Source organism: Bubalus kerabau, chromosome 11 (genome assembly GCF_029407905.1).
Source record: "Bubalus kerabau isolate K-KA32 ecotype Philippines breed swamp buffalo chromosome 11, PCC_UOA_SB_1v2, whole genome shotgun sequence".
Taxonomy (NCBI): Eukaryota; Metazoa; Chordata; class Mammalia; order Artiodactyla; family Bovidae; genus Bubalus; species Bubalus kerabau.
Window position 1 is genome coordinate 89,520,217 of NC_073634.1, and position 69,513 is coordinate 89,589,729.

General features: G+C 48.3%; 2 protein-coding genes across 2 annotated transcripts; one reads left to right on the top strand and one right to left on the bottom strand.

The window, feature by feature from the left end:
* Positions 1 to 22,266: 22,266 nt before the first annotated feature.
* Positions 22,267 to 24,034, bottom strand: KCNF1 (potassium voltage-gated channel modifier subfamily F member 1). The gene has a single exon (XM_055539169.1). It carries the CDS (start codon positions 24,032 to 24,034, stop codon positions 22,547 to 22,549), a length of 1,488 nt encoding a protein of 495 aa, XP_055395144.1. The 3' UTR covers positions 22,267 to 22,546.
* A 36,833-nt stretch (positions 24,035 to 60,867) lies between these two features.
* Positions 60,868 to 61,688, top strand: LOC129622545 (translationally-controlled tumor protein). The gene has a single exon (XM_055539170.1). It carries the CDS (start codon positions 60,937 to 60,939, stop codon positions 61,453 to 61,455), a length of 519 nt encoding a protein of 172 aa, XP_055395145.1. The 5' UTR covers positions 60,868 to 60,936; the 3' UTR covers positions 61,456 to 61,688.
* Positions 61,689 to 69,513: the final 7,825 nt, after the last annotated feature.

Consider the following 69,513-nt stretch of genomic DNA (forward strand, 5'->3'; position numbering starts at 1 on the left):
TGCTACTGGGTCCCCTCTTCTAGTAAGACTAAGGCTATGAATATAACAATCATCAGTGCATACTAGCGTATGAGGTAGGTATGAAAATTGCCCTATTTTCACAGTCGAGGACACTCAGGCACAAGAGGGTGAGTGGCCAGCCCAAAGTCATACAGGGTGTCCAGCTGCGGATCCTCAACTCTTGGAGGCTCATCTCTGAGAGTCATGGCACCGGGTCTGGAAATTTCACTTTCATCTGGGCTCCCCCTCAAGGCCTCAGAGGAAGCAGGGGCTGAGCTTGACGGGGATCCAGGACCAAATAGTCCTGCAGCTCATTCCTACCATTTCAGGACTCTGGGGCTTAGTGCTGATTTGAATTGCAATGGAAGCTTCTAGATTTAATTTCTGCTTTTCCAAAATCTGCCACAGGCAGAAAACATTATCACTGTTGGGCTCACTCAGAAAGGGACTTACTTCTCAGTGTCTAGTGCCCTGTTTCCTTCTGCGACTTTGCCTAAACAGCAAGTGCCCATCAACAGCCCCTCACTGATGAGGTTTCTAATGAATCCATGGCTGAGTGAGGCAAGTGGCTTTCTCTCCCTCTAAACGGGGAGGAAGTCTCCAAAGTATGCTAATTGCCTAAGGTTTAATGGGTACATTTAAAAATAGTCCCAAATAACAAATGAGCCAGGAAGGTGCTACCCAGAGGGAAGTATTTGGATGGGGATGATGCTTCTCAAAGTAAAAACCCAAAGCAGAAACTAGCACCATTGGAGAGGGTTAGAAAAAAGGAGAGGGAAATGGTAAAAGAGCTTAGTGTCTGTGTTCTGTAGGGGATAAAAGGCAAGAAGACCTGCTCATGCCAGCTGAGGGGCAGACTGTGAGGAGGTTCTGCATAGGAGAAAAGGGAGATGAAACCTCACACAGATCAAAGTCAGGACTACAACTCAACAACAAAAAGACAGTCAACTAACAAGTGGGCAAACGATCTGATAGACGCTTCTCCAAAGAAGATCTGCAAGTGGCCAATAAGCCCATGAAAAGATGTTCAACATCATTAGTCATCGAGAAAATGTAAATCAATGCCACGTGAGATATCACTTTACACCCACCAGGATGTATGCTATGATCAAAACAACGGAAAAGAAGTGCTGATGAAGATGTGGAGAAATAGGAATCCTCGTGCGTTGCTGGTGCAAAAAACAGCATGGGGGTTCCAGAAAAAGTTAAGCATAGAGTCTCCATGTGACTTAGCAATATCCACTTTTGAGGATAAGCCTAAGAGAAATGAAAGCACATGTCCAAACAAAAACGTACTGTGTGCGAAGGTTTGTAGCAGTGCTCTTCTTAATAGCCAAAAAGTAGAAATAATCAAAACATACATCAGCAGATGCATGAACTAACAAAATGTGATGGATTGACACCCTGGAATATTATTCAGCTCTAAAATGGAATGAAGCCCTGATGTAAGCTACAACCAGGATGAACCTTGAAAACAAATGCCATAAAAAGAAAATAAATGAACACTAAATAGAAAAAAAAAATTAATTATTGAGTACAAAAAAAAAAGAAAGAAAACAAAAGTGAAAAAAGTCACACACAAAAGACCATGTATTGTAATGATACCATCTATATGAAATGCTCAGAACTAGCAAACCCAGAAAATAGATGAGGGCCTGGGGGAAGGGAGGAATATGGAGCAAATACTTAACGGAGCAGGGTTTCTTTTGGGGGTGAAGATGTTCTGAAACTGCAGTGATGATGGTGGCATAACATGGTGATTGTTCTAAAAGCCACCGACTTGTATACTTGAAAATGGTTGAAATGGTGAATTAAAAACAAGAGGCTGCCTTCATAATTCATAGTTTGCAAGGCCTAGTGCAAAATGAAAAACCAAAGACCCTAGTTCAAAACGTATTATGGATTTCAAGAAGGCAGGAGCAGGGCAGTGAGTCAAACATGGGGCCCCATGTGACTGCACAGGTCATACCTGCAGAGGCAGGAGCGAGCACCCACCCCAGGGCCTCTGCACACGAGCCAGGATGCCAGCTCCTCAGGCCCAGGCTGTGTTCTGCCCTTCCAGGAGCCCCCCTGCTGCTGTTCCGGCCCCAGCTCTGCCCCATGGCTTGTCTCTCCTTGGGTTCTTCCACCATCCCTTCCCACCACTAACACTGTGAGTGTGTTCGTCGCTAGGTCATGTCCGGCTCTTTGTGACCCCATGGATTGGGGCCTGCCAGGCTCCTCTGTCCATGGGATTTTCCAGGCAAGAATACTGCAGTGGGTTGCCATTTCCTTCTCCAGGGGATCTTCCAGACCCAGGGATTAAACCTAGGTTCCCTGCACTGCAGGCAGACTCTTTACCATCTGAGCCACCAGGGAAGACTAACAGTGGATTATCTTTTATGTATGCACATGCATGTTCCTAAGATCAGGGTCTGATGGGCTAGCTCACTTGTGTGGGACAACTTTCCCAGGGACTGTGTTGTAACATCACTGGTACCTTCCTCCTGTGACTGACATGGGGACCATATGGTCCAAAGCCTGAGGCTCCTGCAGCAGAGGTGGGGGGCTGGGGGGAACCATATCCCGTGGATGAGACAGGGGTGCCATTTGAAATGTCTGCTATTCCCAAAGCATCACCCTCATGTTGAGCTTTATCTTCCTTAGAAAAGGTGTCCTTTCTCTTAGATTGTAGGCAGCTGGGCGCTATGGTTCATTTGGAAATCCAATCCTATCCCAGGTGGATGGCAGGAGAAGAATCACCATTGGAGCTACCTTCCCAGACCTGGGGCCCAGTGACCTCAAGCCATTTTTCAACTCCAGATGCAAAGCATCTCCTCATACGTCCAGCTCTCTCAGTGCTGCTGTGGGGCCGAGGCTCTCGTGTTTCTGAGGGGCTCCAGCAGGACTAAATGAGTTCTGGGGGCAGTAGGGAGGAAGGCAAGCCACCCCACTTCCCTGGAGAGGCTGCAGGACGTGGTGAACAGAGCCCAAGCCCTCACTAGGACTCCTCACTTCCCTCCCAGGCCGACAGCTCTTCCTGGGCTGGCTTCCCAGGATGCGTTATCCTTTTCCCACCATTGCTGTCCCCTGCTAGCTCCCATCTGCCTCACCAAGCCTGAACCATGGCCACCAGACACTTTTACTCCAATGTGCCCATCAGGATATTGACCACCATCAACAAAGCAATCGCTGGGGAGAAGGCAGAGAACCTGAGATTTTATATTCCAGTGGGACTCTACTGTAAAATACAGCCCCCTGTTTCACTACAGAAACAGTGGAGATTTTGTTACTGATGCTTTGCTTTAATATCTTCTGTAGGAGATACTCCCATCCATAAACTGGCATCCCTGGCATCTATTACTTTTATGAACCAACATTTCAGAGATAGACTTAAGGCAGTAGAATCTGCAGTAGTCAAAGTGGAGGATTCTTTTCTTAAATAAGTTTTCTTAAAAGTAGACATTTTCTATTGTTGCAAAGTAATAAATATTCATTTCAGAGAAAAATAGAAAATGCTGAGAACCAAACAGCAGAAAATAAAATGATCCCCTTGGGATTACTGCTCTTGACATACATACGGTGTTTCTTTCTATGCATATATTTACTAAAAAATGAATCAAGACTTATAATGAATATATTACTAATTTGTAGCCTGCTTTTTTTAGCTAACAATATGCAATAACTTCTATCTATGTCACTGAATATTCACCTATTACTTATATATTATGAATAATATAGATACATTCCCCTATATATATCTTGCTAACATATTATTTTAATAATCATATAATATGGAGATAGTTTTAAATTGATCCTCTATTTTGTCTACCTTTTTGCTTTTGTGAACAATGCTACTATGAGTATTCTTGTAGCTAAGTCTCTGTATTTACTGATGATTATTTCCTTGTAATAACTTTCTGAAGATAAAATTACAAAGAATATGCAAAAATTACAAAGAGTATGCAAAAATTAAAATTTTTCAACTGTATCATCAAAATGCATCCGTAGAAGTTATACCCATTTACAGACTTGAGAGTAGAGTCTGAAATTGCCAATTTACGTCTGTCTTTGCTCACCAATTATTGGCAACAGAAGAATAAGGCAAAATGATACTTCATTTTGCATATATTTGATTAATATACAGTTGAACATTTATTCCCATATTGATCAGTTACATTTCTTTTTTTTGATATCTTTCCATGTTCTTTTACCATTTTTACTGAAATATTTTTCTCTTTTCAATTGATTTTTAATGGCTACTTATACATTATGGTTGTTGAAATTCTTACCAGCCACATACATGATAAATATATCTTCCAAGGCTGTCGATTGCCTTTGGTTTTATTTATGACTAGTTTGGGAAGTATAGCTGTTCTCTTTTTATGAGCAAATCTATCCATTTTATTTTTTAAATTTATGATCAAATATGCCAATTTTATCTATCAATTATTTATTTTTGGTAGTTTCTACCTTTGGTAGGTTTCAGTCTTGTTCACTGAGGGTTGTTCTGCAGATAGTTTTGATTCTGGTGTACTCGTGGGAGGAGGTCAGCTAAGGGTCTTTTTACTCTGCTATCTTCACTAGTCTCTTTTTATTTGTGATAGTTTCTAGCTTTGTCATCATGCTGTTTTTTTTTTTTTTCTTTTCCCCTACTGGAATGGGTTGCCATTTCCTTCTCCAGGGGATCTTCCTGACCCAGGGATCGAAACAGCATCTCCTGTATTGCAGGCGGATTCTTTACCACTGAGCCACAGGGGAAATGCCTGTCTTCATATTTTAAAGATCTTCTTTTACCTTCACTATATACAGTAATGAATGATGTTTTCTCCCAGTACGTTAATACATTTAATCCAACTTGAATTTATTCAGTTCTATGGTATGAGTTTATTGTTCTACCACTCATCTGAAATGAAAATAACATATTTGAGGCTATATGTCTTTCCCCATTCCCCCCGGCTGTTAGGTATCTTCTGCTCTGACTGCGTATCCAGTTTTCTGTTATTTGAAAATCAGCTTTGGTTTCTGCAGCTGAATCCTCCTCCTCAATAATCCCCAGCCCCGCTGTGAGCCACATCAGCAGCTACACCCAGAGAGGCATAAGAAAGGAGAAGCTTCAAAGTTCGTCACATACTCTCTATGGGTTAGTCCGGTGCTTTAGGTCATTTGCGGGATTCAATCCTCAAACAACAAAAAAGTGTTATTATTCCATTTTATGAAGACGTCACACGAGCCTCAGCATTATCCCATAACTCACCATACTTCACTTTACGTAAATGGCAGAACTGAAGTTCAAATCCAGTCCTCCTCACTCTGAGACCCTCAAAACCCAAGACTTCACAGCTCACCCAGCACCCTTGTGAGACAGGGAGCAGGCAAACTCTCCACCTGGCAGGGAGATCTCGGGAAGGCTCCCTTCTGCCAGGAGGGAGAGAGGGGTCCATCTGGCTCCAGGAAGGAGGGGCCATCTGACACGACCTGCTCTTTACTCAGAGACATATCCTTCGGAAGAGGGAAATGTCATAGGAAGGATGCGGTCTGCTCCTTAAGACCTGATTTTCTTCTGCAGGAAAGGAAGATGTCTATAAATCCTGTATCGTTAACACGGTGACAGAGAGAAATGGCATTCCAGCGGGGAAGTGAGAAAGGATCGGGGAGGCCATCTGTTTGGTGATTCTTATTCTATTTCATTCTGCTAGAGTTGGAAAGGTTTTACATTCACTTTGCAATCTTCTTGACAAATCCAACCAAGGACACATTCCTAATGTGAAATGTCCTCGTGTCCCCGTGGACCCGGCAACGAGCTGCTTCGACCATCTCTGATTTCACAGGGGTCCTCGCCGGTCCCTGACAGGCTTCACAGCACCTCCCAGCATGTGGGATCCTAGTTCTCCAACCAGGGATCAAACCCATGTCTCGTGCAGTGGAAAAGTGGAGTCTAACCACTGGAGAGCCAGGCAAGTCCCACCATCATCCTCTCTTGGAAGTTCTTCTTCTAACTAATAATCTGACCTTGTGTCCCAGCGTTAGACGCCCCAGTCACTCCTGTGTCCTCTGGGATGGAGTTCAACCTGGCGGGAGACCCTGGGTCCTTCATGACATGGTCCCAGCTGCTGCAGCCCCCTCTCAGGCCCCTTTGCACACACGCTCCACGTGCCTGGGCGTCTTCTGCTTGCAGTGCCCTCGCTGTTCATCTCAACCATCCCCTGCTTGCTGAAGTGCCCCTATATGCCCTACCCACCCCCAACAATTGGCAAGCGTGCAGCCAGACACAGCTGGATATGAAGTGGGTGACCAAGGCAAACCTGGGATTGCCACTTGATGGATGAGGAAAGTGAGTCTCAACGAGATTGACGTGCTTGGTGGGGAGCCAAACCCTGGGTGGTCGGCTCTGGGATTTAAAACAGTCCAGAGAAACCCCAGGGGGTTGGTACTTATTTTTGCAGAAAAGAGCTGGAAGGGCTGGCTCCAGTAATTATCACTTCTTTCTGCACTCTGAGGGCCTGCTATCTTTGGCAAACTAATTACTAATAAGGTTTGCTCAACAGCCAGTGGAATCGCTAGAGAAACTGTCTTTAAGGACTTATTCTACACAATTTGAGGCTTGATGTCACAAGCTCGTGTTCTGAGAAACCTGTCTTGGGATGTTGGGGGGCGGGGAGGGTCCAAGTGGGGTGCTTCTTGGGCTGGGAAGCCTCTTTGAACCTGTGAAGCGGCCTCCTGCTGTCTCTGAGTGATTGGACTCTGTACTTTTAATTTGTACTTTTATGAATTATCTTAAATTTTTATAATAAATATATATCATATTTATAATAAGAGAAAACACAGAAAGTTCTTTCTGAGTGCTACCTAGAGCCCTCTCCCAGGACCCCTGTTTCTTCGTGCCAAGGGGCCTGTCACAGTCTTCCCTGGGCTGGGCAGAGTCAGCAGGGTAGGCTGGCACTCCACCCGACAGCCTGAGAGATGGAGAAAAAATACACGCATGCAGGTGTCTAGGGAGGGGTGGGTCCCAACTGCCTGCAGGCAACCAGCTCCTACCATGCTTGTGTTAGTCGCTCAGTTGTGTCTGACTCTTTGTGACCCCATGGACTGTAGCCTGCCAGGCTCTTCTGCCCATGGAATTCTCCAGACAAGAACACTGGAGTGGGTTGCCATTTCCTTCTCCAGGGGATCTTCCCGACCCAGGGATCGAACCTGGTCTCCTGCATTGTACATAGACGCTTTACCATCTGAGCCACCAGGGACGTCCTCTATCATGCTTATTAAAGCATATTCTCCTCTTCTTGGCCCATTAGAGTGTCCAGGGCTAAATGCAGGGCTGCTGGCCCGTGCCTCTGCATCATTGATCATAGGCACTCGGTTCAGCCATCACATTTTTCCTTGTCAAACACTCAGAATCAAATGGAGATGCCTTACTTTTTCTAACAGGTTCATTATTTCCTCCCCCAAAGCAGTTCCATTGATCTGTTCCTAAGAGTTGGTGTAAATATTCTTTTTTAGTCACTACTGCAAATCATAAATATGTATTTAAGTTTTTTAAAAAGACTTGGAAATGTTTCTATGTCCCCAGAGCGCCCCTGATGGAAGAAAGGTCAATGGCCTTCTGGTCTGGCTTTATCTCCAGTGGGGCTCAGAGAAGGGAAATGCAGATGAACCAGACTCTGGGGCCATGCACCCTTGGCTCTGATGGCTGTCCAACCTGAGAGGTGGACCCCTTGCCCTCTGGACCTCAGTATCCCCCACAAACGCAAGAAAAGCAGTGAGAAAAATGAGCTCTCTGCCCACCCACTGTCTGGAGCCCGAGCGTCTATGGCCGTGGGGAAAGTTCCTGGCCAGCCGCTCAGCCTAGAGACCTGCTGGGGACACACTCAAGGACCCTAACCTGGAGGGTTGGGGCATAAGGCCTCCTGTGTGGCTCCCAGGTCAGACCTGTGAAAGTCTCGTCTGACTCTGTGACCCCATGCACTATATAGTCTATAGAATTCTCCAGGCCAGAATACTGGAGTGGGTAGCCTTCCCTTCTCCAGCGGATCTTCCCGACCCAGGAATGGAACCAGGGTCTCCTGCATGGCAGGTGGATTCTTTACCAGCTATGGTAAAGCTACCAGGGAAGCCCAACTGCTCACCTCTTGTAGGACAACACTCTGCACCCAAGTTCCCATTTGCAAAACAAGGAGTTGTCAAAATAATACTGCCTTGGGAGGTGTTGTCAGAATAGGAGTGGTGAGGGCAGGAGAGGGAGGTAAAGGGGGTGGGGTTGATGCAGGTAACTTACAACGCCCTGTGTGGAGCTCACTGATGTTAGCTGTTAGCGCCTGGGGAAGGGGCCTAGGGCAGGGCAGGACTGCAGGAGGCCCACCTCAGCCTGTCCTGTCATGTTCACTGTCATTTCCCCTAACATCTTTGCAGCAGAGCCTTAAGATCCACATCAGTACTCCACCGTTTGAGACGCTGGAGGGACTTTCCTGGTGGTCCAGTGACTAAGACTCCACATACCCAGTGTATCCAGTGCACCCAGGGCAGAGGGCCCAGGTTCGATCCCTTTCAGGGAAGTAGGTTCAATACACCGCAACTAAGAGTTTACATGCCTCAACTAATGATTCTGCTTGCTGCAACAAAGATCAAAGATTCCATGTGCCTTTACCAAGACCCGGCTCAGCTAAATAAATAAATAAATATTAAAAAAAAAAAAGATGCTGGAAAGATAGCATCTCCGGAGGATGTGCTGGAGGGAGGAGCTCTCCCTGGCTGTGTCCCCTCAGCCACACCCGGGACCTGAGTGACCTCAACTCCTGGTTCCCTCCCAGCCCAGTCAGGACTGGAGCCTCCAGCCCTATCTCACTGCCTGTCCAGCCTGGAACCCCGCTCCAGTCACCACTGGGCTCCGGTCTTCGGCTCAAAGTAGCACCCTTAGCTTGCTTCCTGAGGCTGGGTGCTGGCAGCCCGAGAAACAGAAGAGGTGCCTGGGCCCTTCACTCAGAGAGGGCCCCTTGCTCCATCTGTGACTCACTAGCTGAGGGTGTGCAAAGTCCACAGACATCTCTATTGGGCCTTCAGTGTCCAGGAGGGAAAAGGGCAGGCAAGGGGCCAGAAAGCAGGAACAAAATGACCATCGATGGAGTGGCCACCTCCCCTGCCTCAAACACAAGGCCTGGTTATCTCTGATTCACACCAACCCTGGAAGGAAGTGTTATTTCTCAGCTCCAGAGATTAAGCGACCCCTCCAGCCTAACAGAATCAGTAACAGTGAGAATCAAGGTTGGTTGACTGATGGCTTTGTGCTTTCCACCGCTGTGTTTCTCCCAATAACCCATAGGCAGCTAGTTCAAGGGACCAGGTACTCAGTCCCTCACCACAGCTTTGTTTAGTAGCAGGAAGATTTGTGTGTACACAGACAGCTGTCAACTTCTAGGACAGTCGTTATTTCAAATGATCTGTCTCATTGTCCTCATAATCCTTGAGGATGTCTTGGAAACCCCAGTCCTTGTGCACTCAGACGGCTTCCAGGTCCCTCCTGTACCTATAAGTCTCAGAAGTTCATCACCAGCCCAGGGCCTCACACTCTGGCTTAGAGCTCTGAGCATCTTGAGAGTCAGGGGACTTTTTTTCATCTTGGCCGTCTCCCTTGGGATGGAGCAGCACCCCACACATGCGATGTTTCTCTGCTGCCTTCCTAAGGACAGGGCTCTGGCCTCATTCATCTCAAAATCCCTGGACTAGGGCAGGGCTAACCCAAGGTGAGCCTCATTAGAATAAAAGATGCCCTCTTCACTCTGGAAATTACAAGAGTTTTAGGGCTGTTGTATCAGAAGCTGAGGGCAGAGACCCAGTATATATTTCTTAGTTTGTCACAGTTTCCATCCTCCTTAGAGACCCCATCCTCTCAAGGGGAGGCCACCAGGCTAAGGAGCTGCTCTCTGGGCTCAGTTCTCTCACCTGCAAAACTTCAAAATGCAAATTCCCAAGCCCTCCTGCACTTCACTGAATGAAAAGCTCTGGGTGGGGCCCCTGGCCTCTGTTTTAACACACCCTAACTCAAGGGACAAGAGTTTGAGCAAGCTCCGGGAGTTGGTGATGGACAGGGAAACCTGGTGTGCTACAGTCCATGGGGTTGCGAAGAGTCGGACACAACTGAGCGACTGAACTGAGAGGCTCCTGATTCGGGCTCCTGTGTGAGAACGCTGCCCCTACACTGCCCCTTCGCTCACATGACTGGAACACGGCCGCCACACCCAGAGATGCTGCGAGGACCATGGTCAACCAGCCTGGGTGCCGGGCACCATGGAGAAAGTGAACCAGGTGGCCAGGGGGCCAGAGATCAAGGGACTCAGGATTTGAAAGTGGGCTTGGAGCTGATCCCTGAAGGATGTGAGTGAGGATCCTGCCCCTTCCAGGCAGGAAACGGGGTTGGAGGAAGGGGTCTGAGTAGGATGGGCTGGGGGGCTAGGATAGGGGCCAGGGGGGTCAGAGGAGCCAGGAGAGGGGCCAGAGCTTCTCCCTGTGGGTAATGGGAGTCACCTGTTCTGACAGCTTCTTTCCAGGCAGGACTCCCGGAGACACTGCCCTGAGTGTCTGCTGTTTGCGCTCCTGGAGCCTTTGGACGGAAGAGGTTCCGTGTCCAAGTGCAAAGGCACTTTCCCCGCGGACTTGCCTCTGCCTGGCTCTGGTGTCACAAGCTGGATGCCAGTCTCCAGGCCGGGGAGCTGTGAGGGGCACAGCCAAAGCCACGGGGGAATCCTCTCTCCATAGAACCATGACGGGTGGCCAAAGCCGGTGAAGGGAGAGTGTGGGAGGGGAAGGGAAGGGGCGGGGGACTGAGGGAGGGGTGAGTGCTGGAGGGGGTGGAGCCTTCCAGTCAAGCCCCTCCCACCCCCGTAGGACCCCCCTTCCTCATGCAGCACAGGCCGGCCCTCCATCTCTGGGTCCCTCCTTGTGGCTTTAAATAGGATGCTGTTTTGGCCTGCGATGGAGAAGGAAATGGCAGCCCACTCCAGTAATCTTGCTTGGAGAATCCTGTGGACGGAGGAGCCTGGCGGGCTACAGTCTTTGGGGTCGCAAAGAGTCGGACACGACTGAAGCTGTCCATAGTGTTTGGCCTGCGAAGGCCCCGCCGACCCTACGATTACAAGGTTGTTCGGCAATTTCTGATCCTGCCTCCTCCGGAGCAGCGATCTGCCTTCCGGGCTCCAATTGAGCCTCATTCGTTCCACAAGTAGCCTGGAGCGCCAGCCCTGGGCAGCCACGTGGCCCGCGACCTGTAATTTGAGACAGGCATGACCTCCTGGATATTCCTCTCCTGATGTCCCGTCATCTATACAAAGAATGATTAACAAGGACCAAACACTGGGTTAGAGAAGAAACAAAAACCCAGAGGATGGAAAAGGCTCCCTCAGCCCTGCCAGTTCCTCTGGGCAGGATGGAGAGCGGCAGTATGTCCACGTGTTGATCTTTGGCCCAGACAGGTCCGGGGGTGGGGGCAGAGGAGGCCCAGGGGGGAATGGAAGCCTTGGGTGATGTGGCTATATTCAGATCAATTACATTGTGCAACAAACATTTGAATCACTCCCAGAGCCCTAACTGCTTGGATTTGAATATGCATGAGAAGCTGCCCAGAAATGACTAAAATATATCCATACATATATATAGTCCAAAAGCCAAACAACTCTGGGGTGAAGAATAACAAAAGGCAGTTTTCCACTCTGGTGAAGGGGTGTTGGATTAATTGATGAAGACTCATTCACAGTAAATGTGCAGATCCAGGGGCCCAGGGGAGCCCTTCCATCCTGGCTGCAAGCCTGCAAGGTAGGAAGTGTTTTCCCTATTCACAGATGGGGAATCTGGGACTGTGGGAGTTAAGACCACTGGTCAGTGCTCCAGGCGGAGTTTGAGCTGGTGTCTCTGGGCTCAAAGCCCCATCCTTTGCATGCAGACTGTCTCAGACATTGAAAAGATCCCACTGTTTCCCTCTGTGGTTCTTCAGGTTCGGGCTCTACAAAAATAATCTTGACTTCTGCTTCCTGAACTTCTACTCAAGGGAGAAGTCAGTGGAGACCATGAGTAGATATTGAACAGGAGCGATCAGGAAAGAAAGATGTCTTGGAAATTTAGTGATAATGCCGAAAAAATTCAGACGGTTAGGAGGATGATAAAACAGGCATAGCCAAACACTGAATCAATAATATAGACAATAAAACCAAAGAAACCTTCAAATACAGGACAGAAGGGCAAGAGAAGGCAAAATATACACACAAGCAAAGCAAATTTACTGTTAATAAACGTGAGAAATTGGTACTCAATTTCTTTTTTTTTAAGTTTTTATTTTATATTGGAGTATAGTTGATTAACAGTGTTGTGTTAGCTGCAGGTGGCCAGCAGAGTGTTTCGGTTATATATATATAAGTATCTGTTCTTTTTCAAATTCTTTTCCCATTTAGGTTATTACAGAGTATAGAGCAGAGTTCCCTGTGCTATACTGTATATCCTTATTGATTATCTGTTTTAAATATAGAAGTGTGCACAATTTCTAATGAATATATGGAGACAAAAAACCCAGACAAGCAGGAGAAAAGATAAAGCAATAACAGGTGAATTTCTCTGTGCTAAAGAAAGACTTGAGTCTTAAATTGAAAGTCACAGCCAAGTGTTGAATGAGGAAACCTTAAAAAGAGGTGAGCTTTTTATGTGAAATTTCATGTCCTCAAAGAATTTCAGAATTCCAAAGATATAGAGACATCTTAAAAGCCTCCAAAGTGAAAAGTCAAATGGTCTAAAAAAGAAACTGATTTCAGACAAATTACCCAGTCCAACGGTCCATTCCCTATAAGGGCAAAATAAAGACATATTCAAAAATGCAAAGACTCAGAAGGTTTATCATCCATGGACCTATCCTGAAAGATACACTCAAGAACATATTTCCAGGAAAACAAAACAGGGATCCAAGAAAGAGAATGACATAGTAGCCAAGAAACTGTACACCAAACCCTGGAGTGTAATGCAAACAAGATCAGAGGACAACATCTGTGGCACAGACCTCGAGAGCAAATGGTACAAACCCAATCAGGACGTTAGAAGGCTCTGTCAAGAGGAAAAACAGATTCATCTTTAATAAATACTTGTAAGGAAGAAGTGGATACTCCTCGTGATAATGAGGAGGTATATCAAAACATGATACATTAAAAAATTATGCACTGCCCCTTCACCTAATGATGTCAGATTCCATCTCCCCCACATCTGTGATGAAAAATATTACATGAGAATAATATTTAAATGCTGGGCATTGATTTAAACTTGTTTAGAATCAGCCAACTGTCAAAGCAGAGAAGTAATTACAGTCGCAGAACAGAATGTGTGTGTTTTAAAGCTTGGGCCATGAAGAGATTAGGACCTGGTGGTCAGGCAGCAGGGGAAGAGGGAAGGCAGAAGGAACCATCAGGCCCTAATCTTACTCCTACATCATGAGAAGTCAAGAGATGCTGACCAGAGCTAATGTGTTGAGAGACCAAAGTTCCTGTATGTTATAGAAAACAATAAGAGTAACTATGGAAGTAAACATTTTTAAGTGTGGCTGCAGAGATCGTCACTAACGTAGCAGGTAAGATGCCTGTTTCCTAGTGAGGGGCAAGTTCTTTCCTTTAGTCACTACAAGTTTATTAAGCATATATTATGTGCTTGGCATTGTGGTGTAGTCTGAGAGTTCAAAGGTAAGCAAAAAGCCAGTCCCCAACCTCAAAGAACTGACAGTCTCGTGAGAGAGCCAGGTGTTAATTATATCAATAAAATCACATAAATAAAGGTAAAATCACAAGTGTGATGAGTGTAGGAAGAAAGACACATGGTAAAGTAAGAGGTGTTTGACTAGACAGGGAAACCGGGAGGACAAGGCTAAGTCAGCAAGCAAGGGGTTGAAGAACAGTTCTATCAGAGGGCACAGGTGGCATGTGCAAAAGCCCTGTGGCAGAGGAAGCAAGCAACTGAAAGAAAACCAAGATGCTGAAAGACACAGCAAGCGAGAGCAGACAGTGGAGGGGGCGTTTGGAAGAGAATGTCGGGGAGGTACCTCCATGTAGATCAGGGGGAAGACTTGGGTCTAAAAGTATCAGGGCAATTACCACATTCTGTTCCAAAGTCCTGGGTAAGAGACGGGTTTCCCAGCTCACCCTATGAGGCTGATGTAACCTTGATATCAACACCCAGAAAGAATGGCACAAAACAAGATAACCATAGGCCAGTCTCATTGTGAATATGAGGCAACAGTCTTAAATAAAACTGCAAGTGGAATCTGGCCGGGATTTAAAAGAACAATATCTTATAACCATCTAGGTTTTGTTCCAAGAGTGCAAGGGAGGAAAGGGCTTAGCGTCCAGTTTAGGCCAGTGAAAATGAAGGGACCATCTGCTGGGGACTGGGGGAAGTTCCCCTCCTCCTGACCTGAGCTGCAGGAGCATGGTGCCCCTCCTTCCTCTGTGAAGGTGAGCACACTCCTGCGGCAGTCAGAGGATGAGGCCCCCTGGGGAGGGGGGTTCCGAGCTGGGAGAGCCACCCAGAGGAAGAGGGAGCTGGGCCTCTCTGACCTGAAGCTGCCCGCCTTAGCCTGAGCACCGCCCTATCTGCTGAACCTGTGCGGTTCACGTTTGCTGGTCACCTGCAGTGAAGCCTCCCAGGGGTCACCCCTGCCCCCATGCCTGCCCCCATGAGCAGAGAGGGGGCGGAAGAGGCGAAAGCCACTCAGCCTCATCCTGGAGCCCTCAAAGGGATGTCAAGGAGTTTGGACCTCACCCCAGGGATTGAAGCAAGGTGGTGACTTGCTCGATGGGCATTTTTGACTAAGTCCTTTGTTGCAGGATTTCAGGACTTAGACTGGAGGCCGGGGACAAGCGAGTGGGCTTTTATGGTAAACCAGGCTCCAGTGGTGAGGCCAGGGCCCTCTAACTGTCCTGCTGTGGGTTGTCAGGCCCCAGAGGTGCCATCACCTAGCAATGAAGGATGCAGGCTTTAGGAAGTGGGGGCAGGGAGGCGGGAATGTGGGGAGGCTGGGAGGTTGAAGTAGGTGGGGTGGAGGGTGGGGGTGGGGGTGGTGTTTCCCCCGGAAATCCAGGCACGGCCTCAGGGCATCCAGGGAAGAATGTGCTCACAGCTCCAGACCTCTGCCTGCAGAGAGGGGACCAGTGGCTGGGAGAAGAGGCTCCAGATGTTAAATGAAAAAAAACACTGTCCCCCACCACAGCTCCCAGGTATGATTCCATGTCCGCTGTGCTCCCGGAACTGAGTCCCTCCGACTTGGAAGTGAGGTCCCCTCCCCACCCCCCCGGGAAGGGCAGGAACAGCAAGGCCTGGAGATGGGGCTGTGGAATCCACCAGGCTCTCCGCTTAGGCAAAGTCGGCCGTAAATCTCTCCTTGTTTACACCACCGGCCCGGAGTGGGCACTGGCCGTGCGCTTAGAAAATTCCCGGTGTCAGAACAAGCAAGGCCTAGGAGATCATCCAGGACACCCGTGGACATGGCCCCAGCGTGAACTGGACGTGGGGCCGGGCACAGGAGTGGGACCCGGCGGAAGGTGGGCCCAGCTGGCATGCACCGTGAACACCTAGAGAGCTGCTCTGTGCCCAAGGCACGACATGAGGCCCAGTTACAGAGGTGGGACGTGGGCCCCACCCCCAAGAGACAGGACAGCCCTGCACAAAGTGCAAAGAGGAGCTCTAGTCTGGCCAGGAGCCAGGCCGCCCGTGGCACCATGCCATGCACATAGTGGGTGACAGTAAGTTCACCCCATATTACTTGTCGTGGCCCCACTGTGTGCCAGGCACTGCTCTAGGTGCCCAGAGGCCAACCTGCCCTGAAGAGCTCACAGCTCAAGTCACCATCCACAGCCAGCAGCATCAGGGAGAGGCGGCCAGGGGCCTTGGACTGCAATGCCTCCATCCCCAGGAGGGTCTCTATCCTGGCCCAGCCCCTCTGCCCACACTAGTGGGACACCCTGGACAAGTTCATTAAGCTCTCCAAGCCTCAGTTTTCTAGAAAATGTGTGGAAGGTTCTGTGATAGGAGAGACTGGTCCCTGCCTGCACACCCACCGCCTGCGCTCCCGGCTAAGAAGAATGTTTGAGGTTCCCGTCTCCCACGGGGCAGGCCCGTCTGGTCCAGGAGCCGAGGGTGCGCTGGTGCACCTGGGGACAGAAAGGAGACGTGTCTGCAGACCCGGCCTTTGCTGGCTGTGAACCAGCTCGAGGAGAAAGGCAAGGAACTAGAGTGGGGAGGAGCAGCTTCGAGGTGCACCAAGGGCCTTAGCATCTTCCTCTTTTCATTTAGAAGGCAGGCGTTCATGTGTCTTTGCCTGCGTGTATGCATGCTAACTCTGCCCGGGGCCCACCTCCCCAAGAGCAGAGTCCAGGACCTCCCAGCACAGTTTCTGCCCCCACGGGGCTAGGACGCCGCTTGACAGGCCACGCGGGAGGCAGTCTCACCTCTGAGAATGGAAGACGGCATCACAGCTGGGTCTGGATGCAGGGATAGAGACTGACAGTGGGAAAGGGTGGCGGGTAAAGGGCGGCAGGGACGCTAGGGACCCCTGTGCAGGCAGGGAGCGCAGACTTTCCTGCCTGTGGGGTGGGCAGAGCCACCTGGTCTGGTGTGATGTCGGGGGACAGCGGGAGATAAAGCGGGCGGGCTACCAGGAGCTGTGCCGTGGGAACCCTGAGAGCCCAGCTCGGCAGTCTGGACGTTGCCTGGGGTTGGGGACGCCGAAGGGTGGACAGCTGGGCTCTGGCTCATGGCTCCCACTCCCACTCAGGTGTGAGGTATGGACAGCAGCTGGTGCTCTGGGGGCTCCAGTTTACCTGCGAGCAGACTGGGCCTCCCAAGGCTGGGTCAGATGCGCCCCACCAAATCTAGCAAGGAGCCAGACATGTCAAATATGGCCAAGACAAGCAGCTTTGAGCAACGGCTCCCAACCCCCGAGCCAGCGTGCACACTAGCAGACGCCAGCCTGCGTGTTAATATCTGCACCTTCTCTTGATTGCCACACAGAAGGGCAGGTCCCATTTTCCCAGCCAAGCCTTGGTCAACAGGCACCCTATTTTGCACTGGGGGACAAAATGTGACTTCCGGCAGCTCCTGTTCAGGGCGAGTCTTTTCCCTCCTAGGCTTTGCCTGGGGAGGGACCCTGAGGCTAAGCTTGCGGCTTCAGAAGGGATACTGCCTTGCCAGGCGGTGGGCACCAGGTCCAAGCTGGAGTTCCGCATGACTTCCCTTTAGCTGTGTGACAACAGGCACACGGACTCGACACCTGGGTCTCACCCGAGGCCAGAGCAGTCATTCCCTCAGGCCTGTTGTTGACAGAGGGAAATAAAGCCATGGTTACAGTAGCCCCAGCTTCTAAATCTGGTAGAAAGCCTCAATAACAGTGAAATGATGGAGCATACAGTCTCCTAATTCTTTGTTGTCGTTTTTTTCCTTTCCCTTCTGGAACCCCATGGCGTCCCTGCGGCTACGCTACGTATGACTCAGGCTGCTGTAAGTGGAGGAAAGCGCTTCCTCCTCAGATTATCGGTGCGACTGAAACCCCCGTTCAAATCCGCTGCCAGACGTTCCCAGGGCCCCGTTCAGTGCTCAGAGTGTCAGAGGCGGAAAGGTGGGAGGTCTCTCCGGAAACACCTGTCTCTCGTCTCCCAGGGAGATGTCAAGACACTGTTGAGACACTGAATTCTCCTCCCGTGGGGGAGGAGGGAGGACCAGCCATCTCCTTCCCAGCTGCGGGGCGGGTGGGGGAGGCGGGGGCTCCTGCCTGGAAACCATTTCCGACACTGGCCTGTCATCTGCTGAAATGACCCCATTAGAGGGACCCTTTAAGTCAGGTCACGTGCTCCCGTTACCATCACCCCCCGGCAACTGCTACGGTCTCACCTGCCTCTGTCAGCTTTCCTCAGGGAGCGTGGGTGAAATAATTCCAGGTCTTGCCATTTTCACGGATTTTTCCCCCCCGTTTTCTGGATACTGCCTCTCGTAGGTGGTGGTGTGTGGTACCTGCAGACCCTAGATGGTGAGTTTGAAGCTGCAGACACCTCCTACAGTTGCCAGGATGGATCCTGAACCCAGCGTGGACCGAGCATCTGGTCCCGAGCGCCTTGCCCAAGAAAATGTTTTCCTTTTCCTTCTTTTTCTTTCCTTATAAACACCACCGCCAGAACCAGTCCATCTGCAGCAATGCCTTCCTGGGAGATCGGATGACGGCACCCTGAGCCTCATCAGGGAAGCTCGGGGTAAACGCCAGGTGGAGGCCAGGGGCGTGTCACCGCCTGCCTCCGGGTGAGTGTGGGCCGTGGACACTCAGTCAGCTCCTGCACCGAGAAGCTGTATGGCCACCAGCCTGTTGCCTCGGCTCCCTGAGCCTCAGTTTACCCATCTGAAAAACTGAGGGTGACCAGCTCACCACGTGATTCGTGTACACACACACACACTGCCACAGTCACCATTCTCTATTTTCAAAACGGGTTCGTTGTACACACCCAGCTTTAACAGAGGTAGGACAAGCGGGAGTCCTCCATCTGGCTGTGACCTTGAAGACTTTAATTAAAGCCCCCATAACTCGCCTGTGTGTGGTTTGGAGCCACAGTTTTCCCGTCAGTAAAGTGCAGGGGACAAGGTGGGTGGCTGGACCAGATGCTGCCTATTTTCCTTTTACTCGGACATTCCTGTGATTCCAAGAAAACTACCTTTCTTTCTCTCTCTCTTTCAATAGAAAGTAACAGCTCACAGGAGGCTTGTCAGATCCTTGAGAGTCAGAGAAGAGGATGTCAGGTGATGGTTCCAGGATGGGGGGCTGGGGGATGTGATGAGAGGAATAGAGGGAAAGGAAACACTTCCCAGAGCAGGAGCCAGGACCACAAAACCTCCTGCAGGACACCGGGAGTTGGGGTGTCTTGGGGGAAAGGAGAGGATTTGTGATGCCAAGGCTCCACGAGATGGACATGGTCTCGCCCTCTCTGAGGTGGCCCTACCCTCTGTGTCTTTGCTCACGCAGCTCCCCTCCTTCTGCTTCTGGTGGGAGCCCCATTCATCCATCAAAGCCTGACTTAGAGATTTCCCTGGTGGTCCAGTAGTTAAGACTCCATGCTCCCAATGCAGGGGGCAGGGGTTTGATCCCTGGTTGGGGAACTTAAGATCCCACATGCTGTGAGGGACAGCCAAACAATAACAACAACAACAAAAACCCCTGACTTAGTGCTCGTTTCCTGTAGCCCAGGGTTGGCACACTGGTAATGGAAAGGCCACGAATAAGCAGTTTTGACTAAGGCCACATGACCTCCATCACAGCTCTTCAACTGTGTCCTTGTAGCTCTAGAGCAGCCAGACATTACCTGTGAGCTAGGGCCGTGGCTCTACTCCTAAAAGAATTGATTTGAATTTTGGGTGCTTCTCATGTGTCACAAAGTGTTATTCTTCCTTTGATTAAAAAAAATCATTTTAAAATGCAAAGACTGTTCTTAAATTGGGGACTGTATAAATACAAGCAAGGGGTCATCGTTTGCCAGTCCTGCTCTGGCCTCTTGCTATGCAAAATGCAGTTCATGGACTAGCAGGTCAGCCTCACCTGAGAGCGTGGTGAAAATGCAGAATTTCAGGGACCACCCAGAGTGACTGATTCGAAGTCTGTATTTCAGCAAAAATCTCTGGATGACCTCTGTACACTTTAAAGTTTAAAAAAAATACTGATGCCTGGTTGTCACCCAGGATTGGGCTATTACAGGTGTGGTTGCAGCCTGGACACTGGGATTTTGTAAAGCTCCCTGGCAGATTCTGATGTGCCCCAGGAAGATTCCCCAAGGAGAGAGGGCTGGCCCCCCACAACCCGCCTCCCAAAGACCCCTGGTCACTCCTCCTTGACAAAGCTTGTCACCATGTGAGCTCAGGTTACGCCCTGAGCTCCTCCAGGACCAAGACTCCATGCAATCGTAGACACAGGAGCTCAGACAAGATGCCCGCCCTCTTGGGAGTCAGTCTCCTCCTTAGGATGGATGAGATGGGCTCTGAGTGCTTTTGTAGCCATGAAGACACTCTCCCCTGGGAACTCCAATGGTTAGGACTCTGTGCTTTCACTGCCAGATGCCCAGGTTTAATCCTTGGTCGGGGATCTAAAAGGGACTCCCCAGCTGGATCAGCAGTAAAGAATCTACCTGCAATCCAGGGGACACAGGTGACGCGGGTTTGATCCCTAGGTTGGGAAGATCTGGGGAGGAAGAAATGGCAACCCACTCCAGTATTCTGGCTTGGGAAACTCCATGGACAAGGGAGCCTTGGAGGCTAAGAACCCACGGGGTTGCAAAGAGTTGGACGCGACTGAGCATGCACCCTCGGGGGACTAAGATCCTGCAAGCCATGCAGCCTGGCCAAAAAAACAAAAAACCCAAAACAAAACCACTGTCCCTTGACCCCAGAGGAATAGTAGGAAAGACACTCCTGGCCTCTCTCCAACCCCCAGCTTCTCCCCGGCTCAGGGCTCAGAGTCTTCAGACTGGCCCAGGCTTGGAGCTTCCCAAGGACTCTGGGGGCAGTAGGGACAAAAAGAGGCAACCTCACCCGACTCAGTCCCATTCGTCACATTCAGCAGGCCCCACTGAGCCCCAGGGATGGCCAACAATCCCCTTTCCGACCCCCTCTCCTCCTTCCCACTGAGTCCCATAACCCCAGGCCCATCTCTTTCCTCTGCCTTCCATGGTCCCCTTACCTGGGATTTCCCTAGAGAAGAGGGTGAGGGAGGGGTGCACTAGGTTGGCTCAGGGCCCTGTACCCCACAGGTACGGCTCTGAGTCTCTCCTCCCTGCAAGGCCCCTATCACATGGAGCCTTCCACCTCCTGGAGCCCCCAACCCAATATGTGCACAGCCCTAGACTTCTGAATCCTGAAAGAGGCCCCGAGAACGCATCCCTCTTCATACACACAGGGGACCAAGTCTCAGAGGGGGAGGGACTCACACCCAGGACAGTGCAGACCAGGGACCCCTCTCCCCTCCCCTCCCCCCTCCCCTCCCCCTCCCCCATACCTCCCCTCACTGCAGAGGGCTCCTCCCTCTGCACCAGCTGCCCCAGGAGGGGAAGGAAGAATGGGGCGATGGGGTTTGTGGGAGGTGGACAGCCAGAGGGGCCTGCTGGGACCACGCCCGTGCCAAGGGGCCTGCCTTTGACTGAGGACAGTGTGACCGGGCCCTGCGTCCTCCGCTCCCCCATGGGCATGACCACCCGGCCCCATGGGGGCCAGAGTGGGCAGCTGTGGCCCTCACACCCCTCCCAGCACACAGTAACGGAAACACCTGCCATTTACTGAGCAGCTACTCTGTGCCAGGCACTGTGCTAAGCACTGTGATCTTCTGAGATAGTGCTTCCATTTAATAAGTGATCAGAATGAGGATCAGAGAGGTTATCAGCCAGACGAAGGTCACACAGCAAGGAAGGGAGTGATAGGGGAGGGATGGTAGAGAACAGCTCAGAGATTTCTCTGAGAAGACATCTCAGAGATTTGAAACTAGAAGGCATCTCAGAGATTTCCTCCTCAATCCCTGGAATTCAAACCCAGGTCTGTCTGCATCTGTTTGCCAGGGGCTCTCAGACCAGGTTGGCAGCAGGCCGCAGGGGCCGTGTTCACGTTTGTCCCTGCAGCTGATCCCTCAGAGGTGCTGGTTCCAGGAGACAGGGTGAGCTGGAGGACAGATAGAGCCACACCAAGGAAGCTCAGCTGCCCTCCCAGGCTGCAGCTGTCTTCTGTCCCAAGACCTCCTCACATCACAGTGAATGCATATGCTTTGGGTTCAGCAGTCCTGGGACTGAATCCTTGCTCTGTGTGCCCTTGGAACTCAGTTTCTCCTTCTGTGAAGTGGGAGTACCTAGCTAACAGCGTTGCCGGAAGCAATGGAAAGAAGTTGTGGAAAGGGCCTCACACAGGTGATAAAGAAACAGTAACCACGCTGTTCGGTGTTTCCCGTTCTGTGGAGTCTCCCTCTCCTGGGAGCAAGCTTTTCCTCAGAAGGTAACAGAAGGCACAGAGCCTCTTGGAATGTGACAAGGCTCCCTGGGCTGAACCCTGAGTATTAGCCCTTCTTTAATTAGCCTTTAACTAAAAATAATGCCCCCCACCACCTGGGCTGTGCACCTACTTCCCCAGTGGGACTGAACCACATCTGGGAGTTGAAAGAGGGGTGCTGGGTCGGGGAGTGGGGAACAGCCAGCCTGTGAGACAGAACCTAGAAGATAGGCAGGTGCAGAGAGCTGGAGGCTTTATTGAAGGAGATACAGAACCGGGTGAGGGCTCTTGCCATCAACCAGACCATGGCCTCCATCATCCCCACACTGTCAGGGACTCCTGGACACCTGTCCGTCTCCCTCCCCTGCCCCTGGACAACACAAAGGGAATCTTACCCCAGACTCATCAGAGGTGCCCAAGGGGGCCTCCAGAGTTCTGTTCAGGAGTGGGTAGGGAGGGGACAAAGGACGGCCCCTCCCGGGCAGTCATGGACAGTCCCATCACACCGGTCCATCCATCTCTCCACCAGCTGGCCTGTCTGTGCCTGAGTCGGCCCCCATCACTTGCAGCTCTGGAGCCGGGTCCTATGGTGCTTTTCCTCGGTCAGCAGGGGGATGAAGGTGTCGCTGTGGGACAGCTTCAGCCGGCTGCTCCAGCTCGGGTCCTCCTTCCCGGCGGGCTCTGGCGGCGGGAGGTGGTCCAGGTCACCGCGGGAGCCCCCTGCCTTGCCCTCACCAGCAGTGCCGGAGTTGAGCTCCATCAGCTCCAGCTCGTGCCTGGCCGCTGTCTCCAGGACTCGCTGCTTGTTGTAGTATCTGACAAAGTTGTTGATGATGGGATGAATGGGCAGGGCAATGGCAATGACCCCACACAGGAAGCTGATGGCCGCATTGAGCTTGCCCAGGGTGGTCTTGGGGTAGATGTCACCGTAGCCCACCGTGGTCATGGTGATGATGGCCCACCAGAAGGACTGGGGGATGCTCTTAAACAGGGTCTCTGGGTGGCTCTGCTCCATGGTGTAGCCCAGGGCAGAGAAGACAAAGATGCCCACGGCCAGGTACATGAGCAGCAGCCCTAGTTCCTTGAAGCTGCGCTTGAGGGCGTAGGTGAGGGTCTGCAGCCCGGAGGAGTGGCGCGCTAGCTTGAAGATGCGGGCGATGCGCATGATCCGTAGGGCCTGCACCGCCTGCTGCACGTTGGTCAGCTCCATCATGCGGGCGCCCAGGTGTGTGAGCGTGAGGCTCACGTAGAACGGGAGGATGGCCAGCACGTCCACGATGTTCATGAAGGACAGGGCGAAGTGCAGCTTGTTGGGCGAAGAGAAGAGGCGCAGCAGGTACTCCAGCGTGAACCAGCCGATGCACGCCGTCTCCACGTTCTCCAGCGTCGGGTGCTCCACTCGGTTGCCCTCGGCGTCCAGGACCTGCAGCTCTGGTATGGTGCCCATGCACATGACCACCGACGAGACGAGGATGAGCAGGAAGGACAGCACGGCCACCACGCGCGCCGGACACGAGGACTCGGGCTTCTCCAGGAACTTCCAGACGCACTTCTGGCAGCGTTGCCAGCGGCCCTCGGCCGTGTCCACGCCCAGGTCGTCCAGGATGAGCTGCACGCGGCGCGCGATCTCCTCCAGCTCCTCACGCTTCTCGCTCAGGTGGCTCTTGCAGCAGTCGTCTAGGAACTTGAGGTCCACCTTCCAGAAGTCCATCTCGTTCTTGAAGCAGATGGGACAGATGCCCTTCTTCATGTGCACCTCCCCGAAGTAGTAGACCTCAATGACACACTTGAAGGCATCCGGGTCCCTGTCGAAGTAGAACTCGCGCTTCCCGGGGTCGTAGTCGTCGCACAGGGAGAAGATGGTGTCGTAGCCTCCGGCCAAGCAGTGGATGAGCTCGGCCAGCCGGGTCTCGGGGTACCGGCTCAGGAGGTCTCCGTACAGCACCTGCCGCACGCCCCCCACGTTGACCACGATCTCGATGTCGTCGTCCGCCCGGGAGTCCTGGCTACCCGGCTCCGGGAGGCTGCGCTCCCCGGTCCCGTCCATTCTCCTGGCGTGTGCCCGAGCGGCCTCGGCTCCGCGCCCTGCAGCCGCCGCAGGGTCGGAGGGTCCCACCGGTGCGCGGACCCAGGGGAAGCCTGGCCGGCGCCCGCCTGCCTGGAAGCGCGGTCACAACCGGCGGCTGCGGGCTGGGGCGCGCCGCGGGGGAGGCATGCACCCGGCGGCGGGGGTCCCGGCGGGCATCCGGGCGCTGGGGGCGCGCCGGCGGTGCGGGGCGGTGTGTGGCGGGGTCGGTTCTCGCGACCACCTGCCTCGCCCCGAGCACTCACCCCGGCTCCCGGGTGCGGCGATCCGCCGCTTCGGCTCGGCCTCTTGCAGGAGTGGGGTCCCCCTCGTGGGCGGCAGGCAGGGTCCTGGGTCCCCGGGCGCGCGGGTCCCCGCGTGCGCCCCCGGCGCGAAACGGGTCCCGTCGCTGCCGGACCCACACCGCCCGCCGAGGTGTGCGGAGAGCGAACTTGGGCTTGCTTTGCCCAAGCCGTTTCTAAACACAATAGGAATTCCAGCCTGACGTCAAGAGCTTTTCAGACTGTACCCTCTTCTGGTGAAATTCTGCAAGGCACGCGCGGCAGCGGCAGGGGAATGGGTTAACCCTTGGGCAGACGGGCACAGCTGCGCGCCCGCCGCCACCGCCGCGCGCCTGTCCTCGCCTCCTGGCGCCTCGGGTCACACGGGTCCCGGGACCTCCGGCTTGAAAGCGACAGGCCGGCGCTGGCTGAAAAGTTTTTCTCTCTCTCTGCATCGAGAAGATCGATGGTGAGAGAACACAGCCGCCTGTTGCTCGGCCCGCAAACCGTGCCCAAGAAAGCCCTTCAGACGCCCTCCCGCGCGTCCCGGCCGCCGGTCCCGCCTGGTCCCGGGATGCTTCCCTCGCTCCCCCTAGGGAGTCACTTTCCACCTTCACCCGAGTGCTATATGACGGCTACAGCCAGTCCAGCCCCGTGGAGGAGAGAAGGGACCTGCCCAAGGTCACACAGTGAAATGGGAATGGAACCCAGGGTGGGCGCCTCTTCCTCAGAGATTCCTGCTGTCCTGGCTGACCTACAAACGCTCCTTAGCGGACTGAAAGTCTGCCTCGAAGTCCTCGCTGTCCACCGCTTTCCATTTCTCTGCAATCCAAAATCACCACCAACCTCCAGAGCCTTGAACCCCCAGACTCCCACCTCCCCATCCCCATCATCTGTCACCCAGGCCTGTGTGTCCCTCCCACGAAACGTCCCACACCCTCCCCTCTCTTCCAGATTTGCAGCCTCTGCCTGCACCATTCCAGCAGCAGCAGCATCTATCCTGCAAATTATCAAGCATCACCTGTCAACCGGGGACTTTGTTAAAAAAAATATTGTAAAGAGAGGGACGAGGAGGCAGAGTACAGGGAATTTTTAGGGCAGTGAAACTACTCTGTATAACACTCTAACTCTGGGTACATGTCATCCTGTGTTTGTTTAAACTGTGGGGTGTGCCACACCAAGAGTGGACGTCAGCGTAAACTATGGACTTTGCATGATAAAGATGTGATGGTGTTGTATCATTGATCATAACAGATGCACCTCTGGTGGGAGAGGCTGAAGGAATGAGGGGGCAGGGAGTATGTGGGAACTCTCTGTCTTACTATTTACTTTTGCTATGAACCTAAAACTGCTCTTTAAAAATCTATTAAAAATATATTCTGTAGGCTGGGTCACTGACAGTACTTTTTTTTTTTCTTCTTTAATGAGATCATGTAAAACTGAATATGTTAAAATACATCACATGAAGACAGTTTGGTGAAACTTCTTTTTACAGATTTTATTTTGTTTGCATTTAAAATCAACCTATGATGTGTTACTACAGAATAAGAAACTGAGATTCAGAAAGGTTGAGTAAAAATAACAGTTATTATAAATGCACCATGAGCCAAGCACTTGCATCTCCATAGCATCCCTCTGAGGATGCAAGATGTCACGTAACCTGCCTGAAGTGCTCAGCCAGGAGGTGGCGAAGTTGCAGTGGGAACCCTGGGAGCCTGCTGCCCCAGCCCACAGGCTTCGCCTCCCTGTCCAGGTTGCTCGGCTGCTGGGGGAGCTGGGATTTAACCTCATGCCAATTCTTCTCTCTGATATAGTGCAGCACACACCTCCTGCACATGCCCCATATCCATCTTTCAGGACTTACTCATGTTATTTCCCTTCTCTGTTGTCTTCTCTTGCTCCCTAGTACCTCCAGGGTCAAGTTCAAATTGCATTTTAGCCTAGCTTAATGGGCTATTCAAATATTTATTAACTTCTAATGGCAAGCACCCAGAGAAGGCAATGGCAACCTACTCCAGTACTCTTGCCTGGAAAATCCCATGGATGGAAGAGCCTGGTAGGCTGCAGTCCATGGGGTTGCTAAGAGTTGGACATGACTGAGCGACTTCACTTTCACTTTTCACTTTCATGCATTGGAGAAGGAAATGGCAACCCACTCCAGTGATCTTGCCTGGAGAATCTCAAGGATGGTGGAGCCTGGTGGGCTGCCATCTATGGGGTCGCACAGAGTCGAACACGACTGAAGCGACTTAGCAACAATGGCAAGCACACACACACACACACACACAACACACACCCTACCCTGGTGGGAAGCAGGGTTCATATTTCAGTGGAGAATATATTTTGAATAACTAATAATCAGTTTGCAGTCATCACAGGCTTCCCAGGTGGCTCAGTGGGTAAAGAATTCGCCTGCAAGGCAGGAGACATGGGTTTGGTCCCTGGCTTGGGAAGATCCCCTGGAGAAGGGCATGGCAACCCACTCCAGTATTCTTGCCTGGGAAATCCCATGGACAGAGGAGCCTGGCGAGCTACAGTCCATGGGATTGCACAGAGTCTGACATGACAAGTGACTGAGCAGACACACAGGCAGCCGTTTAACAGAGGTACATGAAAGGAGTGGTGGTTCCTGAATTCACCTGCAGGGGGCATCAAGTGGTGGTTGCTGGTTTAGAAGGCTGAGAAAAGGTTGGAAGACAAAGAGGCTGCATTCGCTTAGAAGCACAGCAATTTTTGGCTAAAGTGTGCATTTGGGGTGTGTGATGGGGACTCCTCAAACAGGTTGAACCACCCCCCGGCCACCCCTTGATATGGTCACGAGGTCCAAGGTGCTGCAGGAGCCCAGGAGTCCACAGACAATTCGAAGGCTCACCAGAGCTGGAGGCTGGGCAGGTGCTGGCGCTGAGCTTTGATGTATGAGGACCTCACCTGGTTGACCTACCTCACCCTGGGGAGAGAAGCCTGTGCAAAGGAAGGCACGTGGCTGGTAGCCCTAAGAAACTGATGGATAAAGCTAGAAACAGACTGCACAGAACCTAGTGGGTCCTGCAAGGAGTATGGACGGTAAGCCAATTTTTCAGACCTCAGGTAGTTGATTGGTTGTGCAATCAATTTATTGAGTACTGACCATCATTTTCATTGAGATAGTATGGAAGAGGAAACATCAGAGTGCATCAGACATGGTAAAAGTAAGTATGGCTTAAATTCTCAAGAGTAACCAGAGGCTGACTACATGTGGTCCATTCAGCACATCTCAGGACCCTACAGGGAAGAAAGCTGGTCCTGAGAGAAAGTGGGACAAGAAGAGGAGATGGATGCAAAATACAGCTGAGAAAATGTCCCCAAACAGCCCAGAGGAGAGCAGGGGCCTCCCGACAACAGAACATAAGAGAGATACAGAGGTAAATCACGGGTCAAGACAAGTTGGAGGGGTGGTAACCAAAGAAAAGCAGGGAGGAAGACTCCTGCTGGAGACAGGAGAACAGGCTGGAGCCAGAAGGCAGACAGGGAAAGTGTGAGGAGCCAGCATCTCTGAGAGAGGGGAGCTGGCTGGCGCTCACTGGCCCCTCCAAATCTGCCTGCCCTGTGCCTCAAACTCCTAGACTCCTTCTCAGACCCTTGGAAGCCTCAGAGCCTTGGTGACTGACCTGCCTGAGCCCCAGAAGCCCCTCCCCTTTCATCCCACCAAGCGTCACACATCCTCCCAGGGCCATCTCCACTCACCTAGCCAGAGCAGCACACAGAGGTCAGGAATGGAATTCCTTTTCATCCAGTGTTCCCCCGGGGCCCACACTGCCTTCTCTGCATGGACCAAATCATGGCCAAGGGCAAAAGTCATGGGCTGAAGCCATAACCCCCAGTAAGACTGTATTTGGACATTGGGATTTTAAGACAATAATTAGGGTTAAAAGAAGTGAAGCCTTGGACTTCCCTGCTGGTCCAGTGGTTAAGAATCTGCCTCCCAATGCAAGGAATGCTGGTTTGATCCCTGGTTGAGGAAGTAAGATCCCTCATGCCTAGGAGCAACTAAGCCCACACGCTGCAATTAGAGAAAGCTTGCGAACCAAAACAAAGAGCCCATGGGGCCCTCATCTAGTGGGATGGGTATTCTTAAAAAAGAGCCACCAGAACTCTCTGTCTCTGTCTGCACACACTCAGGAGAGGAAAGACCAGGTGAAGACGCAGCAAGAAGGTGGCCATCCACAATCCAGGAGGAGCGGCCTCACCAGGAACCTCAGAAGACTTTGATCTTGGACTTCCAGCTACCAGGAGTATTTTGTTATGGCAGCCGGAGCAGACTAAGTCATCTTCCTCCCTCATACCTGCCAAGTCTTCCCTAGACACCCCACTCCTCCAAGGTTCTGGCCATATCCCTTCATCCTCTGACCTCTAGGCCCTGTCTGGATTCCATGGCAGCTTAGACTGGAATACCATAGGTTTAAAAATATACGTATTTGTGCCTTTTCATTGAAGGTCACTGATCCATAGAAATTTGAGCTAGGAGCTCAGATTCATGAAGGATTAAACCAGGGGACTAAAGTCTGGACTTTTTGGCTAAAAATGGAAAAGTTTCTTGCTGTCTTTATTCAGTCTTGCATACGACTTCTATTAGAACTGTACATTTCATAATATCATGAATGGGGAGGGGACCGGGGGAGAACAAAGCCTTCTATTACACACAAGATGAAGAAGCAATTTGATTCATGTGGGCTTTTAATTAAATAGGGTAGGGGAAAAAACACAGAGTCTATTTAGGCATTATGGAGAGTAATTGTTTGAATTGTATTTTTTTATTGAATATGTATTTTTTTATTTGTTGAACAATAACATTTCAGGCTACAGAACGCTTAATTTCCATGGTGCTAATTAAAACCAGCACATGTGTATCTAAGTGATTTGTCTAGACAACTGACTAGGCAAGCTGCGATCTATTCTTTTTTATGGAATAATCAGTTCTCTTCAGTTCAGATTTCTTTGTGTGTTGCTGAATTTAATAATGCCTTTCATTAAAATTCAGTTCTGTACTCCACCAAAAATTTGCATTTCATTATTGCTGAGCACCCATCAGCCTGCAAGCTGCCCCCTGGGGCCAAGGAGCTGATTGACCAGAAGGCTCAGGCCTCCTCCTCTGTCTAAATAAACTGTGCCTGGAAGTCGAGTGCAGGAGGTCAGCCTGGTGGGAGTGGGTATTGGATGGAGAAGCGGGTAGAAAACAGAATGATTTAAGATGGATTCATCAGGAAACTCCTTTTTTTTTTTTTTTCGCCCCAGCTCCTGAGCTTCCTTTTTCTTTTTTATGGCTCAGTTTTTCCATCTGCAAAATGGAAGTAGTGACCTTTCCTTTCTGAGTATAAGATCTCATACCGAATGGGACTTCCCTGGTAGTCCAATGGCTAAGAGTTTGAACTCCCAATGCAAGGGGCCCGGGTTCCATCCCTGGTCAGGGAATTAAATCTCACATGCTGCAAAGAAGATCTTGCAAGTAAGACCCAGTGCAGCCAAATGAATAATCTTTACGAATGATAAGATGCTGAAAATGTGAAGGCAAGTAGCTTGGAAAGAGAGTTTGACTTCTTGAGTCCAGTCCTGCTGTGGTGTGACCTTTTGTGTCTGTACACCCCACCCCCCAGCTCTGTTCAGGTGTGACTCATCCAGCTCAGGCTTCAGGTGGGAAGGCTGTGGATGTGACAGGGCACAGCCCAGATGTGTAGAAAGACGTCAAAGAATTGGGATGCAGACAGCTGCCCTGGAGGCTGGAGTATGACCCCCCTCTGGGCCTGACATGGAGTTGCTTTGACTTTCTTAGGGAAAGGAAAATGCCGTGACAACATGGGCACCACCTGATGCAAAGAACTGACTCATTAGAAAAGACTCTGATGCTGGGAAAAATTGAAGGCATTAGGAGAAGGGGATGACAGAGGATGAGATGGTTGGATGGCATCACTGACTCGATGGACATGAGTTTGAGCAAGCTCCAGGAGTTGGTGATGGACAGGGAGGCCTGGAGTGCTGCACTCCATGGGGTCACAAAGAATCGGGCATGACTGAGCGACTGAACTGAACTGAACTGAACACAGGCAAAGGGGAACGCTCAGGTTTCAGGCCCTGCTGTGTGGAGTGGAGCAGAGCAGTTACCAGGAGGGCGATGGGATGCTGTCTGCTTTTGCACTAGCTTTTTAAAAGGAGTGTAAAAAGAGAAGAAAATCCTTTTAAAAACAAGTTCATGAAGGGCTTCCCTGGTAGTCCAGTGATCAAGAATCCACCTTCCAATGCAGGTTTGATCCCTGGTCTTGGAACTAAGATCTCACATGATTCGGAGCAGCTAAGTCACAACTACTGAGCCCGAGCGCCACAACTAGAGAACCTGGGTGCTGCAATGAAAGATCGTGAATGATGCAACAAAGATACTGAGTGCTGCAACTAAGATCCAGTGCTGCCAAGTAAATAAATAGACAAGTCCTTTCACATTTTCCTTTAATTACAAAATTGATATATATTCATTGCAAAAATTCAAAAAATGTGAAAATCTCATATCTGCACACCCAACTTCCCTCTTCCCCAAAGTCAGTGCTGTTCGCTGTGTATTTGATCTGCTATCTCACAGTTTTCACGAGTCAGGAATCTGGCCAAGGCTTAGCTGGGTCCTCTGCTCAAGATCTCACAAGGCTGTGGTCAACGTTTTGGCAGGGGCTGGGGTCTCATGTGAGGCCCAGGTGGCAGAATTTATTTCCTTTCAACTATAGAACTCATGGAGGCCTCACCTGCTTTGAGGCCAGCATGAGAGAGTCTCTGATCTAACTGATTAGGCCAGACCCGCCCAGAAGGATCTTCCCTTTGATTAACTTAAGCATGCACTATGGTATTATTATTTAAATTAGCATCCCCAAAGTGAAATACTTAGGTATAAATCTGACATAAGTTTGTATAAGAAAAAAAGAGTTTGTATAAGGTCTATATGACAACTACAAAATTCTGGTGAAAGAAACCAAGGAAAAACTAAGTAATTGGAAAGACAGTCCATGTTCATAGATAGGAAGACTCATTTTGTCAAGATGTCCATTCTTACTAACTTGGCCTGCAAATTCACTGCAATCCCAATCAAAATTCCAGCAAGTGACCTGAAAAGATACCTCACTAAAGAAGATATGCAGATGGCAAGTCATTATATGAAAAGATGTTCCACATTCTAGACCATTAGAGACTTGCAAATTAAAACCACAGTGAAATACCATTACACACCTATAAGATGTTCAAGATCCAAATAACTGAAAACACCAAATGCTAACAAGGATAAGCAGAAGGATATATGCAACAAGGATATATTCAATGCTGGTGGGGATGAAAAATGGTACAGTCACTTTGGAAGACACTTTGTCAAGTTTCTTACAAAACTGCTCCTTGGTATTTACCCGAATGAGTTGAAAACTTATGTCCATATGAAACCTGCACACAGATGTTTATCACAGCTTTATTCATAATTGCCAAAACTTGGCCTTAACCAAGATGTCCTTCAATAGGTGAGTGGATAAATAAACAATGGTATATCCAGACAAAGGAATATTATTCGTTGCTAAAGAGAAATGAGCTATCAAGCCATGAAAAGACATGGAAGAAACTTAAACGCATATGACTAAGTGAAAGAAGCCAATCTGAAAAGACCACATCCTGTGTGATTTCAACTATATGACATTCTGGAAAAAGACAAAACTATGGAGGCAGTAAAAAGATCAGTGGTTGCCAGGGGTTAGAGGGGCAAGGGATGAATCAGGAGAGCTCAGAGGTTTACAGAGCAGTGAATCTTCTCTGTATGATACTATGGGGATGGGATGGATATATACCGTTATACATTTGTCCAAACCCATAGGGTGTATAGGGGCTTCCCTGGTGGCTCAGATAGTGGAAAATCTGCCTGTAATGCAGGAGACCCTGGTTCAATCCCTGGGTTGGGAAGATCCCTTGGAGAAGGGAATGGCTACTCACTCTAGTATTCTTGCCTAGAGAATCCCATGGATATAGGAGCTTGGTGGGCTACAGACCATGAGGTTGCAAAGAGTTGGACACCCTGAGTAACCAACACTTTCCATAAAGTGTACAACACCAAGAGAGAATAATGACACATCAGTGTAGGTTCATTCATAGTAATAAAGATGCCCTCTAGTGAGAATGTTGACAGTCTGTGGGAGTCTGTGCCTGTGTAGGGGCAGGTGGCATATGGGAACTCTTTATATTGTCCCTTCAATTTTGTTAGAGGCCTAAAACTGCTTTAAGAAAATAAAGGTTATCAATTTAAGAAGATATTTATCTATTTGTCTGCAGCAGGTCTTAGTTTCAGCACACGTGATGTTTAGTTTCTGGCATGTGGCATCTAACTCTCTGACCGGGGATTGAACCCAGGCCCCCTGCATTGGGAGCTCGGAGTCTTAGCCACTGGACCACCAGGGAAGTCCCTTAATTTTCTAAAAAGTGAATAGCTAGTGATTTTAAAACAAATCTATCTGGGTGTGTATGTCCAAGTCCAGTGTTTTTTACTGAACTTGGCTGCCATATAGGAAATCTGATCCCCAGCAGAGTGCAGAGGAAAGGGAATCTCAGGAGTGGGGACAGCCAGCCCCTCCTTATCTCCCGTGGATTTCAGCAAAGGGCCATGGGCCTCAGCTCAGCTCCTGACATTAACACACATTCGAGCTGCTCCGGGCCCTGCCCTGCAAACATCTGACAAACGCTTGTCTCTGGCTGCCCCCAGCTCCACATCTACTTCCGGCCAGAGAAGGGGGCGGGCGTTATGGAATCAAATGAGGAGAGGAAAGGGCACAATGAGGGAAGCGGCATGGGCTGAATGTGAACCAGGAGCAGAGTGGAAAGAGGGATGGAGAGAGGCAGGGGAGGGGGATGGGAGGAAGAAGAAGAAATTTGGGAGTGTCTTCTCATGTGTCGAAGAAAATGTCATGTCAGGCAGGGCTTGATAATTACTGTCATTGTGGGATGTTTCAGTGCAAAGAACCAAGTAATTATGACGTCAGGAGCTCAGTGCCTTTCTCCACATCAGCTCCCAGCCACCAAGCGTGCACGGCTTCCCATCCTTGGGAGCTTCCTGGGGCTCAGTCGCACCATGGGCTGCCCGCTAGAGCCCTCTGGGGAACCGCAAGTTCTTCCTCGTGTGATTCAGTTCAGTTCAGTTCAGTCGCTCAGTCGTGTCCGACTCTTTGCGACTCCATGGACTGCAGCACGCCAGGCCTCCCTGTCCATCACCAACTCCTGGAACTTACTCAAACTCATGTCCATCGCTTCAGTGATGCCATCCAACCATCTCATCCTCTGTCATCCCCTTCTCCTCCTGCCTTCACTCTTTCCCAGCATCAGGGTCTTTTCAAATGAGTCAGTTCTTTGAATCAGGTGGCCAAAAGATTGGAGTTTCAGCTTCAGCATCAGTCCTTCCAATGAATATTCAGGACTGATTTCCTTTAGGATGGACTGGTTAGATCTCCTTGCAGTCCATGGGACTCTCAAGAGTCTTCTCCAACACCACAGTTCAAAAGCATCAATTCTTCGGCGCTCAGCTCTCTTTAGTCCAACTCTCACATCCACACATGACTACTGGAAAAACCATAGCTTTGACTAGATGGACCTTTGTTGGCAAAGTAACGTCTCTACTTTTTAGTATGCTATCTAGGTTGGTCATAGCTTTTCTTCCAAAGAGCAAGTGTCTTTTAATTTCATGGCTGCAGTCACCATCTGCAGTGATTTTGGAGCCCAAGAAAAAAAAGTCTTTCACTGTTTCCATTATTTCCCCAACCTCATGTGGTTATGACAACCTGATAGGATGTCTCATGTGTACCAGGCCATCACCCCTTCCACATCTGGCTTGTCTTAGGAGGGGGACAGAGGCCTGTGATCTGATGGAAAGGTGAGAGGCCAGGGTTAGTGCTGTGCAGCCCAGCAGAGCCCCGCCAGCCCCAAGGGAAGATGGCCAGACTCTGACATCCCTCCTTGATCAGTTACCGGGCATGGACGGTGGATGGTCCTGTGAAGGGCATGTGCTCAGCTGAAGCCGCTCCCTGTAGTTACAGTGGGCCCAAGAGGAGTGGCCCCACAGCGGCCACAAGCCCTCACTAGGCAGATGAGGCCAGGGCGCTGCATCTGTGGGTCCTCCGAGTGCCAGTGCCAAGGAGTGTCCCGGGTCCCTGTTCTTTTCAAGGCTGATTCATCTCACCCAGCTTCTGAACCAAATAAGGGCAACTGCACTGTGGCTATTCCTCTTAGGGCTTTAACTGCAGGTCTGTGCTTCCGTTTAGGGAACGGCAAGCACCTACTTGACACAGACTGTCCTGTGCGACTCTGGGTGCGGGCCTTGGGAGGGGCTCAACCAGGGGCCGGTTTCCCTCTGAGCTCCTGCCCAAAAGTAAGCAGGAAGGCATGGCAGGCCTGAGCCCACATCTGGTGGTTCCCACTTCCAATAAGCCCTGAGATCAGCTTCGCACTTTCAAAGCATCCACAAAGGACAGGAGGTGTTAACCATCCACAGAAGGGCTTCTGAAATACAGTCAAGACATCTGGAGACAGAATTGGTCTGATCTGCCAGTTGGTTTGGCCTTGCCTTCAGCTATGTGCACCCAGGGCACCCACTGGCCCCAGGCTCGGCCACTGCCACCCAGGGGAGGTGACCTGGATGGCTGCACCCAGCTTACAACCAGGTCTGAACCACATGGTCCAGGCTTGTCCTTGACCCCAGTGATGGCTGAGCCCACATGGTCACAGCCAAACTGACCTGGCTCCTCCTTCCCCTTCTGGACTCAGATGAAGCACAGGGCTTGGTTCAGTTTTCCTAGGTGACTGCTCCACAAGAGCTCCCTGAATTGTGGGAGTTAATCATGCAGTTAATTACACCTGGGGGCTTCCCGCATGGTTCAGATGGTAAAGAATCCACCTACAAATGCAGGAGACCTGGGTTCGATCCCGGGGTTGGGAAGATCCCTGGAGGAAGGCATGGCAACCTACTCCAGTATTCTTGCCTGGAGAATTCCATGGACAAAGGAGCCTGGTGGACTACAGTCCATGGGGTCTCACAGAGTCAGACACGACTGAGCGCCTAGCACACTAACTCCACCTGGGAGAGAGGGGAGACCAGAGGGGCTGCTGATGAATTTCTTGCTCTTCCTAGAGACCACCCCCCCACCGCCACCCTGTGGACTGTTCTGCATAGGCATATTTCCGACGTGTATGTCTGTGTGTATGGTAGGGGAAGGGGGTTTCTTCCACCAATAAACAATTCCTCACCACCAGCTGGGTATCCTGGTTCAACTCATTTCTGACACTGTCCACTTAGAGATCGACAGGTTATGGGCTCGATCAGGATTGCCATTCTCCACTCAAACTTCCAGGGCCAGTCCCAAGTTCAGATTATCACCTGGGCTTCTGACCAACTGGCTATAGATGGCAGGTTCCTATGACCCCCTCCTTGGGTTCAATTCATTTGCTAGAGTGGCTCAACAGAACTCAGAGAAACATTGTACATTAGATTATTGGTTTATTGTAAAAATCTACAACTGAGGAGCAGCCTGATGGAAGAGATGCAAAGTGTGTGGGGAGGGTTGTGGAGTTGCCATGCCCCTTCCAGAGTCACCACTGTCCCAGCATGTCCAACACAGAAGCTCTCTGGACTCTCTCCTTTGGGGTTTTTATAGCACTTCATTACAAAGGTATGATGGGTTAGACCATTGGCCTCTGGTGACCAAATTGCATTTCCAGCCGCATCTCCTCTCCAGATGTCTGGGGCATGGGACTGAAATCTCCATGCCTCTAATCTCTTGGTTGGTTCTCCTAGCCACCAACCTCATCCTTAAGGACTTTCCAAAAGTCACCTCATTAACATAACAAAAGTCACCTTTATCCCTCTTCTTGCTTAGGAAACTCCAAGTGTTCTGGAGCCCTATGCCAGGAATTATCGAAAGACCAAACACACGTGACCTTGTTTCAAAGGACGGTCTTTGCAGAGGTAATCAATTTCAGATGAATTATGAGTTATACCAGGCCCTAACCCAATGACTGGTGTCCTTGTAAGGCTCATGTCACCATTCCCACACTCACCTCCCAACTAATACCAGTTCCTCTCATTCTTCTGTCCAAGTCATTCATCCACTCTGAATTGATATGTAGAAAAGCTTTGACCAACCTAGACAGCTTATTAAAAAGGAGAGACATTACTTTGCCAACAAAGGTCCTTCTAGTCAAAGTTATGGTTTTTCTAGTAATCATGTATCGATGTGAGAGCTGGACCATAAAGAAAGTGGAGCGCTGAAGAACTGATGCTTTTGAACTGTGGTGTTAGAGAAGACTGTTGAGAGTTCCTTGGACTGCAAGGAGATTAAACCAGTCAATCCTAAAGGAAATCAATTGTAAATATTCATTGGAAGGACTGCTGTGGAACCTGGAACTCCAATACTTTGGCCACCTGATGCGAAGAGCTGACTCATTGAAAAAGACCCTGATGCTGGGAAAGATTGAAGGCAGGAGGAGAAAGGGACGACAGAGGAGGAGATGGTTGGATGGCATCACCATCTTGATAGACATGAATTTGAGCAAGCTCCAACAGTTGGTGACGGACAGGGAAGCCTGGTGTGCTGCAGTCCATGGGATCACAAGGAGTCAGACATGACTGAGCGACTGAACTGAACTGAATTGAAACTGGACATCCCAGAACAGAAATTGTATCATAAGGATATTGTCAGTTGCATAGGCAATCATGAATGTGAGAATTCTCAAGAACCAAAAGGTACTGTATGGCAGTCCTCATTATAGTTTACATTATGACTATGTCAATCTATTTGTGTAAGACCAAATTTTGGCCTCTCTCAAAATTTAAACAAAACCCTGGTGACATGTACAACTACGTCCCATAAAACCACAACCTTCTCAGCAATTCATTTACTGCTGGATATTCAATTGACTACAGGGCTCCCTAAAAATAATTCAACACAAACGGAGCCTTTAAGGAAATCTTTCCCTTGTTATGCTTTGTACGAAATAACTGTGGGGATAAAAGTAACAAATAACCTTCTACCCACAGATGATTCTCTTGACTCAATAGGAGCAAAGCAAAATGTCATTCCCAGATTTGGCACGAGTGTGCGTGGCCAAGGGTCCAATACTCAACAAGTTTCCCTAGCTCATCGGGCATCTGTCAGCATGCTCACTGAAATCAAATGAATAAACTCACAGGCATTAGCTCAGATAAACACCACCTGCCTCTTCATTTTATAAGATGGCTTTTTAATCCCTCCACGTTGGAAATGTTCTTCCTAGACACCGAGCACTTCTTGAGGAACACGGTTCCTGATGAGAGGGAAATCCCCCTCCCACCGCGGCCCATTGCTTTGACAGGTGTTAATTATACTCTTGATCAGACAGAAACATCTGCACACTGCAGCCTTGGGGGAGGTGGCACTTTACGTCTCGGCAGGCAGAAGGTAGGAAGTTGCTGGAGAGACTGACTTCCTGACTGCGTGGCAGCCATCCCTGGGGTTTCCCATCACTGTGGCTCCCCCGAATCTCTGGAGGGCAGCTTCAGGGGGAAGCCCCCAGATTCGTCAGCTTTCCTCCTCTGCATATGCTGTTTTCCCTTCTCTTTCCACAGTCAGGTCCCCTGAATTGTTTCACCTCACCATCCTGGACTGGCCATTATGAACATCTTTTCCTAGGCTTGTGGCATTGTTATTTAGTGGCAGTGATAACCTTGACATCACATGCTGTTTTTATCCCACTTAGATTTCCCCCTAAACATTTCTTTATATGTTTGACCACAGGGTGCTGCCTAGATCTTTAGACTTCCTGGTGGTGTTGCTCAATGTGCAAAACATAGGCTGTATTGGGACTTTGCTGGTGAGCCAGTGGCTAAGACTCCGAGTTCCCAATGCAGGGGACCTGGGTGAAATCCCTGGTTTGGGAACTAGATCCTGCATGCCACAGCTAAAGATTCCACATGCTGCAACTAAGACCCAGCGGAGCCAAATTAATAAATAATTAAAAAAAAAAAAAAAAAAAGGATATAGGCTGTGTTACCAGTGCTTTTTTTCTTTTTTTTTTAAATTTTGAAAAGAACATCTAATTCCAAAATACATCTAGCCCTGAGGAATTGCCCACTTATACTTGGGTGACATTGGACAGCTGCCTTGACTCTGTGCACCAGATTCAGGCAGACACTCACCAGACAGACAAGAGCTGTCCTGATGTCTCCACGAGCGTTGCTCCTTGAGACAGGATGAGGTGGACACGACTGGCTGCACCTCTCATGGCCGGGTTACCTCCCCATCGGTCAGGTAGAGTCTCTACTTCCTAACATCTAGTCCTGTCTGCTTCTGGTTCTGAAACACCAGCTATGAATCCCAGCATCAGGGACCCCAATCATATGTTGACCCCAAACCCCCTGTGATTTGGCCGATTTGGAGATTTGGAGATGGGGCCCATAAGGAAGCCATTAAGGTGAAGTGAGGCAAGAGTGGGTCGCTGATCCAATGAGACAAGCATCCTTATGAGAAGACACGCCTGACGGAAGTGCTGTTCACCCTACCCCCGTCTCTGAGTCTCTCTGTCTCTGTCTCTCTCTCTCCTTCCCCCACCTCCTACCTGTGTGCACGTGCAAAAGTCAGGTGAGGACCCAGCGAGGGGTGGCCATCTGCAAGACAGGAAGAGGGCTTTCATCAGAAACCAACTCAGCCAGAAGCTTCATCTTAGACTCTCTAGCCTCCAGAACTGTGAAAATACAAATTTCTAATGTTTAAGCCACTCAGTACTTCGTCACGGCAGCCCTGACTAAGACAGGTAAGTCTAGTTTAACAGATAAGAAGCAAGCTCAGAAAAGTGACATGAATCTTAAAGGAGAAGTGAGATGCTAACAAGCAACCGGGGGAAGGGTCCCCCTTTTTGCCCAGCGGGGTGAGGGCTCAGAGGGGCAGGGAGAGGCTGGTGGGCCTGAAAAGCAGGGCAGTGCCTGTGTGGGGGTGAGGGCTCGAGATGTCATCCCAAGGCAAGCCTCTGTTTTGAATAAAAAACGGGGGCATATGTTTCCACATGAATATGGATAATAAATGAGTCTAATTCTGGGAAATCAAGTTTTGAGGGTGCAAGCCTGTGTGCCAGGAGTGGGTGGCAGAACCTCAAAAGACCTCAGTCCTGAGAATGCCAGGGACACCCACCTGGTGAGCAGTACCTGAGGTTTTTGTCACCGGGACACAGATGCCAAAGAACACATATTATGAAGACCACCAAAGAGGTGGGTGAGAAATGCTGAACCACACGGTGGAAAGAAGAGCTCTTCCTAAGCACCAACACCGTATAGAAACTCAGCTTCCACTATTCACAGCTAACCTCTTCTCCGTGGAAACTGGGATACGCCACACCATTTTCATCTTTCTTCCTGCTGTTTTCTATGTTAACTGCAAACCTACTTCTTGATCTCAAGCAGATCTACAAGCAACATCCCAAGGTCCCAGGCTGGAAAAGGATGAAAAAGGGTTCTCAGCATCTTTGTCCTTACCTGTCTTCCACTGCCTGATTTTCTTGTTCCCACTGGCCCTGACTTTTCTGCCCTTGAACAAATGTCTGAGGGGACAACTCCCCTCCCAGGCAAACAGGCACTTCTGTTCCTCTGGCAGCCACAGCGAGAATCTTGAGTAGGGTTTAAAAGAAAATGACATCTGGGCTGCTTCCTAAAAGCTTCCTCCCCAATACAGAGTCCTTTAAATGATAATTGCTGACTTGGTCCTGTTGTCAACCACCTCCTCCACCCCCTCAAGCAGCTGGGCTTAAAAACTATCCACTGATTGCCTCCCTGGGGTTGGCTTTTAAACTCTTCCAATGCTGGTAATGCATGCATGCATGCGTGAGTGCTAAGTCATTTCAGTCATGTCTGACTCTGTGCAACCCTATGGATTGTAGCCCACCAGGCTCCTCTGTCTGTGGGATTCTCCAGACAAGTATACTGGAGTGGGTTGCTATGCCCTCCTCCAGGGGACTCGCTCTAAACCAGGAATCTAGCCCCACGTCTCTTATGTCTCCTGCACTGACAGGTGAACTCTTTGCCACTAACACTACCTGGGAAGCCCAAATCCTGGTAATAGTGTATGTTTTTATGCATGCACACAGCTATTTATTTAACGCTATGTGCAAGACAGTGAAGGCATCAGAGGAAGGGATCACTGCCCTCCAGCAGGAATGTGTGTGAATACGTGAAAAAACTAATTTGCAAAGCAAGAGTTGAATAATACCAGCACCAAGGGAAGAGATAAGCCCTCAGACAGAGATAGCTGCATCTTTAATAAAGCTGTCACCCCGCCAGACTCAGACACTCATGACAGCTCCGAGTGCTCAAGGCAAAGAAGGCAGACCAGAGAAAGAGGGAGGCATTCAGCTACTGGGATCTTAGCATGAAAGGAAGATTGGCCTTTCGAAGCCATCAGCAGGAACAAATGTTTCATTTGTAGCCCTGGCAGCCTGTCTGTACCAAATAAACAGCTTAAACAAATAGACCTTGATTTTGATGGTTTTAAAATGGGAGTGATGTTGATTTTCCCAGCGCCTGACTTTTGCAAAAATCACCCCATTTGAGCTCTAGAGCACTCTATTCCCCATCTCCTGGGGTAAATTGACTTTCAAATGAACGTAGCTGAACACCCAAATTGCTGTAAGAAGGATGAAGACTGAGAAGTGCACCTACCTCCTACATGGCCACGATGGCTTTTGAACGGGTTTCTGTGACTGTTTTCAGACCATAGGTGCTGTACCCTTTTCTATCCCAGCAGACGTGAGAAGGCCAATGGAGCCAGATCTGGGTGAGGGCAGACTCAGAGCCAAGAAGCTGGACAGGGCATCCTCTGATCTGGAACCCAAGAAATACCAGAAAAACAATGCTTTCTCCTTCTCACTTAACCTTTCACAGGAAAGGAGAGAGGACTGAATATTCAGAGTCGTGGTCCCAGCCCATGCCTGGGGACGCAAGTATAAAGGCTATTGGCTAGACTCTTACAGGGAGGATGGTTGATCACTATATCCCTCCATCGCCCATCCATCATGGTGCCACCAAACATTTCACAAGCCCCTCCCACCACACACTTCTTATTAATCTGGGTGCTGTCGAGAAGGAAGTAGAAATGAATGTGATAACGTCTTTGCAGTCAAGAATCTCACACATACACATGTAAGGACATAACTAATGTAATACTCATAAAGCAGTCTCTTTCAAACTTGTGGCTGGGGACTTCCCTGGTGGTCCAGAGGTTAAGAATCCGCCTGCCAATGCAGGGGACGCAGGTTTGATCTCTGGTCTGGGACGATCCCACATGCTGAGGAGGGACTAAGCCCTTGCACCAAAATGAAAGTCCTCGAGCCGCAACAAGAGAAGTCACTGCTATGAGAAGCCCGGACATCACAGCAAAGAGTGGCCCCTGCTCGCCACAACTAGAGAAAGCTCACACACCGCAACAAAGACTGAGTGAAGCCAAAAATTAATTAATATAAAAAACTTGTGGCTGAACCACTGGCTCCACAGTAATCAAGACAATGTGATATCAGTATAAGTAAAGATATGTGGCTCAATGGAACAAAACAGAATCCAGAAAGAGAACCATACCTGTGTGGTCCATTGACGTTTCACTAAAGTGAAAAGATAATTTGTGGAGCAAGATCAGTCTTTTCAACAAATGGATATCCAGAAACAATTGGATATCCATACACACACACAAAAAAAGGAAGCTCAGTCCATACTTCACATCATACATAAAACTTAGCTCAAAATATATCATAGACCTAAATGTAAAACCAAGAACTATAAAACATGGAGTGAGTGTGTGCTAAGTTGCTTCAGTCATGTCTGACTCTTAGTAACACTATGGACTGCAGCCTGCCAGGCTCCTCTGTCCATGGGATTTTCCAGGAAAGAATATTGGAGTGGGTTGCCATTTCCTCCTGTAGGGGATCTTCCTAACCCAGGGATTGAACTCTCGTCTCTTATGTCTCCTGCATTGACAGGCAGGTTCTTTACCTCCAGTGCCTACCTTGGTAGCCCCATAAAACATGGAAAAGAAAAGGTAAAAGAAAATCCTTCTGACCTGAGAATTAGGCAATTTGGTTTTTTTTATTTTTTAGATAAGACACAAAAAGCAGTTATCAAAACAGGGAAAAAATTGAACTTCATCAAAATTTAAAACTCTTTGAAAGACACTTAAGAAAATGAAAAAACGAACCATAAACTGGAAGAACTATTTGCAAAACACATACATGATTTTTAAAAATTCAAAATATTTCTAAAATCTCAAAATTCACCAAAACAAACCAATTTTTAAATGAGGCAAAATATTTGAACAGACACTTAAGTGAGGAGGAAATATGGATGGTAAATAGCACATGAAAAGATGTTTAACATCATTAGTCATAGGGAAATACAAATTAAAACTATGAGATACCACCACACTCCTATAAGAATGACTAAAATTCATGTATACATACATATATATATATAGAGAGAGAGAGAGAAAGAGAGAGAGAGAGAAAGAGAGAGAGAGAGAGAGAACTAAGTACTTGGTGCTGGAGAAGACTCTGGACAGTCCCTTGGACAGGAAGAAAATCAAACCAGTCAGTCCTAAAAGAATATCAACCCAATTCATTAGAAGGACTGATGCTGAAGGTGAAGCTCTAATCCTTTGGCCACTTGATGTGAAGAGCCAACTCACTGGAAAAGATCTGCTGGGAAAGATTGAGGGCAGGAGGGGAAGGAGCGACAGAGGATGAGATGGTTGGATGACATCATCGACTCAGTGAACATGAGTTTGAGCAGACTCCCGGAGGTAGTGAAGGACAGGGAAGCCTGGTGTGCTGCCGTCCATCGGGTGCAAACAGTCAGACATGACTCAGCGACTGAACAACAACAAACACGCAAGATACAACCTATTGGGACTCTCACACACTGCTGGGGGGTATTCACTTTGGAAAACAGTTTGGCGATTTCTCAGAAAAGTTCAATAAAACCCTACTATATGATCTAGTCATTCCACATCTAGGTACTTTCCTAAGAGAGATGAAAGGACGTGGGCCTAGAGTTGCCCTGAATGTTCACAGAAGCTGTATTCATTCAAGCTCCAAACTAGAAACAATCGAATGTTCTTGAATGGGTGAATGGACAGATAATTTTAATCAGGTTCCTACTGTGGACTCAGCTATAAAAAGGAACAAACTACTGACATGTCCAACAACATGGATGAATCTTAAGAACTTTATGCTCAGAGAAAAGCTACTACATGACTTCATTTATAAGCCATTTAGAAAAAGACAAACTCCAGGACAGAAATCCAGAGGTTGCTGGGGGCTGAGTGTGGGAGAAGTGATTGACTACAAAAGGGATAAGACTGAACTTTTGGGATGAAGCCAATACTGTCTGGATCGTGATGATGCTTATACAACTATATATTTGGCAAAACTTGCAAAATGGCAAACGTAAATTTTATGATATGTCAATTACATCTTAATAAACCAGACTTAAATTTTTTTATGATTATTACCATACTCAGAGAATGTTCTCTCTTTTTAAGCAAAAGTGTACCATTAAAAGGGAGAAATGAGGTATTATTTAATCTAATTTCTTCTAATTAATATGTGACTAAGTACTACATTTTTGTATAGAGAGAGCTATAAATAATGTTAGAGAGAGCTATAAATAATGCATCTCACTCACATGGTACCACTCTGTACATCACATCTGACCGGAAGCTTTTAGAGTCACTGCTTCTAGAATGGTCCCTGCACAGAATCAAGATGAGGAAAGTAGTCGTGAGTATTAATTCTCTGCTTCTCACTCACGCAGCTGGGGGAGGTAAGCATGCCAACGTTATTACTTCCATTTCCTAAATGCAAAGATACAAATGTGCAAAAATGAAGCTAGAGCTTGGTAAAGGTCACACGGCAAGTGGGTGGCAAACCCTGAATTTGAATCCACATCTTTTTACAGAGAAAACTGTCAATGTTCCTCAATCTTCTCAGAAACACCAAAGTGGAAAGCATGATGCAAAAGCTCTGGATGGAAATCTAAAGCCCAGTTGAGGGGAAAATGGATGAGCGGGGCGAGAGCCTGTTTACAGACCTGTGGGCTATTTCGGGTGCTTTCCACAGCCCGGCTCAGCAGCCGTGACACCGCCCACGGCTCAGCCCGAGCCTGCGCGGTGGCACAAGCCCAGGTGTGACGGGAGCCGGGGCTCACCAGATGCTGCGCTTCTTTGCTCTGATGAGCCCCGAAGCGGAAAGAGCTCCTCTGAGGACAGATGACCTGGCCCCCAACCCTGCTCCAGCCCGCGCTCCCTGTGGTTCCTTGGAGCTCAGGACCCAAGGCAGGCTGCACTGAGAATCTTCTCGTGTGGATAAGCTGACGCCTGTGTCCCTACCCTTTAGACCTTCCCTTCCCCCACCTCGGGGCACAGAGTAGGGGGGGTGTTGGGGGTGTTGGGGTGTCCAGGGGCCCCCCATTAGCCCCAGGAGGCCTCCCTAGGTCACCTAGCCCTTGGTTGGCTCCGTCTTGACCATCCCAGGCAGAATGTCCTCGGGTGAGCTGCTCTCCCCGCCAGCTCTGGGGTTTCATTAACGGGCATTTACGAAAGAGAGGAAAAGGAAGTTCTGTGTGAAATTCTGGGCTAAACAAAGAATTATGGTTATGGGTTGAGTTGTCCCCCAAAGAAAAGATATTTCCCCCCCTCAAAGGCCCATCGCCAGGCCTGGTAGAGAGCCTGCTCCTGTTCAGTGAAGGAATGAATGAATGAGTGAATGAGCCCCTGATTGGTAGTGGTGTCATCCTACTGACGGATGGCTAACCCTCCACCCCCCGGGCCTCACCCCACAGGGAGGCACCACGGGACATTGGCTCGCCCCTCCTCATCTCCCATCTTCCCTACCCTGCATACCAGAGTTTCACCACACTAGTTTACACTAGTTAATTTACACCACACTAAATGTCCTTGCTTCCTCTCCTCTCGGCCTTTGCACATGTTGCACCCCCTCTCCCATCCAAAACCCACCTTCTGTCCCTGGGTGGATGACTGTTTTCCCCCACTGTGGCCTTTGGGCTGTAAGGCTTCTTAGCTACACAATTAGAGGGGAGCTGGCTCCTCCCTAGCCAGATCAGAGGTTCAGATCCAACATCAGCCTGATACGGAGTTTCCATCTCAGAAACTCCAATACTTTAGAGACTTTAGCTACCTGATGCGAAGAGCTGACTCATTTGAAAAGACCTTGATGCTGGGAAAGATTGAAAATGGGAGGAGAAGGGGACGACAGAGGATGAGATGGTTGGATGGCATCACAAACTCAATGGACACGAGTTTGAGTAAATTCTGGGAGTTGGTGATGGACAGGGATGCCTGGCATGCTGCAGTCCATGTGGTCGCAGAGTCAGACACAACTGAGCAACTGAACTGAACTGAACAGCATCCACGGTTAAGAGACCACCAGCCTCTCTCATGTCGTTATCAGGGATGACATCAAAGCCCTACTATTACAGCTGTTGTGACATGGCCACCTCAAGAATCTTCCAGAATCGACTGCCTTAAGCTCTTGACCTCAGCTAGTCTCCATGAGCTTTGCAACTTACAGAGGAAGGAAATCAAACTTACAGAGAATCGATCTAGGACAAATCTACCCCTCTCCGTAAAGAGGACAGTTAGCAGTGAGGTCACAACAGGCTGGCACTCGAGCAGCACTGTCAACCAGCTAAAGCAAAGGCAGTGTGATAGATGCTCTATGGAGGTCCCAGGGTGCTCTGTACAGAAGGCCAACAGCACAGAGAGAAAACACTTAAAATGAGTCCTAAGGAAAGAAGGTGCTCCTTAGTGCACAGGGGAAATTACCTGGATGGCAGGGGACTAGCTCAGGCAAGGCAGCAAGAGGTGTGAGCATGGGTACACGAAGTCCCTTAACAAACAAACAAAGATTAAATATACACAGGAGAAGAAATACAATAAAAAGAACCCTATGGTAACATAGGTTTATTATAGTAAGCATTAAATTTACCCAGCTCTAACTTTCCTGGAAATCAAATCATACAGGAAATTCACTAGATTATATAACTTTCACTGCTTGATATAAGTAAGTACACAGCTTGTCAAGGAATTATATCTTCCAAAAGCGCTACCTGGCATATACTTGGTTTTAACATCAGAATCAATTCAAAATTAAAAGCAAGATGGGTAGAATTTGTCCATTAGTCTTAACGACCTATATATGTTAGGGCTAATCGCTCAGTCATGTCCGAATCTTTGCAACCCCATGGACTGTAGCCTGCCAGGCTCCTCTGTCCATCATTTTCCAGGCAAGAATACTGTAGCGGGTAGCCAATCCCTTCTCCAGGGGATCTTCCCTACCCAGGGATCTAATCTGGGTCTCTTGCATTGCAGGCAGATTTTTTACTGTCTGAGCCACCAGGGAAACCCTACATATGTTATGGGAAACAATAAATAATATAATTCTAAACAGAATCCAGCACAGAACCATATTACAGATAATTAGATGCCTGCTGCTGCTGCTGCTAAGTCGCTTCAGTCATGTTCGACTCTGTGCGACCCCATAGATGGCAGCCCACCAGGCTCTCCCGTCCCTGGGATTCTCCAGGCAAGAACACTGGAGTGGGTTGCCATTTCCTTCTCCAATGCATGAAAGTGAAAAGTGAAAGGGAAGTCGCTTAGTCGTGTTTGACTCTTAGCGACCCCATGGACTGCAGCCCACCAGGCTCCTCCGTCCATGGGATTTTCCAGGCAAGAGAACTGGAGTGGGGTGCCATGGCCTTCTTCGAGTTAGATGCCTAACCATACCTTAACTCCGCTAACACTTAAATTACTTAGGGTTTAGTCTAAGCTGCCGTGTCAGAGGCCCCCGAATACAGTGACTTAAAATAGAAATGTTTCTCTTTCACATAACATTCTGAATGCGGGCGGTGGGCCAAGGTTGGCAGGTATCTCTGCTTGATGAGGTCATTTAGGGACCCAATCTTTTTCTGTCTTGTGCTTTGCTGTCCCAAGGCTGTCACCACTGTGCATGGGGAACTCTGGCCCCTCAGAACCTCCTCAACATCCCAACTCAGGAAAGATGAAAGAGCGAGCAGGGCAAGAAATTTACACGCTTTAAAAAACAAGTTGATCTTCTAGATAAGACAAACCATTGATATAAAAATAATCATCTGGTTGAAAAATCATAATAATTTGGAAATGGCATGTACCACTTCCTCTCCCACCCTATTGGCCAAAAGTTAATCACATGGACACAGTTAGCCTCCAGGGAGGCCAGGAAATGTGGTCTGTGGTTAAAGTTAAGGTTAGGGTAGACATATGCATGCCTACAACTCACAGGCTGCTGTTGCCAAAAGCAAAAAGGGCCATTGGCCTCTGCTGCAACATCTAAATACAGGTGTTCACAGAGAGAAACCAACTGAACAGCAAAGCAATAAGTGGCTCACTAAGGCAGTGAGCTCATCTGTCCCAAGACTTTCTATTTCTCTCAGAGAAAAAAAATCCTTTTGCTGCTGACCCTCAATTATGAGTAAAGAGAAGAGAGCATTAGAACAATTCAGGGAGACTTCCATAAACCCTCCAGGCAATGGTTCACATTTCTGCTCCACTGAGCCCTCTGCCAAGAGAAAGGCCCACGTATGCAGGTGGTCAAGGTAACTAGCTGATGTCCCCTTCTTCTCACTTCTGCCAAACGTGGGTGATGTTTAAACACCATCAGGCTGCCTCACATCACCTAACCCATCCCACGCCTTCCGCAGACTCTGAAACCCTCAACAGCCCTAAGAGGGCAGCAGCTTGGAATCCTTGTGCGGAGGTGGCATCAACAACCCAGCCCCCGCTGTCCCCAGGAACGTGTTTGCTGTGGATGAAAGGCTCTTCCCCATCATGAGCGGGACCAGGGGTTAAGGAGTGGCTCTGTGACTCACGGAGATGCAGAGTGGCTGCCCAGAGGACACCAAAACAGGAGACGATCGGGAGGGAATCACATAGCTGCAAGCTGAGCTGGCATTTGATGAGGCTCCAGGGACTGATGGCAGGAATTCTGCTCTCTCCCACCCAGGGCACCTCCCTGGGAGGGAATGAGCCCGAGGAACCCGAGGGGCACCCATCTGGAGGACACCGTCTACACAGCAGCGGAGGCCCCAGCCAGGTGGGCCCGGATCCAAGACCACAGACAGGAGCCTTTGTGATAATCTGGTTCATGTCTCTCTTCTCCTCAAAGACTCCAAATTCTGTAAGAGTAGGGGTCATGCCTGTCTTCTGTCCTGCTATGTCCCTCATGCCTGGCACTGACTAGGTACTCAGTAAACCCTGGTTGACTGACATCCTCCCAACTCAGGCCCACCTGAAGCCATGGTGCAAGAACGTTTTTTGGCTATCTGCTACCTGCCGAGAACTGAAACGGGTGTTTCTCCATATGGTATTTTCGTTCACATTAACAATATTGACAGCTAAGAACCATCATCCTCACTGGGACAGAACCCAGGGAGGCCAGGGCCCCTCCTAGACACTGAATTCTCGCCTCAGGACTACAGGTTTCCAGCAGAGGCAGACTCTAAAGAGAGCTCAACATCTCCAGCACGCAGCCAGTCCCTTAGCTAATGCTCACACAAACCCTGTGGGCTGCGAGTCCATTTTCCACATTTTTCAGAAGATGAAACAAGCTTGGAAGAGTTAAATACAACTCACCCAAGTCCCTCAGCTATAGGCACCAGAGTTGGGTGTGAACCCAGGTCAGTCTGACTCCCAAGTACCAACTCCTTCCACCTACGTGGACTCGACCTTTTCTGTGGACTGAATCTTGTCCCTCTCACAAAGTTCATACGTTGAAGCCCATGTAACTGTAGAGGACGTGGGGCCTTTAAGGAGGTGATGAAGGTCAAATGAGGTCATGAGGCTGGGCCCTCACCTGGTAAGACCAGCCCTTCTAGGAAGAGGCACCCTCTCTCCATCACATGAGGACGCAGCAGGAGGTGGTCGTCTGCAAGCCAGGAAAAGGGTCCCCATCGGAAACTGACCATGCTGGCACCCCAGTCACAGAATTCCAATCTCCAGCACTGCAAGGGAAAATAATTTCTGTTATTTAAGCCACCCAGTTTTAGGGCATTTTTTCACAGCAGCCGGACAGACTAATGTACGATTTTTTCTAACACGAAATAGCTCAAAGTTGAATGGAACAAGCATGGAAGGAAGGATTCCTTTCCCCATTGTTCAATATTTTAAGGGGAAAAAATAGCCTTACTATCTCCCAAGGACATCACAGAGTTTATAGAAGAACTGGGAATTGCTGGAGGGCTGGGCCTGCTGGTTTAACTTCCTCATAAAGAATTTATGGGGCATAAGCACTTGCCAGGAGCTTCCAGAATCTCTTAAAGCAATTCCTCCCAGTCTGAAGAGCCTGACTTATAAATGCCTGGCCCTCATCACCCCTCTCTCTAGGGGGCAATGCCTGTTCCCTCTGGAAAGGGGCAGTTCTGCCAAGAGTTGCTCAAGCCTCCCCAGATACACAGAGTGTTCAGAACACCAAGGAAAGGGATTGGCGTCTCCCCAGTTTCCAAGAGACGGAACTGGAGTTCCTTGCAGTGGGGGTGGTGGGAGGGGTCCCTGGACTCGCTGAGTAACAATCCTTGAACTCTATCTCTGGTCTTAAGACATGAGTTGAAAACCTGTCTCCCATGTCAAAATACAATGTAAGGAAGTATGTCTGAATAAATTGTGTTAAATAAGTGAATCAATTCGTGGGCAAACAATTACATCCAAAATGACAACTAAATAATTAGAGCTATTTGAACACCATGTCAGCCAGAGAGAGAGATAACACAAAAATAAAGAGGAGGAGTGAGGAAGAGAAGAAGGAGGTGGGAAAAGTGAGAGAAGTACGTTTTCCTCTCTGTTGACCTGAGGCTCCATCAGTCCTCCTTCCAAGTCAGTCTGTCTGCCATCAATAATGGAGGCCGGGGCATGGGGGCCAGCCCTGGTCGAGGGGCTGGGACTCAGAAAGAATTCCATCAAAGCCCCCTTGAGGTTCACTGCATTCTGTCCCATCTCTGCTGAATTGTGCCAAGCACAGCAGTACCTGAAAGTGTGAGGGTCTTGTCTCTGGGCTCAGCCAATGGTCTGTCACCATGAACTCATGGCAGGAGTTCAGGGTCCTCCAGCGATCTGATGGTACCCTCCTGGGGACACTCCAGGTTTGCTGGTAAACTCCAAGTTCATGCTTCTACATGCCACGTCTCACTGATGCCTCATAACACCCTTAGGAAGAAGGTATTGTAACCAGCTTCATTTTACAGGAAAGGAAAATAAGGCTCAGAGAGGCTCATTAACTTTTCTAACTATATAGTGAGTGACCAAGCCAGATTTGAACTCAGATCTTCTTGGCTCCAAATCCATTGCTCCTGCCACCCTTCCAATTTACCTCCCAGTCCTGTCTTCCATCTCTCCTTTACATACCCGTATACAGGTCTAGACAAATTTGGAGCTGGGCACAATTCAGACTCACCTCGACTCTGAGTGTGTTAGCTATGTGTGCCCTTGGAAGGAAATTATTTGAACCTGTTAACACAGAGGTTATAAAAGCATAGAATTTAAGCCTGGGAATGAGCCTTGTAAATTGCTGAGCCACCCCAATGTGGGTTGATGCCAAGGTCAAGGTGAATCACTGAGTGTCTACCAGCAGGAAACAAGACTGGGAGCCCAAGTTCACACCAACAAGCCTCCTCAGGCTCTTTCCTAGGAGAAAATCCCCCAGCCCTGTCCCTTCCACATCCCACCATATCCAAAAGCCTCCACTTCTCCATCAACAAATATAACTTAAACACATTTGATGATTCACAGCACAGAATAGAAAGACACCCCACCATCCTAGCGGGTACTGGCTCTGCCAAAACAAACCCTCAAGGCTTTCAGCAGCATCACACACCCTTTTTCAAAAGTGAGTTCAGCCTTCTCAGTAGACGTTTAGCCAGAAACAAAGTTTCGAATCTACATTTTGAACTCCACTGGAAATAGAAATGCATTTGCTTTTACCACAACACGTGAACTAGCTCATTTCTGAGCTCTTTGCATGATCCTGTTTTTTCATGGATGTGGTACGAGGGGGTAAGACATGAGATTTATATGTAATTCTCTTATAAGTGTTTTCCCCCAGATATCTAATTATCCCATTCAAACCCAAGTACATTGTCTTCTAAGTTTCCAAGTGGTTTAATAATAGAATTGCTTCATTAACTCTGATACATGCTTGGGAATCAAGCAGAAAAATTAGAGAAGAGCTAGAAAAACAAGCAGCTGCAGCCTCATGTATTTCTGAGTTCTAAACACTCACGGACTTGGCAGCTGAGGTTGTTCTATCAAAGAGCCATTGCTGGGAGCCCTTTGGTTAACGGACTGTCTGCTGTCCCTGCTCCTCCCACGCCAGCCCCTCCGTCCTCCTCCCTCCCAGAGGCGGAAGTCATCCTGTCTCTCCCAGCCACTCTCACCTACTTTCTTCCCATCATCAGTAAACTGGGCTCCACTCTCTTGGATAATAAATGCACAGAACTGGGAAGACATCCACCCTCCTGCTCCCACATCCAGTCTGTGACCACGACTCATGTAGGTTTCTTCTCCATCTCATGCAGAGACCAGGGTGGTCTGAATCACTGTGTCTCTCCACTTTGCACAGAGGAAACAAGAACCCAGACAGCGGAAGTGACTTGACCCAGATGACATCGGCCCCACCCCTCCTTCCCTCCCTGGCAGCTCTCAGGTGGAGGCCCACTGCCTGCTGACTGGGCTCCCTCCCGTATCACCCCCTCCTCCCACCTGCCCGGCCACAGCCTCGACAGTCACGGCTCACCCTCCCACCTGAACTCTTCAATCTGCCCAGGCCAGATCAAGTCCCCAACCTTTCACTTGGCATTCGGGGACCTGAGGATTCACATTCAATCTATCCTTCTTACTACTTGGGTTACAAACTTCCAAATGGGTGGTCTTCCAGGCCACCCTGCTTTTGGTTGCCCCGAGTCTCATCTCCTTGCAACTCAGACAACCAGTCAGCATCTTCCTGCCCTCTGTGGCCCCTCCCTGGCTGAGTCGCCCAGATATCTCAGTGTGGGCCCCCCCGCCCCCAGCACCTGTGGCTCCCTGACCTGGCAGAGCCCTCTGGGAATGTGCCTCCTCTCTCCTGGGCTGTGGGCTCTGTCAGGGTGGGAGCCATGTCCTATTTGGGGACCCAAAGCTTAGCACAAATCAGATGTTGAACAATCAGGCACTGTAGTGAATGAAGCACCAGGCCTTTTAAAGAGGGATAGTTCTCCACATATTAAATAATGTCCTCCAAATTGACACTAGAATCATTGTCTATATTGTGAAGGATTTCCAACTGAATTGCTGAAATAAACTCTTTACCTTCTGGAAGTGTTGAGTAGGAAAATACTTGTACTTCGATTGTAGGTAAGACCCAAGCTGAGGGCCTTTTGCAGAGAGTCACCAAGGAGTCCCCCATGAAAAGGGTGGACCTTGAGTCAAGAGAACCATCCCTGCCCCTCAGGAGCCCCACCACCACCACCTCTTCCTCCAAGTAGAGACTGGACTGAGGGGGACAGGGAGAGAGACACATGTCCAGGACCGGAGCTCACAGCCCAGCAGAACTGGAAGGACATGTCTGAATAGAGCTCAGCTGCAGAGCAAGAGGCCATAGGCGCAAAGGGGACCCAGCTGATGCTATCAGATGGCAGGGGCCTGGCTCCAAGAAGACGAGGCCTCTCATAGCTGGACCAAGGGCTTTCCACTCAGCCATCCCCAGCAAGAACCTCTTCATGTCTATCAAATAGGCCCCAGCCCACGCAAAGGGATGCTAGGCATAGAGGAAGAACATTTCCTCTTGGTAATGTCTTTTCTTAGAAACATCATTTCCAGAAATAACCTGCTAACTTAGCCCACCACCACTGGCCGAGAGTGGGTCTCAGCCCACATTTAAACAATCACTAGTAAGGGAAACAGAATTATCATCACAACCAATCAACCTTAACTTCTTAGGAAATCCCAGGAAGCATGGAGCTCCCACAAGGGAACAAAACTGGGGTTCTGTTGATGAGGAAGAAGGAGGGTAGTGGTTATACCAACTACGAAACTAGAATCTCAGCCCAGCACACTCAGACCTTCCCAGCTGACTTGGTCCTACACACACCCATCCTGTAGGGTGACATGACCTCAGCTGAGAAAGGCAGTATCTGGATGGAGGACAAGTTCTCATCAGTGGCGTTAGAAAACCTGGATTTTCCAATCTATTCTGATACTTGAGAGTCATCTGGCATTGGACAAGTCACTTAACCTCTCCGAGCCTGTTTGGTCAACTGAAAATGGGATTATAATTCTTCACCCAGCTGAGGAATGGTGTGCATGCTCTGTAAAACCTTATTCCACGTAACGTGGCCACCTTGTCTTCTCTTCAAAGCAGTGTAAAGATGATGGTGATATTAATATAAGATGCAGTTGGCTGGCTGGCACCAAGGGTGGCTATTTTAGGAGGAGTGGTTACCAAGAAACACAAGGCTCTGGTAACCTTGACAACCATAGGTAAGACAGAAAGATGGCACATTGACTTTCTGGATTCCATTCTTATCTCCTCGTTGTGAAGCTTGGTATCTGGTGATTTGTTTGTTAGATCAGGCATCTGCCAGGGCCAGGCAGGGCCAAGCATTGGCCCGGCTGGACTACTCTTAGAATGGTTCAGAGGAGCTCTGGAAGGACACAGACAATTCCCTGCTTCCGAGGTCCCTGGGGAAAGTGCCCATTTTCTGCCTGGCTCCTTACGGTCCTTGGCACCCTAGAAGTCCAGACTACACTAAACAAACACTGTGTGTGGGAGCCGGATGGTACAGGGCAGACCCTGGTGAGCAGTTACTAACTCAGAGAGCAGCTGTATATAAGTGCAGGCAGGGCTGCCCAAGAAGAGGCAACATGATGCTCCTTTGTAAACTCAAAGTGTTTGAGGGCTTCTCTGGTGGCTCAGGTGGTACCGAATCTGCCTGCAACTCAGGAGACCCTGGTTCAATCCCTGGGTCGGGAAGATCCCCTGGAGGAGGAAATGGCAACCCACTCCAGTATTCTTGCCTGGAGAATTCCATAGACAGACAAGCCTGGCGGGCTACAGTCCATGGGGTCACAAAGAGTCGGACACGACTGAATGACTAACACATACGAAAGGAAGTTACAGACTTGTAAACTCAAAGTGTTTGAACCATTTTTTTCATCAAGTAGATATAGAAAATATTAGATATAAACAGACATAGAAGTATATTTATAACCAGTGTGTAGGATGTGAAGACTACCAAGGCTACAAGGTCCCACATACCCACAATGTAGCTTAAGGACCAGAATGTGGCTGGCCACATGCTCCCTTCCCCATCTCATCCCACCCCCGCCATCCAGGTTCCCCTGGCATGAACTGCCTGTTTACATTTCCTCCTGTGCCTCACAGTTATACCATATCTGTAGCTCATGTTTCCACTTACAGTTGTACAATGTTTCAACTTTACATAAGTAGGATGATATAAACTTATTCTTCTCCTACTTCCTTTTTTCTTTTGTGGATCCACCATAAATTCCTGTTCATCCTTCTTCTTTTTTTTTTTTTTTTCTGTTCATCCTTCTTGATGCACTTATATGTAGGGTATTTGTTGTCATTGCTCTATGGCGTTCCATTGTCAATACACCAGGAGCTCATTTACCCCCTCTTCTGTGAATGAACACTTGGGTTGCTTCCAGCTGTATGCCATTAGGAACAGTGTTGTCATGAGCATTCTTGGTAAGATTTCCTCTAGGATGTGTACCTGGGCCTGCAACTCCAGTATGTCCTAAGGTACGGGCATCTTTAGCTTTGCTGCTGCTGCTGCTGTTAAGTCACTGCAGTCGTGTCCGACTCTGTGATGCCAAATTGTTTTCCAAAGGACTTGTACCAATTTACATTCCCACCAGAAATGGACAGATTCATAAATTCTCTTCAAATCTCTTTAATTAAAAAAAAAATCTTAATTTTAATGCTTTCCGATTTATCCATCTTTACCTTTATGACCTATGCTTTTTGTATCTTGTAATTTCAAGTCATAAAAATAAATATCATATTATCTTCTTAAAATTTTATAATTTTGACTTTTATAGATAGGTCTTCAATCTGCCTGAAATTGACTTTTGTAAATAGTGTAAAAAAAATGATCTTTTTTTTTTTCTATATGGCTGTTAGTATTTCCATCTCAGCACCATTAACGAAAAGTACATTTCTGGCGTTCCCTGGAGGCCCAGTGGTTAGGACACTGCACTTTCATTGCAGAGGACGTGAATTCCATTTCTGATGGGGGAACTAAGGTCCCACAAGCAGCATGGTACGCGCCCTGCCCCCCTTCAAAAAAAGGAAAGAAAAAGAAAGGTACATTTCCCCCACTAATCCACACTGCTTTGCCAAACATCAAGTTGCAATTTACTCCTGGTCCATTTCCCAGTCTACATTTTGCTCCGTTGGTTTATTTCATTGTGCCTGTCACATTGTCTTAATTACTACAACTTTAGTAAGTACTGTTATCTCATGAGGCTACTTTCCATTTTTTTCTTCTGGAGTATTTTGGTTTTACTTGGCCAGTTGTTCTTCTGTGTATGTTTTGGAATCACACACACACATATGCACAAACACACAAAATGTCTGGAGTAGCATAGGACTGAATGTGTAGTTCAGAAAACAATTACATCTACATGATTTTGACTATTTTGTATCAAAAAACATGATATATGTTTCCATTTTTTTTAGTGTTTCATAGTAAAAATTGTATCATTTTTCTCAACCTTGGTACTACATACTTTGAAATTTATTTATATGCACTTATTATTATTTAGACTCCAAGTGTTATTTTTAACATTCTTTTTAATAGAGTAATGAAGTGCATTTGATTGTCCTTTGACCTTTCCTACACAAACTGTATGTCTGGGTGACCCATGAATTGATGATGACAAGGTTATTTTTTTTAATTATTCATTTTAATTGGAGGCTAATTACTTTACAATATTGTAGTGTTTTTTGCCAAACATCGACATGAGTCAGCCACGAGCACACATGTAAGGTTTTTTTATATCTATATTCTATCTGATAGTTGAGGGAATTTGCTGTTCAGTCACTCAGTAGTGTCTGACTCTTTGCCACCCCATGGACTGCAGCACACCAAGCTTCCCTGTCCTTCACTATCTCCTAGAGTTTGCTCAAAATCATTTCCATTGAGTTGGTGATGCCATCCAACCGTCTCATCCTCTGAGGGAATTATAGAATTAGATTATCACCATTTCACAATGCCTGTTGAATTAATGGATACAGGTAATGATTGTCAGTAGCTGCTAATATCTCTCCAAAATAAACAGCCAGTTATTATGCACCTCTTAACTGAAGAAAACAAGAGTACCCTATGAAGTAGCCTTGCCTAAAAAAATCCAATCTAAAATTGATCAAGCCTTTAGACCCAATTGTTAATTTACAGGAGAGCAAGTATAGCAGAACCTGTTAAATGACACCATGGGCATGCAATAGGCAAAATCCACAACAAACAACCCAGTTTCCTTATCAAATAAATTGCAAGGGAAAATAACAAACCACGGAGAAGCATCTATAGCTACCAAGAGATCCAAGAGACATGTCAACAAACCACAACATAGGATTTGAACAAACTATGTATCTGAGCACTGGAGAAATTTGAACTCTGACCACAAAATAAAGATTCACTCTTACCATTTGTTTTTAGGTATGACAGTGGTATTATGATTTTATTTTTCGAATGTCAGTATGTATTTTAACAATATATATACTTAGGCATAAAATTATAAGCTGTCTGGGACTTGCTTCAAAAATAATCCAAAATAGGGACGTCCCCTGCAGTCCAGAGGTTAAGACTCCACACTTTCAATGTAGGGGACATGTGTTCAATCCCTGATCAGGGAAACATCCCGCATGGCCAGTTTAGTTCAGTTCAGCTGCTCAGTCATGTCCGACTCTGTGACCCCATGGACTGTAGCACACCAGGCTTCCCTGTCCGTCACCAACTCCTGGAGCTCACTCAAACTCACATCCACAGAGTTGGTGATGCCATCCAACCATCTCATCCTTTGTCGTCCCCTTCTCCTCCTGCCTTCAATCTTTCCCAGCATCAAAAAAAAAGAAAGAAAGTGAAGTTGCTCAGTCGTGTCTGACTCTTTGCGACCCCACGGACTGTAGCCCACCAGGCTTCTCCATCCATGGAATTTTCCAGGCAAGAGTACTGGAGTGGGTCACCATTTCCTTCTCCAGGGGATCTTCCCAACCCAGGAATTGAACCCGGGTGTCCTGCATTGCAGGCAGACGCTTTACCATCTGAGCCACCAGGGAATCAGTTCTTTGAATCAGGTGGCCGAAAGATTGGAGTTTCAGCTTCAGCATCAGTTCTTCCAATGAATATTCAGGACTGATTTCCTTTAGGATGGACTGCTTGGATCTCCTTGCTGTCCAAGGGACTCTCAAAAGAGTCTTCTCCAACACCACAGTTCAAAAGCATCAATTCTTCGTTGCTCAGCTTTCTTTATCATCCAACTCTCACACCCATACATGACTACTGGAAAAACAATAGCTTTGACTAGGCAGACCTTTGTCGGCAAAGTAATGTCTCTGCTTTTTAATATGCTGTATAGGTTGGTCGTAACTTTTCTTTCAAGGAGCAAGCATCTTTTAATTTCATGGCTGCAGTCACCATCCGCAATGATTTTGGAGCCCCCAAAAATAGAGTCTGTCACTATTTCCATTGTTTCCCCATATATTCCAGAGATGTGGCCAAAAGATTTAAACAATTTTTTTTAATAATCCAAAATAGGGGAGTGGGTGGGGTGGATGAAACAGGATTGGCCGTGAGTAGATAAGTCATTGAAGCTGGTGATATGCGCATGAGAGCTTGTTAAGCTATTCTTTCCACTTCTGTACATTTTAGAAGTTTCCCATAGTATAAAGCTTTTTAAAAAGGCTAAAAGAATATAATACCATCTATTCACTGGATGCAGCTTTCTATATCTTGATATATATGTTACTTCAAATTTTCTAAATGTATTTTTCAAACTTTCTACGTTCAAACTGAATGTTTTATCTGCTTTCCCTATTAATTATAGGGAAAGGCTCAAGAAGTGGCTAACTTAGGTCTAGGTGCTTCCAGAACTAGAACCAGAGACCTGAAATAACATTGGAAATCTTGCTGAGGGAGTCAGGCTGGTCAGTAGAGCTATGCACTTGTGTGGGAAAGTGGACCAGCTTTCACCTCCTCAGACCCAGCAGCTCCACCTCCTGATTGCCCAACTGCTGACACCCATGCCCTTGAAAGGCTGAATGGATGATAAGAAAGGATTTCTGAGAATTAATTTGCAACTCAAAATAGGATGACCAGAGGGATCAGACAGTCCAGAGCAGTGATTGCCCATGTGTGTGGTCCATCAGTAAAATATTTAGAGTATGCATTCTCAATAAATGCACATTTATCTTTTATAAACTGGTAAGTAGTGAAGACTAAACTACAACATTATGCAGAGCTTCCCTGCTGGCGTGAGTGGTAAAGAACCCACCTGCCAGTGCAGGAGACATACAAGAGTCGGGTTTGATCCCTGGGTCAGAAAGATTCCCAGGGTCGGGAAGATCCCCTGGAGGAGGACTTGGCAACCCGCTCCAGTATTCTTGCCTGGAGAATCCCCATGGACAGAGGAACCTGGGGGGTTACAGTACATAGAGTCACAAAGAGTTGGGCACGACTGAAGAGACTTAGCACGCACGCACCGCATTATGCACACTGTAACAAGTAAACTGAAAATAGAATGTTCAGAAAAGTAAATATAAATGGAAGTGCTAATATTTGTCCCCACTCTCCAGTGAATCATCTCGTCTCCCAAAGCAGCAATAGCCAAACAATAATAGCAAAGTTCCTGCTGAAAACCCTATGCGATACAAATAATTTCATCACACTTGAGGAAACCTGGGATCAGGAAGGTCACACCCTTGATTTGCATCAAACCTACTGGGGGACACAGCCAGGACGTGAACTTGGGTCTGCCTGGCTTCAAATACCGAGTGTGACCTTTTTACCTGTTGTCTTTTCTCCAGTGTCGGGTGCAAGTGAGCTAAGACTGAGCCCGAGCAGGAGTGGAATTGCCAGTGCCGTCACGTGGTGGTGGGTTAGTCACTAAGTCGTGCCCGACTCTTGTGACCCCACAAACTGTAGCCCGCCAGGCTCCTCTGTCCACAGGATTCTCCAGGCAAGAATACTGGAGCGGGTTGCTATTCCTTTCTCCAGGGGATCTTCCTGACCCAGGGACTGAACCCCGGTCTCCTGCACTGCAGGCAGATTCTTTACCAACTGAGCTATGAGGGAAGCCTGGTGCTATCAAAGTCAGTAACTATAAGCTGAAGCAGCCATGACTTCAGTGCCATATTTAATTTTTGTAAATACTTGACTCTCTGACTGCATAGGAATAAAAATGCCCATTACACTAACCAGATACCTAAAATTAGAAAATAAGACACTTTTAAACCTCTGAAACATCTACCAGTATATAATTATTCACTGCCTACAGACTTTATATTTTTAAAATAGTCACAAAGAGCAGGAATAATTAAGCTGGCATTAGTTGAGTGAAGTCGATCAGTCATGTCTGACTCTTTGCAACCCCGTGGACTGCAGCACGTCAGGCCTCCCTGTCCATCTCCAACACCCGGAGTTTAGCCAAACTGATGTCCACTGAGTCAGTGATGCCATCCAACCATCTCATCCTCTGTCGTCCCCTTCTCCTCCTGCCTTCAATCTTTCCCAGCATCAGGGTCTTATCCAATGAGTCAGCTCTTCGAATCAGGTGGCCAAAGTATTGGAGTTTCAGCTTCAGCATCAGTCCTTCCAATGAATATTCAGGACTGATCTCCTTTAAGATGGACTGGTTGGATTTCCTTGCAGTCCAAGGGACTCTCAAGAGTTTTCTCCAACATCACAATTCAAAAGCATCAATTCTTCAGCACTCAGCTTTCTTTATAGTCCAACTCTCACATCCATAAACTGGCATTATTAACCCATTATTGGATCACCATCGTGTTTTAGTCACGTGATTTCACAAATCTCCCTCCAGATTGAAATTCAAATCAGGATCAGTTAGATTTCAGGGTCAGGCAGAAGTGGGGGATTTGATTTAAAAAGCCCAGAAACTGTCAGGGTACAACATCAGACACTGGACACTGTCCTGGACAAATCTACCAGTAACAACATGAATTCCCTTTGACGCAAGCGATTTGATGCAGGAAGGAAAGTCATGTCAGGATGGCAAACTGTCACTGCCTGGCACTCCCTGCCCTAAAATTACCTGGAGAAACTACAGAGCTAGAGAAAGATCAGAGGGACAAACAACAAGAACAGTGAGATAAAAAAATTTAGAAAATCAAAGATCGCTTTTCCGCCCGCTCCCCCCTCCCCCCGAGCGCCGCTCTGGCCGCACTGCGCTCCCTCTGAGCTCCGGGCTCCTGCTAAGCCAGCGCCGCTGTCGCCTCCCTCCAGTCGCCATCATGATCATCTACCGGGACCTCATTAGCCATGACGAGATGTTCTCCGACATCTATAAGATCCGGGAGGTCGCGGACGGGCTGTGTCTGGAGGTGGAGGGGAAGATGGTCAGTAGGACAGAGGGTAACATCGATGACTCGCTCATTGGTGGAAATGCCTCCGCTGAAGGCCCCGAGGGTGAAGGTACCGAAAGCACAGTAATCACTGGTGTCGATATTGTCATGAACCATCACTTGCAGGAAACCAGCTTCACAAAAGAAGCCTACAAGAAGTACATCAAAGATTACATGAAGTCAATCAAAGGGAAACTTGAAGAACAGAGACCAGAAAGAGTAAAACCTTTTATGACAGGGGCTGCAGAACAAATCAAGCACATCCTTGCTAATTTCAAAAACTATCAGTTCTTTATTGGTGAAAACATGAATCCAGATGGCATGGTTGCTCTGCTGGACTACCGTGAGGATGGTGTAACCCCATATATGATTTTCTTTAAGGATGGTTTAGAGATGGAAAAATGTTAACAAAGTTGGCAGTTACTTTGGATCAATCACCTGTCGTCATAACTGGCTGGCCACTGCTTTTCATCCACACAACACCAGGACTTAGACAGATGGGACTGATGTCATCTCGAGCTCTTCATTTGTTTTGAACGTTGATTTATTTGGAGCGGAGGCATTGTTTTTGAGAAAACGTGTCATGTAGGTTGTCTAAAAATAAAACGCATTTAAACTCAAAAAAAAAAAAGAAAATCAAAGATCAACTTAAGTGATGCCCAACGTCAGAGCTGCCTCTCAAACATCCTCCACACAAAACATGCTGCGAAGATGCCCATGAGTTTTCTGACCGCTACAGCAAAGGGAACATCACCCTCCAATGGTCGGCAGTGTCTCAAGAGGCGGGAGGACATTATCAAACCTTACAGAGCGCTGGAAGCTGATTTAAAGCGGGTCTTCCGAATGGGGAAGCCTTGACTAGGATAAGGCGGGGACCGTGACTCAACAGTCCAGAGGTGGTGGAAACGAGATGAGGGTTCTGGGGCAAAGAAGTCAAAGGATTTTAGGGCACAAGCTGGCTCCTGATGTTTTCCATCAAAAAGCTGATAGTCTTTCTGGAAATTTCTATAAGAACAATCAAGCAATTGTGTGGGCTGGAGACCCCTGGAAAAATAAAGTTAATGAAGACAGGGACTTCCCTGGTGGTCCAGTGGCTAAGACTCCACACTCCCAATGGAGGGGGCCCCCAGGCTGGATCCCTGGTCAGGGAACTAGATCCCACATGCGGCAACTACGAGTTTGCATGCCGCACCTAGAAGATCCCACATGCCAAAACGAAGGCCTAGTGCAGCCAAATAAATATTAAAAGATAAAAAACAAAGTTAATGAAGACAGAGAAGTAGCAGAGGGTAGGCAGCAGATGTTGTCCAGGCCTGGTATGGAGCAGATTTTCTGTCTTACTGGTGGGAGAGGGGCTGGCACTGGGGTGCTGGAAGTCCCCAGAGCTGGCACTGAGAGGTACTTGGTTGCACTTGGTACAATGGTTGAGGCACTTTTACCTTCTGCTCTGGCCGCCGTTCTGTGACCCTTGGAATAATCACTGAGGGCCCATTAGGCCAGGCTCTGCTCCTGGTCTCTGAGAAAGAAGCAGAACCCTGCATGACTTTTGTTGGGGTGAAGACAGGAGAAAATCAGGAGAGGACAGATCCCCAGCCTCAGGCATCACCCCCAAGCACTCCCAACTCAGGAATCTGGGGAGACAGGCTCTTCCCAAAGTTGCTGAGAGTCAGAGATATAACCCTGACCAGGGCATCAGGGAGAGAAGCTCATGGGACCTGGACCTCGACACCCCGGGCTCTGTAGGAGAGGGAGAATTCCATCTCCCTCTCTGCTCCTAGGTGCTCTGGCTGGGCCTTTGAACCAGGCAGATTGACAAAGAGGAAAATCAATGGAAGGGTATTACCTTGTGTGTTAATATCACGCATACACATGGGAGTACCCGGAAGTCAGTAATTCAAAGAGGGGTTAGAATTTTTGGGTCTATATATCTAACTTAGCTGGGGAAAGAGATGGGGCAAAAGGACATGTTGGGAGAAGGAAATAACTTTTCAGAAAGATTAATGGGCCTGCAGGGGATTAGATGGATATACGATGGCTTGCGACAACGTCTGGCTGGGGGTAGTCTCTAAGAAAAAAAATTCCAGTTGCTCTTGGGAAGGAATTTATGACAATCAAGTTCTTTCAGGCAGATAAGGAATTTCAGGAACTCAAATGCTTTCAGCTCAAAATAATTCTTATGTCAACATGGCAACTTCGGGGGGGCAAACCCTGATCCCCAGTTCTAACCCTCCCCTGCCCTTAGATTGTGTGATTGACGCAGACTTGGCCTTGACATTGCTATGGGGTCCTGAACTCACAGGCCACAGAAGCCAAACTCCTGAGAACTATACAGTCCATGGAATTCTCCAGGCAATAAAACTGCAGTGGGTAGCCATTCCCTTCTCCAGGGGATCTTCCCAACCCAGAGATTGAGCCCGGGTCTCCGGCATTGCAGGCAGATCCTTTACCAACTGAGCTATTAGGGAAGCCCTGGAAGGACAACCATCCTGAAATAAAAAATGGTCAAATAAGCATCATGTACCCCCAAAGGAAAATGATTGAAAGAGGAGGACAAAAAGTTAAAGCGCATAATAATAAACAGACTTAAGATAAAGGAAGAACTGGTAAAAAGCACCTGTAAGAATAAGAAAACATTTTTTGAGGAAGAGGAAGGGCAAAGAACTTGGGCAAAGACATTTCTCCATAGAAGATACACAAATAGCCAATAAGCGCATGAGAAGAGGCTCCATACTATTAGTCATCAAGGAAATGTGAATTAAAACCACAAGGAGGGACCACTTCACACTTACTACAATGGCTATTATGAAGGGGGGAAAGCCAGAAAATAACAAAAGTTGAGGAGGTTGTGGATAAATTGAACCCTTGCTGACGGAAATGTAAAATGGGGCAGCTGCTATGAAAAGTGGTATAGCGATCCCTCAAAAAGTTAATCGTAGAATCACCAACTGATTGAGCAAATGAGATTAAACTCCAAAGAATTGAAATCCAGGACTTGAAAAGATATTTGTACATCCACATTCATAGCAACGTTGTTCACAGCAGCAGCCAAAAGGAAAAAGCAATCATAGTGTCCATTGACAGATGAATGGACAAATAAAACGTGGTATGTACATACCATGGAAAATTATTCAGGCTTAAAAAGGAAGGAAAGGAGGGAAAATTAGGAATGCGGAACTAACAAAGACGACTGAGCGACTTTCACTTTCTTTCAATGCTCCTTAGGGCTTCCCAAGTGGTGCTAGTGGTAAAGAACACACTCGCCAGTGCAGGAGATGTAAGAGGCCAGGGTTCAATCCTTGGGTCAAGAAGATCCCCTGGAGAAGGAAATGGCAACCCACTCCAGTATTCTTGCCTGGAGAACCCATGGACAGGGGAGCCTGGTGGGCTACAGTCCATGAGGGGGTCGCAAAGAGTCATACACGACTAAAGTGACTTAGCATGCACGCAATGCTCCTGAACCATACTTCTAAAATGATTATAATGGTGAGACGTCCCAGGTGGTCCAGTGCTTAAGAATCTGCCTTGCAATGTCAGGGGACGCAGGTTCGATATCTGGTCAGGAAGCTAAGATCCCACGAGCCTCTCGGTCAAAAAAGCAAAACATAAAACTGAAGCAATATTGTAACAAACTCAATAAAAGCCTTAAAAATGGTTAGTGTCAAAAAAGAATCTTTTTTTAAAAAGTAAGGGCAATGACTCCTGACACTTACATGTTATTTACAAAATATGCTGCACAAACTTTAACTCATGATTCTCATGAGAATCCAGGGCAGCCATTAATTGTCATCCCACTTCCACGGTGGAGCTCAGACGGACTGGTGGAGAGTGAATTTCCCAAGATCACACAGGTCAGACAGTGGGGCTGGGACTGGTGCCCAGGGCTCCTGACCAGAGCAGTTGTGTCTCCCACTGTACTTGCTTACTGGCCAGGGCCTGGGCACAGACCCTGTGCAACGACTTCCGCCTCGCTCAGGCTCTAATAGGAAAGTGCAAAAAGAGCTTCCAGCAGGGCAATTCTAACCCAGATCAGCAAGTGGGGCTGGAGTTAATTGCCTGTTAGTTTCCATGGTTATGTCTTACTCTGTTCCCCTAAAGTCCCAAACAAGAGACTAATACAGCGGGAGGAAATTCTCCCAGCGGGGTCAGAAACGCTCCCTGACTGAGTGCAGAACATGCCAATTGTCTCCACCTTCTGAGAAAGACTCTACTTGGAAATAGTCACCGCTGTGCAAAAGGAACACCATTTCCTGGCATCCTGAGCCACAGCCACGTGTCCGGAGGCATCGCTCTTTAAGGAAGGAACCCACAACACTTCGGTCCTCTCTCCACACCTGTCTCATAAAGCAATTTTGAGGATTAAATCAGTAAGGGCTATAATGTACCTAAAGCGACAGCTGGCTCACAGTGACCCCCGATATTTTAATTAATCTTACAATTTCAAACATCTTCACAGAACTTAATAAAAGTAGCTTTTAGTTCCTTGCTTAAAGCAGAATTGCAGATCTCCTGTGTTGGTTCTCCAGATTCGGCTTCACTCAGAGCATGGATGAAAACAAAGCTAAAAGAAAGGCCAGAGCATCCTAAGAAACGACCATGAAGTTGTGCTTGGCCTCTGGTGCTTACACTTCCCTGGTCATCAGAAGCCTTAGCTCACGTCCCACGTGCACACCATTGATGGCGTGACCCCAGTTGAGCGAGGGGATGAGCCCGCTGAGGCCTCTGTTTGCCCACAAGAGGATGAACTAGGCCCAGCAGCAGAGCACTGGGCTTGGACATGTCGTGGGTGGTGGGAGGGAATGGCTGTTCCCTGGATCAGGGCGCCTGGGCTTGCTCAGTTTAGCATGTATGCACGCGCCCTGGCAAAGGCAGGCTGCCTCGGGCCTCGTTAGTGGCCGAGGAGGTAATCAGATGGATCCAGCCTGGCTTCACACCCCTAGAGCAGCTCTGGGGGACAAGGCTTGAAGACCAGGTAGAGGGGCTGGGGCAGCAGAGGCACCTGGCCAGACACAAGGCCCCTCACCCGGGCCTGCACTGGGCAGACCACTGCCCATTCACTGCCTCTCCATTCCTGGGCAACTTCCTGAGACCAGCATCAGGCTCCGAGGGTCCAGCTCCAACACTTCTGGCCACCAGCTCTGACCACCAGGCCTCTCTCAACCTCCTTCACTCCTCCACACCAGCCTTAGCACACCACCGCTGCCGCTCACCCTCTTTAAGAAAATCTTGCTTTTTCACTGTCTTTTAAGGCCTCAGCAACTGAAATATTGGCTCCTCTTCCTTCCAAGACAGAGAGAGCTTAACTTCCTGATTATGTTATAAGGCATGGGATAATTACATACCACCCTTCTAGCACAGAAAAGATCATTTTGTTTTGTTTTGTTTTCTATTAAAGCAGGCTGAATATTTCTATTCTGCCATAATTTCAATGCATCATTGTCTCTTTTTTTCTTTTCATACTTTTTTAAATGTTTTGTTTTTCATTGGAGGATAAATGTTTTACAATGCTATGTTGGTTTCTGCCGTACAAGGTGAACCAGCCCTAAGGGTCCAGGTATCGCCTCCCTCCTGAACCTCCCTCCTATCCCCCCATCTCACCCCTCTAGGTCATCAGAGAGCACCAGGCTGTGCTTCTTATGCCATATAGCAACTTCCCACCAGCTCTCTGCTTCACACATTGTAATATATATGCGTCTACACTACTCTCTTAATTCATCCCACCCTCTTCTTCCCCTTGCTGTGTCCACAGTCCATTCTCTGCCTTGAGATGGACGATGGATGGAACACTCCTGTCTACAGCGGGTAACTCAGAGCATGCTTGCTTCTCTGTATCCTCAGGGCACAGGTAGACAACCTCTAGGAGACCGCTCACGGGAGCCAGTTTCTGTCCATGATGCACACTCACCTTCTCTTTAGTTCCCGACTCTCTGCTGTCTGACTGAGTCACCACCTGTCAAGCCCGGACAGGAACTACAGGAACTACTCATGTGTTTAGGTGCTTGCCTGCGTGTGTTTCTTCCTTGAAAGTGAAAGTGGAAATGAAGTCGCTCAGTCGTGTCCAACTCTTTGCGACCCCACAGACTGTACCTGCCAGGCTCCTCCATCCATGGAATTTTCCAGGCAAGATTACTGGAGTGGGTGGCCATTTCCTTCTACAGTTTCTTCCTTGCCTCCTTCCAAAAACAATCTGAGATAACTTTCCACAATATAAACCACAGGAAAAGTGGATATGTTTAAAAATCAGAGCATTGGATGACATTTTGGCAATTTCTTACAAACTAAATATATTCTTATCATATAATCCAGCCATCACGATCCTTGGTATTTACCCAAAGGAGTTGGAAACATCTCCGCACTAAAACCTGCACACGGCTGTTTATAGCGGCTTTACTCATAATCGCCAAAAGTTGAAAGCAACTGATACCCTTCAGTGCGTTAGCGGTCAAGCTGGGCTACATCCAGGCAATGGAATACTATTCAGTACGAAAAAGAAAGAAGCTGTCAAGCCGTAAATAGACCCGGCGGAAAGTTAAACACATGTTACTAAGTGAGAGAAGCCACTCTGACAAGGCCATGTATTGTATGATTCCAACTACACATAAGACATCCTGAAAAAGGCAAAACTATGGAGACAGTAAAAAGATAAGTGGTTGCCAGGGGTTGGGGGAGGGAAGGATGAATAGGAGGAGCACAGAGCATTTTTAGGGTAGTAAAATCTATGCTGTGTGATGCTGACATGTTGGATACATGTCATTATACATTCCTGAAATTCATAGAACCCATAACAGCAAGGATAAACTACAACTGTGGACTGCAGGTGATGATGTATGTTAATGTATGCTCATCACTTGTAACACATGTACCTTCTGCTGTGGGTTGTGATAATGCGGGAAGACGTGCACGTGTGAGGGCAGGGGGTATAAAAGAGATCTGTGTGCCTTCCTCTCCGTTTTGCTTTGAACCTAAAACCACTCTAGAAAAAAAATCTTAAAAGAAAAAAAAAATCAGGACAGTGAAAAAGTAGAAAGATAATTCCTGAAGGAGAGTTAATAGGTACATATTCAGTGACATATCCCGGTATATAGTCCTGTCCCCTTCAGGCACGAAATCAAGGCAAAGATTCCTAAGAGCAGAAATAGAGACAACCAATCAGTTAATGTATTTACTCTACCAGGTAAAATAAAATACAACCAGGCCCATGTGCATCTGCATTTACAGATCTCAAAAGTACAGAAGGTTGAGCAGAAAAGCAAGTTCAAAACATTGTCAACAGTAGAATCGTACGATTTCTAAACACATTCTGTGATGCTGCCTGTTGCTCAGGGAAGCACGCAGGATAAATTATGAAGTCATGGCACCAATGCGTCTAAATCTGTGACAACTGTCACCTCTCAGGGGAGCTGAAAGGGACAGCACTGGGAAGGGGAACAAGGGGCTTCCAATTTTGCCTGCAGTGTTTTATTTCCATAAAACAAGCAAATGAGGGATTTCCCTGGCGGTCCGGGGGTTAAGAATCCGCCTTGCAATGCAGCGGATGTGGGTTCAATCCCCAGTCGGGAAACTAAGATCCCACATGCCTTGGAGCAACTAACCCCATGTGCTGCAACTTTTGAAGCCGTGGGCCACAACTAGAGAGTCTGTGAACCACAGCAAAAGATCCGGCAGGACACAACTAGGACCCAACACAGCCAAATAAATAAATAAATGTTTTTTAAAAGAATAAAATTAAAAAAAAAAAGAAAACAAGCAAACGAAAATGTCTGAAGTTAAATATCTTTTCCTTTGGGGTGTCAGGAATGCAAGAGCTACTATCCTTTGCACTTTGTACTTTTAAGAGTTCAAAATAACTATTTCTAACTTGATAAGAAAAAAAAAATTGACCGTGGTCAAAATGGTAAAATCGAGCCGGTTGGTCAGAAGGTGGCTTTTCCTGGGGAAAAATGTGTCCCCAGGTGCTCACCACTGATGTGGGTGGATCCATGGAGGGAGGGAAAGAAGGGCAGCACCGGTGTCTCAGGGGAGCTTGTGAGCCCACGGTGAGGTCTTAAAGGCACTTTGTGATGTTTGACTCCCAAGGAGGTGGCCGAGGACAGCCCCAGCTCATCTCCTTGCTGGGATCCCCACTCTTATCCTGCCCCCTCTCAGGTTCACTTTGCATTCAGGGAGCTGACCCTGAACTTCACAGCACTTAAGTTCTGTTAGCATAATAAATGCCTGTCATCTGCTACCTGGAAATTTAGAGGAAAGTTGGGGTAATTTTTACCCATCTCCTGAGCACCTCTAAGTAAGTAGGAAATTGGCTGCCAAACCCAGGCAGACACTCTAGAACACCGTGTTCTTGGGTAATTCGGTCTCACTTTCTAGAACATTTACCCCATTTAAGAACACGCTGTTGCTAGGTTACAACCAAAGAGTAAACACCCTGACTTTCTATTATTGTTCCATAGACTTCCAGCCTCTGTCCTTTTA

Bases quoted from the DNA above. Each gene is read 5' to 3' on its own strand.
- KCNF1 (XM_055539169.1), bottom strand. From the start codon at position 24,034: ATGGACGGGACCGGGGAGCGCAGCCTCCCGGAGCCGGGTAGCCAGGAC.
- LOC129622545 (XM_055539170.1), top strand. From the start codon at position 60,937: ATGATCATCTACCGGGACCTCATTAGCCATGACGAGATGTTCTCCGAC.